The 51,526-nt window shown below is 36.5% G+C and overlaps 1 protein-coding gene across 1 annotated transcript; it reads left to right on the forward strand.

The window, feature by feature from the left end:
* Window positions 1-809: 809 nt before the first annotated feature.
* On the forward strand, window positions 810-48,053 carry SORBS2 (sorbin and SH3 domain containing 2; the record flags this gene model as incomplete). Its single annotated transcript, XM_032686677.1, has 17 exons — window positions 810-849; window positions 2,031-2,217; window positions 5,163-5,277; window positions 16,837-16,889; window positions 17,553-17,740; window positions 19,942-21,501; window positions 24,435-24,526; window positions 27,141-27,187; window positions 28,472-28,586; window positions 28,683-28,811; window positions 30,556-30,759; window positions 34,050-34,862; window positions 35,957-36,151; window positions 38,679-38,786; window positions 42,248-42,297; window positions 45,140-45,246; window positions 46,031-48,053. Coding segments are annotated over 17 exons (4,065 nt in total), but the record flags the coding sequence as incomplete, so codon positions are not given.
* Window positions 48,054-51,526: the final 3,473 nt, after the last annotated feature.

Here is a 51,526-nt window from a genome sequence, read left to right on the forward strand (position 1 = left end):
TACCATCTCACTGGGGAGCTCAGTGAAGTGATCCTCATGTCCAGTTTTAGGGATGAGAAGTTGGCCAGTGTAAATCTCCTTTTAGAGAGCTCCAGTGCTAGAACAGCACAAGGTTTGGGGATAAATTTTGGGCTTGAATTTAATTGTTTTCCTAGATTATCTTACTTGGTTTTGCTGAAATGGAACTTTGGTGACATTGGTATCTTAAAGTTAATGTCCTTTATCATGGTTGTCACCAGGGATGTCAAGAAACTCTAATAAATGCCAACTATGCTATTACACCTCCAGAAGGAAGGAGACTTCGTTTGTCTGAGGTAGAATTAACATTCAGTATGGTTACACAGACTGTTAGTGGGAGAATAGAAATGTAGGCAGGAAAATGTTGGCTTACAAGACCTATTTGAACACTAGTCACATCGTAGATATTTGGGCTTGATTTTTGTGATAGGAACGACAATTAACAGTCTCTAGCAGAGGAAAGCTGACAAAACGAAGAAATTGAGCTTGGGGAAGGGAAAAGAACAAATAAAAATCTATAATTTGCAATTTGGTTTTAACTTAGTAAGTATGCAATGTGGGTAACATGACCAGAAGATGCCATTCTAGCAATAAGATGGTAAAAAACAGCCTATGAAAAGTATAATGGGGGGAGAGAGAGTCTTCCAAAAACACTTATGAGATGAGGAAAAGAATACAGTGCTTCAGTGCCTCTGATCTTCTGTCTGTTTTTGCAAAAACAAAACTGCATTTCTGGGATAGACTGACGTGTATGGCACTACTGTAATGTATGTATTTCTTTTTGTAGATGACGACGCAGACTTTATAATACTGCATATGCATACTGTACTGGTAGGAATTATTCCCTGTTCAAAATTAGTCTTTTGTTAATGTCAGCAAGTAATGGGGTAGATAACTCTTCATGCTTGCTTTTATAATGCTTATAGAAACACATTTTATTGTCTTGTTTGATCTCAGTTGTTCATGCCTTTTTCCCGCAAATGAAACAAGTTTAATTTTAGTTTAATTCTAGTTTAATTCTTACCACAGAATGAATTGCAGCTGTGGGCCTCTCACTGCAGATGGAAAACACTGTAATACTGTAGTTTCTTGATTACATTCCATTTATTTTTCACTAGTGATTGTGAGTAACACAGCCTTTCCTTGTGAAAATGGAAAGGGAACTACTGTGTGAAAATGCAAATGCTAATTATTGACATGAAAGGATAAAAAGGATATAATGGAAACACCTTAAAAATATGCAGTAAGAGTGCCTAATAAAACTGATTCTGTTTTATGATCTTGACCATTTTTGCTATAGGCACTGGCATGGATGTTATTTAGCTTCAAGAAAAGACATTCATCTAAGATATAAAATCATTGTGTATTTCAGAGGATTATAACCATATGGTAAAATTATTTACAAAAATAAACAAAAATGAAAGCATGAATAGACTATGTGCAAAAAATCCATAGTACCTTCTGCAAAAATGCCATTCAGAATCTTTCCAGTTCCGTTTTTGACATGCTCTCTGTAGTGCCTTTTTCCATGCTGTTGAGAGCACTTCTTGTGAGTCAGTGGTTTGACATCTCTTTGTACTCTTGTGTTCCTCTTCAAGATATGCTATTGCCTCATTGTCCCAGACTAACTAATTATTAAAACAATGAAAAAAGGTGTGTTTCCTGCCTCTTCTCTTCCTGACAGGATGAGCCTGGGGATTAATTACAGGCTGTCATTAACAGTTGTGGATGGATGGATGGATATATACACCCATTAACTTCTCTTCCAGTCAAATTAATAATGAATTTATTTTAACTATACTGCACTTTGTCTGTGTGTTTGTAGTTTTATATAGAAATACGTACAGACTTTTCTAATGGTACACAACAATATACTTTTGAAGGTGCATTTACACGTTTTGTAACCTTACAGCTTTACTGAGTTACTGTGGGTTCTTATAAATGCATTCTGTGTTGCGTTTTTTTAGAACACATTCTCATGCTATGACTGTTCTGGGTTTGTTTTATATTAGGTAGCTACAGTCCATCCTTCTCTGCTCAGGCACATCCAGCTGCAAAGACACAGACATACAGACCCTTGTCTAAAAGCGCTTCTGACAGTAGCTCCGATGCCTTTAAGGTCTCGTCCCCTTTACCACCCCCACATGTGCCACCTCCAGTACCACCACATCGTCTGAGGCAGAGGTCTACACCAGAAAAGTAAGTTAACATATTTTCAAAATGTGTTCTTGGTATGTATGGTATTCCAATTGCAGAATGCAACAAAGGATAAAATACCAGCTATAGAATAATATGACTTCAAGGGCTTTATTCAAGGGACAGTCAGGTGATGAGGGGTAATCTTCACCTGTAGTCTGGGCATCATGCATGGTGCTGTCATTTCTTCAGTGTGCTGAAGAAGTGCTTATTCTTACAAGTGGTATGACCATGAGCATTTAACACTTTTATTATTATTAGTGGGATTGTCTTGTTTGTTGTGATTTAGTCTGTGCCCTAGCAGTTGTCTTCAATAGTTAGTTTCTGAGTAGGAGACGCCATTTAGTGTATCCAGCAGCGAAAACAAAGGATCGAAAAGATGATATAAATTGAAAGTCAAGGAAGAGCAAAACTGTAAGAGTGTAGCAGTCAACACACGTTTCCCCACAGCTCAGAAGTACTTTATATCTGCATTTTTTTCAACCTCCATTTTGGTAGACCAAGATAGTGTAGACAGATTAAAAGTGTATTTCAGGTCTCTCATGGCTTTCCAGCTCCAAATGTGGTGCACAAAGCCAGATCCCTGTGGTTAGAGTCCAGTCTGGAAAAAGTTAATAATTAATAATTCAGGAAATAAGTGCTTATCCTTTTGATAAAACCATGCAAGTGACCTGCACACAAACTCTGTAGATTTCAGCATATCTCTGGATACTAGCTCAAGCAAAAACCTTTCATATATATATATATATATATATATATATATATGAAATATATTAAAAGGGTCAAGTTTTTTTCTTTAATTTATGCCTACAAGCCCACCTGTCTTGGTTACACTCAAGCAACAAAACAGAATTTGCCCATTTTTTTCAGCTCAAACATTATAGATGTATTTATATGTAGAAATTTAATTATATTAAACATCTTCAAATAGTAAGTAGTTTGAATAAAATATTATGAGGAAAGACCATACTAGGTGTTTAAAATTAAGACCATAACTATGGCTTTTTGAAAACTTTGTAGGTAGTGGCAATTCAAAATGTAATTCAGCAGATATATTGCAGAGGAAGATGAGATTGCTTGATGGTTACTGATTTTGACTACCCTGTTGCCAAGGGCAGATTGTCAAGAGGAAATGCTAAAGGTTAGAGTTGAGCTGCCTCCCAAAGGCCGTGACGTTTGAATTTTCTTAGCAGTTCATAAGAGAAGTGTAGATTTTTTAGCAAGGCACCAAAATGTGAATCTACTTAACTTTGAACTCTGAAGTTATATGAGTCATTGTCCTGTGCTAGGCCAAGTGCCTTGCTCACAGAAACCGAGGCCTGTTGCAGTTCCTTTTGTCAAGATTGAAAGTAACTGCTCAGCACTGAATTTTGCTCTTTAGCCTTCCTTTGGTCTTTCCCTGCATGATAAGAAAGGCAGTGGAAATCTGTGTTCTCCAGGCAAGAGGATTCCAAACACGTTAGTTATGCTTTGCCCACTGTCAAAAGCTGTAGCTCATCACTCTTTTCCTGCCGTTGGTAGATTCAGTTTTTAATTGCCTATAAAGCCTGAGTATTTGAAATCTCACATAAGAGGCTTAGGTCCATATGTATCGCATATGTATAGCTGAGAGCAAAGATATGGTTTGCATTAACATTTGGGCTCAAAAATACAATCTATTCGGGATTACAGGCTGAACACTGTAAATTAGGTGAACTGAGTTTCAATCAATTTCAGTAGCATCCTTTTTTCTTCAGTGACTTGCAGTACAATGCAACTTGATCAGAACATTTCATTTTCCTGTTCATTCTCAAAAAATACCTTTTCTGCTCTGAAAGTAATTTTTTTCCTCAGTGAATATAAACAATAGAGCCATATAGAACTACTTCCCTTGAAATGTAGGGTGCTTTATAAATAGAGGAGTCTGTGTCCCAGAAATTGCACTTGCATGTATGCTATAAACAAAAGCTACCCCATAGATTTTTTTAAGGCAGGTCACATGATGTCAGGTCACATCAGAGAGGCCAGTAGAACTGGTAAAATTTAATCAGTGTGTGCTCTGTCTTACAGTAAATAAGACAATAGCTGGTAATTTTTCCCCTTCCTTTTGCTCCATCCTTTGAGTTACTAGTGGGTCATTTTACTCAGAGCTAAATAAAAGTACGTGTAAGCTACAGTTTTCCAAATACAATGTAGGTAGGTATGACAAAAACTGCCATGAAAAGGTAGCTCTCACTGTAATTAGCTAACTACTCCCCAAAAATGTATAGGTATCTAGTAATATAAGATAGTAAATGATTGAAAAAAATATCGGAGCATGGGTTACTTTTATTCTTTGCCTAGCACTATTAAATTGAAAGCAAATTTGTAATTATAGAGAAAATGGATACATTTCTGGTCCAAAGTCAACTGCCAAATTCTTCCTTGTGCTTATCTATTCAAGTTTCTAGGGAAACAGTACACTGCTTGCAAGGATATTCAGGAGCAGTTCTACTACAGATCAGAATAATGAGCATCTAATAGATTTTCACACTGTCTTTTGGTCTCAGAAAATGTTATATTTTTTTCAATATGGAATTATTATCATATTATGTGATTCCAAAAATATCTACCACTTGCCTATATTAGTATAGTGCACAAAACAAGTATAGCTATTTGCAGTGGTATGCAATGCTGTGATATTTTGTTACAGTATGTCAGGGAAGTTTTTAAACTGATCTACTAGTTATAACAAAAATGTGAGTGATCACAAAGGCCAGACATCTCTAGTATTTTTCCTCCTGTACTGAGTATACCTGCTGTAAACTGGTTAAGATGATTGGGATACTAGACTAGACATTTCACAAGTGAAATCTGGAAAGAGTAACCATTCTGAAGCTCATTGGGCTTTGCAGGTGTCTGTTGCACAAACTTGTAAAGTAGATGGTGATGACAGTAAATTAGCTCAATTGCTTGTGTTTGTTGTTTAGAAATGACTGGGATCCTCCTGACAGAAAGGTAGATACTCGCAAGTTCCGTTCTGAACCAAGAAGTATTTTTGAATATGAGCCAGGAAAGTCATCAATCCTTGAACATGAAAGACCGGTAAGACATATAAATGAAATGGGTAATACAGTAAGAGATTTGGTGAGAGGTTATCTTTTCATTATTACTACTAATAATAACTACTTAGAGGAATATTGAAGGTCCTTTTTCAAATACAGTTTTGCAGCAATTTATCTTTGCTGTTATCTGATGGTTGTGTTGAAAATGTGAGTTTGGTTTAGTTGCTAAACTTGTAACTTCTGGTGTTTCCAAGAAAACAAACCACCACTGTGCAAACCTCATGGATGACGAGCAGAAGTGTGAGTTAATGGAAACTGCTTTTTGAATTGGTGTGCATCTCCAGCACTTATTTTCAGTAGTATTATCTGCACTTACTACTGATTAATTAATGCATAAAAATAAAGTATTTGCATTTCAGGGTATGCTTAATTGTACATCTAAGGAGATTTTGGTCAAATACTGGTCAAGGTTGCCCAGAGAGGACTCACCTGAACACAGCCCTGAGCAACCTGATCTGATCAGACCTACTTTTGACAGCAGGTTGGGCTAGATGACCTCTGAAGGTCCTTTCCAACCTCAATTACTCTGTGATTACTGAGTGTACATTAACATATAATTAGAAGCCTTTATTCCTGCTTTCTGAATAATGATTGCAATTACAGAATTTTTCACAGGCATGTCTGATAAAGCTATGCTTAATGCCTGCAAAATAACAACGGAGGTTTTCATTTCCTGAAAGATACATTCACCCAGCCCTTCCAATTTACCTTTATTCTATCTTAAGACTTTCTTATTTAGGAAAACTGTTATGTATCAATGGCAATATTTTCTTTTCTTTGTCTTTTACTCTGAGGTTGAGGTGGTTGAGAGTGTCCAGTTTTAAAGAAGAGGTTTATGTAATCGGTACTGGATTATTATTTGCTTAGGTATTACATGCTTGTTCACTGAATTTATTTTGCCAGTTTAAATTAAATTAGGGAAATAATTGAATTTCAGAATATGTAGTATGTCAACAGTGAGAAACACCTTTTCCTCTGTTTTTGTGGTCTTTGCAGTAGTCCTGTTTTTTGTTAGCTAGAAAAACACCAAACTCTTTTTCTGTGAAATTAAGTCTTTTGAGATTACAGGTAAAAGTAAGTGATATTAAGGCATTAAATAGTCTTACAAGACATGGTGATGAAGCTCCTTTTTTTCCTATTTCAATAAGCCCAGAAAACATTACTATTTCTTCTAATATTATAACACTGGTAAGGTGGTACATAACTTGTTTGATGTATATTTCCATCTCCAATGTCTGCAATTCAATTAAATATTCTTTTTCTCCAATGTCATCCAAACCATGATTTGTTTCCTAAAAATGCATGTTTAACTTCTGTAAATAAGTGTATGGTGGTGTAATAATTCTACTCCCATGAACATGAAGTTAAATTTTATTATTATTAGTTTTTACCTTGTATCTGAGAAGAATTCCTTCATATATGTACATTTCTCTATTTCCGCGGTAGAACATGTAAGGAAGAATCATAGTGTTGCTGTAAAAAAAGACTTCATAAAATTGATACAAGCAATAGTTGCCTCTGTTTTCATCAGGTGTTTTAGTCTAAGCATAGAAGTACATGTGCTAGTCAGATAAAAATGAAAGGTTAAATTTTAGTTCTAGATTTTTTAATGTTTGTTCAGTATACAAATTTTCTACTGATCAGAATAAATTAAAAAAATTAATGTTTTGTCAAAGACCAAAAAATAGACTTGGCTTGTACTTCTGTTGGGTTTTAGTTTGGTTTGGTTTTTCCAATAGTGAAAAATTCAACATTTTCTTTATAATATGTGAGTTTGATTGCTTTTGACATCTTAAGCTGGTTATCAGAATATTCTGCTTGGTAAGTTTTAATATGTCATTAAAAAAATACTTCTTCTCATAAAAATATGGAGGGACTAAGTCACTCCAGTAGTAGACTTGGAGCTATTTAAAAGTAGTCCAAAAAAAAGGCAAAAGCAAACTCTTTAGAGGTAATAAAATGACAAAACCAAATTGTCAATAAGCATCTCAGCCCATTGTTCTAAATAGGTTTCAGTGTGGTGTCTGAATTTGCAAATGCAAAATATTGATTTGACCATGCATGTAAGAACCATTTAACTCACAAGTTTAAATGCACACTTTCGGTTGTTACCTGTGAATGTCTATTTGTGCGTATCAAATCAAGCACAAGCAAAGTTTCATGTGACACTACAGATGTAATTTCTTTCAAGGACCATGTTGTTCTATGCTCGAGTATGCTGATGCAGTGTTGTGTTGACCATCTGGTGCAAAAGGAGTGAAGTTACTTGGTGGTCTTAGGTAGCATATTTTCAACAAGTAATCAAAATATTACTAAATGACTAGATGAAGGATAGAGTGTTGGAACATGACTTGGTTTGACTGACAAGTCATAAAAACGGATTTTCCTTTGTTGCTTTTGCCGCCTATTCCAGTAGTTTGGGAGATATTTTGTGAGACTAAGCCAACTGCAGTTTTTAAGGCAAAGGGATTCAAGTCTCTTAGAAGAGGAGATAATAGAAAAAGGTCCATCAGCAAAACAGAATCCAAAAACCAAACAAAATCAATTGCCTGTGTATTGATCTGAGTAGAACAGGGAATGCAGAGTCCTTTCTAGAACTGCCAGGCAGCAGAGAATTTGCGGACTTTAGTGCTCAGTTTCTTTTTGTTTGCTGCCCTCTGCGGTTTAAGCTGTGAATTAAATTAGGTCTTGTGTGCATGGAGTAAGTTTTACACAGTTCCTTACAGTCTCATTTTATTTGCAGAATACCACACGAGAAGAACTGAAAAACTTAGAAACTAGTTAAAATACACTATTTCTAGCTTTATACAAGGCTTTTAAAGCTTGCAGTTAATTGTGAGAGTATTTGAATATGAAAAGGGAGCCAACAACTCCCATACTGGTTTTTGTCTCCTTGGCTAGCTGGGTGGAAGCCCAACAGATCTGACAGTCCGTTCTGCCTCCCTGCAAGGAGAGACACCGGTTCAGCAATGTGTGGGTGTGAGGCTGCTGCTCTTCTGGGCACCTTGAGGCTCACAGGGCTGATGCTCGCTAGCCAAGAAAGTAATGTCAATAGGCCTGGATTTGTAGTGCCAAAAGCTCCACAATTTCAACCCTGTATGTATTTGAAGGGATTTTTTTATTTATTTAATGTAGATGCACCCATTTGTTGATATTAACATTTCTGTGAAAATTAATTTATTGATAGAATAGAAAGATAAAAACAAACCATATTTCAACATACTGTAACTTAGATTGGAAAATGGATGAAAAAGAATTGTTTAGTACTGTTTTCTCAGGTTATTCAGATCTAAATTGTGGCCTTCTTTTTTTTAAGGTAAGCGAAAAACCTTTGAATACGCCAAGTGTTCTCTGTAATGGGAATCAAATTGATATATAACAAAGTTATCTTCTGCATTGTGAATCTGTCATGTTTTGCTCTCATGCTTTCATATCTCTGTAGAAGAGAATCATGGTGTTTTTCTTAAAGTAATCATAGTCTCTATTAAATTCACAAATTTTTAGTGGTCAGTTCATGGAAATAATTTCAGTGGTGTTTCTCCACTAAAGACTTAGGTGTCTATAGTTGAGTTCAAACAGTTGTCATTAAGACTGCTGAGTTACAGCTGTGGATGGTGGAAATAAAAGGGCAAAACTCCAGAGGAGCTTCACTTCCTAACCCTTCCTAAGTTTTTCATCAGCTTCATTCACTTCCCACTCCATTCACACTCCCACTACTTCCCTTTCTTGAAAGGATATTTTGAAGATAAGTGTGTAGAACAACAGTTGGGGTCCAGATATTGCATGAACAGCTCATAGATATGTGAGCACCAAGGTAGTTCTGAAGGGTTGTTGGCCTTTCAATAGAACAGAGTGGAGAGTCTGTCCCAGTAACATCAAAGTCAGCAAGTAAAGTGCTGTAAGATATATTTAATTGTCTGAAATGATCAAGAGCACAACGTTATCTGTTGCAGAAAACAGAAATAGCTGTATGTGATTGTTTTAGCGTGTTGGTGACAGCTTGACTCCGGAGGAAAAAGTGTTACAGATTTGATTACCAGTGTTATTCTGTATGCTGCACCCTGTCTTCTTTGACGACCGCCTTCTAGGTCGCACAATAATTAGTGTCTGAGTTCTCATAGTTACAGTTATGGAGAATGCAACTTTAAATTCAGAGGTGTCTTTAACAAGAGGATTTCTCTGTTTCAGAGATCTTTAAGCCAACAGTTCACTGTAATTCTGTGCTGCATGAAAGCCTACATCGGTCCTGCAAAGAAACTGGAGCTATTTAGAAAGTAATTAATGCAGCCAAGTTTACAGTTGATTAGATATCCCATTGAGAGCTGAACTGTTTTGCACTGTCATGTTTTCATGCTACTTGAATAAATCTGTCAATTATTGTTCTGTTCACTGAAGACTTTCCTTAATGCTATCAATTGCTACTTTATCCCTTAGCTGGGAGAATTTTCAGATGAAAACAATCTTTTTCACTGTGGGAAAAAAATACTTCATTGCGTCAACAAGGCTATGCAAGATAAAGTATTACATAGTACTGCTGCAACAAATAGTATGGAATGCATAATTTTTTTGTTCCCTAAGTTTTGACTATAGAATTTAAAATGTACAAGTTCCTTTTTCATATGCTGAAGTGGCTTTTTAACATAGTGATGCTTGCATGATGCATATTCCTTATCTCTGCTCAGCGCTTGCTTCAAGACAGCAAGATCCAGAATTAACGTGCTTTGTGAGAAGACGAGGAATGGCCAAAAGCAATACAGATAAAGTTATGTCTTTATTGCTGATCAGATGGGCAATTTCTTGCCTATGCTGGAGATGAAAATCACTTAAACCATCTTCTTAACTAGGAATCTTTAGTAGAATTAAATCTACTTAACTAATACAATGATGTTTAAAGAAAAGTCAAAGAGTCCTCTTAGCTTAAAAAGTGTAATTTTAAAATGTTTGACAAGTTCCAGCCCTTGGAAGAACATCAACAAAAATAAAAGTTTTAAAGCTACCGGTCAATGTCAGCTCTTGAACAAGAATATTCTCTGTCTTAAATACCATCTTCATTCTTTGATTTTATTCCATTTCTTTCCCCATATTTGTTTTGTCTTTGTCTATTTGTTGTTAAAGTGACATGGCATTTCTGGCACTTTGCTCAGTGTGTACCTTTTCCTTCCCTTTTCCTTCACAACTGCTCCAGACTGATCGCATAAACCCTGATGACATAGATTTAGAAAACGAACCCTGGTATAAATTCTTTTCAGAACTGGAGTTGGACGTCCGTAAGTGAGGACAGAATATTAATATTTACACATTAGGAAAAGTATTTTTATGATGAGGAATTTAAATTACCAAATTCAGCAAGTATATGGTAGTAAAATTAATATGAGAAATTTTTTAGAAAGGGCGATAAATTCATCGCATTTATTTTTTGAAAATAATATTTTTTCAAATAGACTCTTAATTTGCCAGAGCAGTGGCATTAGTAGCTTTAATATGGAGTATGTGTAAATATGTAATAACAAGATAAATTGCATGATAAACAGGGGTATTTTCTAGTCTAGACTTTTCTAGTCTCCCTAAATCTTTTGCATTTGGCTGGATTATTTTTGACAATCTTTTAGAACAGAAAAACATGTCAGTTTGCTTAGGGATGCTAAGTTACAAATAATGTATTTTACTTGAAGGAATGTATCTACATTTAAATGTAGGAAGCCATATACAAATTTCTTATGGCAGTAAATGCTGATATTTTTTTCCCTATTTTCCTCTCTTATATGCATATGTTCAGAATACATATTTTATACTTGAACACGAGATACTGGTTGCTCTGTTTCAGGCTGGACACCTGCTTGTACTGACAGACTTCAGTTCTGCTCCAATTTTCACAAATAGCTGGTATCGATAAAAGGACTTGGGCAAACAGATGCTGCCTTAGTCCTACTGCAAACATTTATGTTTAAAATTATAAACCTGAAGAGTTCCATCTGGTTGAGACACCTAAAAATCAGAAATATCTCCATTTTTCACCTTTGATTTCCTAGGCCTTGCAAATCTGCAATACCACAGGCTTAATTGTATCTAAGTACCAAAGGCTGTTTGTGTATTTTTTACAAGGGTAAACAGTAGCATTGCCTTGAAGCAAGACTGAGAACTAGGTTTCACTTCCTCCCTGCACAGTGCCTCAAGAACTAGGTTGAAGATGCACCTGCTCTTCCTTTTGCACACACCCTCTCTCACTCCACAAAGCTCAAATTCTTTCCTGTACAACTCTAACATCTTTAGGAAAAGGATAGCAAATGCCTTCATTCCCAGAAGATGTCTAAGGGGATGGTTAGAGTATCTAGACAGGCGGAAAACAGGAGTTCAAATCCCTTAGAAGAAGGAGGGAAGTAAACCCAATCATTCGCCCAGTCTTTTTAAGTATTCTGTTAGCTCCTCAGGATTCTCACTGTGATTTTTTACTTAAAAAAACAAAAGCATCTGCCCACAGGCAGAAAATTCAAAATAGACATGAACTTGAGAGTGTCAGAATTTAAAATATTTCCATTCTTTTCTTTCCCTGTTAGCCAACAATTCTCTGGAGGCCCCTCAGAATTCTAATTAGTGACATGCCAGGCTACATGAGGAGCCTGAGCAGTTGACACAGGGCCACGGAGGGCACTCTGGAACCAGATACCTTACTCACTTTTTGTAGCTAGCCATAAGCCAAAATCAGAACTCTCAGCTATTTCAGTGAGACCAGAATAGAAAGCAAAACTGCATACACTCTTTTAAAAATTTAATTTTTTAACTGTAACATTTAAAAAAATGACCAGTTGAATACCATCTGAAAATTAAAAAAAAAAAAAGTTAAATGTATCTGGGTTTACTTTGTTGTCTAGTGGTCTATAATGTATCACATTTTCACTGATTACTTTTTATCTCCCTTTATCCAGCCATTCAAGCCCTATTGTCATTCCTCCCTCTAGGTGGGCAGAAACAGTCCAGATACATTCTTCTGATGAACAATATGTCAACAATAATTTATTGATAATGATAACTGTTAAGATAAAATAGATTGAGATTTCTCCAGCAGAACGTAACTCTAGTGCTTACACTCTTCTGTCTCATCGGTATTAAAAATGCTGGTATTTATTCAACTATCCAGTTGTAAATTTTACCACCTAATGTTACTAACCTTTATTAGATAATTAAAAATATAATACGTTCATCCTTCCATTCTCCCCGTGTGTGCACTCTTTGTATCTGATGCTGTCAACACTTAGTTTCTAACTGTGTCACCTTTTTCCATATGTTCATTCCTTGCTGCCATTGTTTCTACTCCATTTCATCTCTACACTTCTGCTTTTATGATGCAGCCACCTAAAAAGATTTTGGACTATTTCAAGAGAGTTCTTCTGGTGTTTCCAATGAGGTAATGAATGATTCTTTTTCGGATGATTCTCTTGGGAAGAAGGGTTGGAATGCTCACCATTTATGTCTTAAGTCTGTTAAAATTTAGTGGTTTCCTTCTGATAGCTATGAGACGTTTTTAATTCACAATCATTGTATCTTTGTCTTCATATCTTTCCAGATCACTAGTGCAGTTGGATGTTGATCTTATTATCCTAGGAACTGTGAGTTCTTATCCCCAAAACTTCTCAGAGATTAACACTCAGAATTACACAACAGTCCATACGTCTCTAACTCTTTGACAAATTCCCACTTTTCAGAGTTGGGCAGGTGCATTGCACAATTAATCCATCACTACAGTAGTATTTTTTAATTAAAATATCTGACTTCAAATTCTATATGTCAAGTGAAAGCCTTTGTGGCTAAGCTGTCATTTCTCCAATTAAGTATTTATGGCTATGGAGCTAATCAGATAAAAACCGCAATTAATAATCCTCTTGTAATTTAGAACTGTTGCTACTCCAAATAAAATTCATCAAGATCAGGTAGTGGGCTGTCGTTGCCCTACTCTGAGTGGGAGAGATTCAGGCTTTCATTCCTTCTCCACTCCCTCCCCATTTTTACAGCATTAGGGCAAAAGTCAGTGACTCCTATAATGGCAACTTTGCTTCATATGGTGGCTTGTATTCGTGATTCACCCTCATGTTCTGTAGTCTCTCCAAAACTTTAACTCAAATTGTGGTCTTAAATTGTTAATTGTTTGCAAATTACTCTGGTTTGGTTTTAAGCTCTCTATATATTTAGAAAAACCTCATAGTTGGGAAATTTGGGTTCAGTTCTCTGAAACAATAAGCTTCTAGGCCTTTGCTAGTTCTTTTTAGTCCTCTGTATATCAAGGAAGACAATTTAAAAACCCTAACTTGATGTTTGAAATATTCCGTGTTCAGTAGGTCTAGGTAAAATGGCTATTAAGTAATATTGGTTTTCTCTTTAATTAACTTACAAAAACTTCTGTCTTTAATTTTGAAACTTTAATAATCTTTGAATATGATAAATCATGGTTCAAAGTCTACAGCAACTTAGTATTTCTCGGGGAGGTAGGACGGCAGGACAATATTCAAAATAACTTGATAAAGTATTAGAGCCATTAGGCAAACAAGCATGTTTTTTATTTACAACTTTGGCTTCTTTCCTAACTTTATTTTTGGTCATCGTTAAAACCTTGATGCATGAAATTGCTAAAATATAGGCTTACTTTAAATGTGTATTTCATTTTTTTAGTAAAACCAAATCAAACTATTAAAAAAAGTCTGTATTTGGTAGTTTGGAGTTGTCATCTCCAATATTAAATTATTTTTGTCGGGTGGCTTTTATTCATGTGGGGCAGTGTTGAATATTCTGGGAGATGACTAATTAGCTTTGGAGATCGGGGAGTAGGGGAGATGTGTTCAGTTGAACCACCTGAAAGTGGGTCAGTAAATACCTAAGAGCTGATAGGACAGCTACAGGCAGTAAAACAAGCAGTAAAAAACAATCATATCCACTCTTTACTTTCACCTTTCCCTACATGCCGTATCCGTGAAGCTCTGCCCGGGGGTAGAACATATAAACTCCACACACTCTATAAAGAAATAACATATGCCTGTGGTAAAAATTAGTATTGTAGAATGTACAACGTACAGTGTCTTTCATATAGTAAAAACTTCAAAGGTGGCGTCAAATAAGGGTAAAAGGGCAAGTTACATTCAAGGTGATAGGAGAGTTAAAGGATGAAAAGCAAAAGCCATACAGTAACCCAGCAGTCAATTTCGGCGTGACACACATTTCAAGACATCTTAGGCTGATCACTAACACACTGTTTATGGCCTGGAGAATGCTGTGGATAAAGAAGTTCCTTCTGGTGTGGTTTCCATTGTGTGATTTACCCACTGCCTTCCATAGGAGGCAGTGGGGATCTGTTCCACCCCTGGGAGTTACATCATGGTCTGTATAGCCCTGGAGCCACTACAAATGGTGGAAAGTAATCCCTACCTCATGGCCATTTGGCCGCTATCATGTCACAGATGGTTGCTAGTGGAAGTGGTTGACACCTGCGCAAAAAAAAATCCACAACGACAATCTACCTGAAATGTTTATGCCACTTCACGCAACAGTCCTAACAGAGATCACCTGTGATCCCGAGTTTCCTTCCTCTGCTGGTTCCAGACCATAGCAGTGACTGATCAAAATGAAGATAGCTGTGGCCAGTTTTGAAATAAGACTCTGACATTTTCCAGAACAGGCTCAATGTTTTATGGGAAGCATAGGGAAGCACACTGGCCTGAGGCCTTTGCTTCACTGTGGTTATACTGGCTGTTGGTGTGAGCAACTCTGCATCTGGCTTTTATGGTTTTATAGTAGACAGACCTCATAATATTGGCTATATATCTTAAAATTATTGAATTTCGATAGTGGTGGGAGAGTTGTCACAAAGTACTTTTCAGATTTCAGAGGATGTAAAGAAAAACTTGAAAATATGAACTATATGATCACTAAAGACTTGGGAATAAATACCTTCCTCAGAATGTATTTGAAAAAAAAAACAAATAGCATGATACTTAGTTTGGACAGAAGAGGTGATCAGTAGTGCACTCGTCATGAACCCCATACACATTCCAAATATTGAGAAATAAAATAGGAAGTCTTTGAATTATTAGCATCTTTTAACTGTTTACACCTCAGCTGCCATTCTTTCCAAAAGTCAAAAGGTTTCTTACCTGGTTTGGATGTGATTTAAATTAGAGTTAAAAAGTACTGAGAAAATTGGAATTATCTTAGCTCAAGTTTTAGATAACATTTGTTTCATATTGTGCTGTGTTCGTGTGGTTCTCCCCGTCCCACAGTGTAATAAATTTTAGTGTAATACAGAAATTAAAGCTTCAGTTAGTGTCTTAATGGGATCACTTGATATGTGACGCAGGTCTTAAATAACAAAGCCGACTGACAACTCTAACTGAACAACCGTATTGTTCTTATAGTCTCCCACCTGTAAAAGTAGTTTAAACAGTTACTCTTGAATGTCATTTAAGTATACAGTCTTATGAAATCTGTTCCCAAGTATTCTTAGACTACAGGTATACCAAAGTGTCAGTCGGCAAGTCTGGGTGAAGTTACAATTCATGAACTTGCAATTCAAATCACTGAGGGAAAAAAAAACATACTAACAAAAGAAAGCACTTGTACAGGCCATGAGTGCTATTACCTTTGCTGTCCTTGAATACAAAGTTTTTTCCATACAGAGAAAAAGTCAAGAAGGCTCTTTATAAAGGGAAAAATATTTCCTGCAGCTTAGAAATCTATATGATAGTTCTGTTTTAGTCCATTGGGTTATGTCTGAAATGACATGCCAGGAACTTGAAACAAGTTTAATTCTTGAACCTCACTGCTTGAAAAAATACCTCAGGGATTGTGCAGTTTGTTCTAGATTCATACCTAGTTACCAGAGTGTAGTATTCTGACTGAAGGCTTGAAATGGTTGATTTAAAATTTTTAGTCATGTATGGTTGACTTTATACTGATTATAAAATTATGGAGCAGTACTCCATTCCATCTTGCAGGGTTTGTGCAGTAGCTACTTCCGTAACTCCATGAGTGATGACTAATGTTCTATGATAAGAACTGTTTTTACCAGGATTATAAGGTGTGACTACAAACATCATAGGAATTACAAGAGTTTCTGGCTATAATTGATTGTGAGATTTTGGTGAGTAACTTTGCAAGGGGAGGAGAAGCTTTGCAGACCTCACTTGCACATGAAGGAATTATTTTCAGATTTTTATGTTTCTATAGTAAAGGTTTGTTTCAGCTGTTCTGTATCTGTTTTTGAAAAGTGCATGGAAAACTATGATTTTGGATCACTATTTAGCGGTGCTTTAACGGAAAAAACCTTACTGAAGTATAATAGGAAATGAAATCTAACAGTGCTTTTTAAAAACTGCATAACTGTTCTCATGAAATATCGCTGTATCTATGCCAGAGTGCCCAGGATGTTAATCATCATGGTCCATTTTTATAGGATGTGTCACAGAGTAACAAAGAGTAATCAAACATGATAAGCAAAAATTACCGCTCTTTTTTTCAAATACAAACATATAACAGGTCCATGTATTTGTTTTCACAGGCTTCCTTATATCATCACTATTCAACAGACCGAGGCCTGGACAGGCCCTGTAGGTAAGAAATACTATACATTATTTCAGCAGTCACAGATTATCCAGCCTTAAGGGTCTTCTCTGGGCCCTGAAATCAGCAGATATGAAGAGTCAGATTGTAACACTCACCTTGTGAGCTACTGACAAAATAGAGACGCATGGAGAAAGTGTTCATATTTTGATACTGATGTGTAGATTTTTAGTTTTGCAAGGACTTACTCTTTACATTCAGAGTAAACTATACTGTGTTCCAGGTCTTTCCACTAACATTCCTGCAGTTTATCATTTAAAACAGCAGTTTATCATTTAACCTTACTGCCTGCAGGACCCTCAGTGCTGTTTCCCTGAGCTGCCCCAACTGTTCTCAGTCTCTTTTCCCTATCTTTGCACTAAAGTTCTAGTTCCAACAAATAGTCTAAAAAAACTTGATGCATTTATTTCAAAGAAAATGGCATAGTAATTTTGCGTAAAACTTTAAAACAGTCAGGTGACAAACAAATTATCTTTTCTCTGTGAAATATGCTGTAAGATGTGTGAGACCAGTGTTTCATCACTTTACGTGGTTTTGATGTATTTGTTCTGGCATTTTTTAATTTATGAACCAATAATATAATTATGAGCTTACTTTTTAAAATCCTAAATTCTAATCTCAGAATTAGACTGCTACTGCTGCTTTTTTCTGTAGTTCTGCAAGTACTGCGAGTGACTTCAGAAAGCGAAGGAAGTCAGAACCTGCTGTAAGTCATCAGAGGGCACACAGTGATCAGAACGCAAACAGATCTAACCTGGGCCGTACAGACATACAAGGCCCATGTGCCACCCTTAGAAAACCTTTAACTAGCTCGTCTCCTTCTTCCCCGTCAAGAGCAAAAGGTAAGAGGAGGCTGTGTTTGTTAGCAGAAAACTTCTGATGATGTGTTGTACAATACATTGGTAGCAAATGAAACTGCCTGCTGTCGTTCAGTGCATTTCCTCAGGAGATGTGATATGAAGCAACAGCTTTGGGCCTTTCATGAAAGGCTAACCTGTTTATTCTTATGTGTGTAATTTTAAGATGAAAAGCTGGATTTGTAACAAGTAACAGTTTCAACTGTTTATTCTAACAAAAGAAAATTGAGTAAATGAAGACTATGAATTCTACCAAAATATATAAACCGATAAATTTTTATTAACTCCACTACTGTCTTATTAGGTTATTGTGATTTTAAAACTGGTTTTAGTATATTGAGAAAGTACAAGAGAAATGACCTTTAAGACTAAAGATGTGTTTCCGGGATAGTAGGTGTTTTAAATCTATAGCTGATGTCTTAGACATTGTCAGTTATCAGGACCTAAAGCAAACATCCATAGTCTGATTTTTTTATTTTGTAAATCCTTGGAAGTACTTAATACAGCTGATACAACCTAATTAGCTTCTTTTTTTGCAAGTAACTTACCATTCTATTACTGTTTTTTCACATCTCTTCAGAAAAGAGATCACAGAATCAGTTGTTCATTTGGGTTTGGCAGTTTCAGTAGATTTTTTTAGAAAGACAAAAGGCTTCCAGTAAAACATATGATGGAAGTAATATATAGAGTAACACTGAATACAATGTGTCTCCTTCTGCTGAAATTATTATCATTATTATTATTAGTATTCACTTAATTGCTCTATTTTATAGCTATATTAATCAACAAATCTCTGTAAAAGTAAATTCCCATTGAAAAGAACATAATATCTGGTCTGCAACATAATGAGACAAAGAAAAGCAGTGAGGAATAGTAAGAGTGAAGTGGTGGAAAGCAAATGTATTTTAAAGCCGGTGTTACAGCAGTAATTTTAGAAGTAGATAAACTTATCCATTTTGGTTACCAGGCCAGGGAGTAAAAAGTTTATAAACTCCGTTTACCTGCATGTACATTTGACTCCACCACCAATAATAAGCACTTACCAACACCTAAACACTTTCTGTGTTTGAAAATCCTTCGGTTCAGAATATCTACCATAGCTAATTAACTTTCAGGTGTCCTAACTGTGTCACTCCATTCTCTCCCAGCATTATGACACCTGTAGAATGTTATTTTTTCTTGAAATTAACCAATTTTTTAAAGAAGGAGCACGCTATAAACTGTTTGATCAGCATGAATTTTGAAGTCAAGAGTTTTGATTTCTGATCCAGATTCAGTTTTCTCTAGAAAGCAGATTGAGCTGTTTGAAGCATCCTTCCTGAACTGAGTGTCATTTGAGACTGTGTTTGAAAGTTCAGTGCAATTATGAAAGACCACAGTTCCAAATTTGTCTCATCATGATTTCTGCATCTAGCATGCGCATAAAAATATATCTTAAAACTTACTTGAAAACTCGGGCTTTGTTATGGAAGTCCATCTAAGGGTTATTGTTTTTTCTACATGCTGGTTAGGCTAAGTGAACTGATACATCTTCCTTTACACCTGTATAGCAATTCCTGAGCTGCCTTGTTCTGCCCTCTATAAGCTGTAGAAAGCACCACTCCCTTCAGTGCTATCACATAGGGAAAGAGTGGGCTATGAAAAACTGGGAGCAATTTCCTATTTGGTCTTATATAAAGATTTATCTTTATCTTAACTATGTTAGAATACAGATGCTGCAAACTCTCTGAGCATTATAGAGCTTAAAAATTCTGAGCAACTTCTTTTGGAATGCTGGAAAAGTCAATATTTGACTGAGGTCTATATTTGTTGTTTGGCTTCATCTTTAAAGCCTTTGCAGCTTTTATTTTCTGTTGACCTGCTTAAAAATTGGTATTAGTGCTTATTTTCTTATGTTGCTTTGGTGGGGGGTGGTGCAGAGGGGATAACATCACCATAATTCATGAGGAATTCTTTTTATTGTTCAGATTGTCATGAGTGCATTTTTACAGCTGTAAAGTAACTTAATTATTAGCTCTGCTGTCCCAGGCTGTAGAAGACTATGTACTGACCTAAATTGATAGATGCACTAATTGCTATTTCTTTTCTAGTCTTTCTAATGCTTACTGATGCTAATTCCAACTTTCTGACTCTTTTAATTTCTGGCAATGTCTCTTTTTTACCATGCTGCTCTGTGGATTATAAAGGTGGGGATATTAGCAAAGTATATCCATCCCTTTTAAGTTATTCAGTGCACAACCACAACACCTCAAATGAATTAGATTACTGTAGCACTTACAGGCAACATTTAGCTGTTCCAAATGATTCAAGAAGGGCAATTAGCTACAAGAATGGCTGGCAAATGACTCGCCAAAATGCAGAAGTCTGGAGCAGCACAGAAGAAAATGCTTCTCCAAAGAGAAAATCTCGTAGCTGTGATGATCTGTTAACAGATGATCGTGATAGCTTTCCTGATGCACAGGCCAAGGCTGAAAGCATGGGCTCTCTGTTATGTGAGGAGGATTCCAAAGAAGTTTGCTCAATGAACTGGAACTCCCCCTATGTTGAGGGCCGTGGTAGTGGTAGGTCAAGAGTTCGTCACAGATCTGCACATGATGCTCCAGGTTTCCTGAAAATGTACAAAAAGATGCACCGCATCAATCGCAAGGACTTGATGAATTCTGAGGTGATTTGTTCTGTGAAGTCCAGAATACTGCAGTATGAAAAAGAACAGCACAAAGGTATTCTTCAAGGCTGGAGAGAGTCTTCTACTGAAGAGGTGCCCAGAGACATGGTGCCAACCAGAATATCTGAATTTGAAAAATTAATTCAGAAGTCAAAATCAATGCCGAACCTTGGTGATGAAATGTTGTCAACTGCTACATTAGAGCCTCCTAAAAATGGCTTGTGTCCAAAGAGGCGGTTTTCTATCGAGTCCTTGCTGGAAGAAGAAACTCCAGTCAGACATCCCTCTCAGGTACAACAGAGCTACAAGTCTAAAACCCTGGTGCCAATTCATATTGAAGTGACCAGTGATGAGCCACAACGATCACATATAGATTTTTCAGACAGTGATCAAGATGGAGTGGTTTCTGATCTCAGTGACTTTATCCAGATAGAGGGTTCATCCTTTTGTAGTGAAAGTGACTTCGATCACTTTTCCTTCACATCATCTGAAAGCTTTTATGGATCAGGCCATCACCACCACCACCATCACCACCACCACAGGCATCTCATTAGCTCCTGCAAAGGGCGATGCCCAGCATCCTACACCCGCTTCACTACCATGCTAAAACATGAAAGGGCTAAGCAAGAAACCACTGAAGATCCAAGGAGACAGGAAGCAGAATCTGGCCTCTCTAAGATAGCGTTCCTGGTCAGTCCAGTGCCTTTCCGGAGGAAAAAAAGTGCAACTCCTAAAAAACAAACCGAAAAGAAAAAATGCAAGTCATCTGTATTTGAAGCACTAGATTCTGCACTTAAAGACATCTGTGACCAAATTAAAGCTGAAAAAAGACGGGGAAGCTTGCCTGACAACAGTATATTACACAGACTTATTACTGAGCTGCTTCCAGACATTCCAGAAAGGAATTCATCTCTTAAAGCTCTGAAAAAGAGTCCCATGCACCAGCCTTTTCATCCACTGCCTCAAGATGGTGCTATCCATTGTCCACTGTACCAGAATGATTGTGGAAGATTACCTCTTAGTGCCTCTTTTCCAGACATGGATGCAACTAACAACAACGATAGTGCACTGTGTTTCCAAGGTGGATTAACTTTCTTCCTCTATCCTTGTGATTGACTTATCCAGCCTTACTCCCTGTGTTTCCCACCCTTTCTCATTCCATTTTTGTGTTGTCTGTAAGAAGTTTTCATCCCACAAAATTCTTAATGAAGAATGTCATTTTCACATAGGTGTTGAGGATAGACAAATTTGCTATCTATTCACAAACTACAGCAATCAGAACAACTGAAGTAACAGTGCATTTCAACTAATTGATTATTAGTTCTATAAATTACAATAATGTTATTAAGTATTGGGGGGGGGGTTTCCCCAAGAAAAATATCTTACAGAAAGGGAATTCATGCATCATAAGATGGTGGTCAAACTGAAAACAATATGGAGATAATCCTTCCTTTATTAATTAAGAAAAAAAATTGCATCTAAAATGTGTTGTTATTTTGTTAAATGTAAGCGATTAAAATGGTGTTAATTCTGCCAGTATCACAGAAAGTTGATTCTGTTTTCTTATGAATCCAATGCTTTATATTACTTTTTGTGAATAGATGTTAAGGTCATTTTAGGAAGTTTCCATTTCCACTGTTCAAACAATAAATTTCCAATGTCTGTGGCAGCAAAACTAGTTCTTTTCATAGAATTTTAATGTATCTGTGAAGTTTTGAGACATTTCCTATCCTCTTAAAAGGGAAGTTCTCAATAATCAAAACTTGAATGAAATTGTCAGGGTGAGTATGACCAGTCTGTAGTTTAAGTTATTGCTTTGAGCTGTTTGTTGCTGTGCTGCATCTTTTTTTTCCTCAAAAACATTTGCTTGAGCCTAAAGTGTTTTTAAAGTTTAGCCTTTTAATATTAAAAGAAGCAAACTAGATCCATAGCAGGAATGCACAAACTGTATGCTAGATGATTTAGATTAATATCTTGCAAGTCTGTAGTTTGTTTCTCTTTTTCAATGGTACCATTTCTTAGTTTAAGAATTCTGCTTCTAGACAGAGTCCTTTGACAGAGTATCTTTGAGAATTTAATGAAATTACAAAGCTATTCTTAAAATCACAAACGGATGTAAGAGAAAATGTCTTTAATATATAAATGAAGCAATATTTGATCAGACCCATCTTACCTTTATTCTCACATCTTTTTGTGTAACTTTTGCAAGTAGCACAGTAGTAAATATGTATTTCAAGAGAACTTAGAATTCAAGCTGTTACCATCTCTTCTTAACTAGTTATAACAGATATATTTAGAATAAAAGATTTGGTAAAAAAAGGGCTACAAAACGCAGCTGAGGATTGAATTAATCATACATGAGGCCTGGTCACGATTAACCCTGGCTGACAGTACTACATGATGAGAGTAAAGTTGTTGGAAATTGCACTGGTCACATATTACAGTGGACTTCTGATAGCTTCTTCAGCTGTGAAGGAGCCTGGCATAAGGAAAGCGATGCACTCTGTCAACATTAATATCCTTAAAGTGGCGTGGAGAATGAGTAAAGCAGAATATTCCATTGATTTCCATCAGCACCAGTCATGGCTGAGCTCTACTTCAAATCAAGTTTCCTGTTTGTTGGATCTGTGTCTCTTACAGCCACCGTCACACAGAGACCCCAAGGTCATAGCAAAAAACCACTGAAAACTACCAATATTGGCTGCATAAAAAGCTGTAGAGAAATAAAGGAAATTGTTTTTCCTAAAGCTTCTGCATTTTCACTCTTTTTCCATGTCCTTCTCTTTCTGCTAGAGAATAAAGAAAAAAAATAATAGATATGTTTGGAGGCATTGTATCTTTAGGTTTGTGCAGTGAGTATAGATCCTCATTCAGGAATACATGCCATATCAAGAAACCTGTCCAGAACTGGGACTGTGATATACTTGCTGGGAGTGACATGCTTGCAACCAATGGCATAAATAATACAATGATCTCATTTTTTTGCCTCCAGTATATTTATCAGTAGCTTCAATTTTTTTGGTTTAGCCTATAGCCCACTAGAGACCATTTACATCTTTTTTCTGTAAGACCCCAACATAATGGATGACCTGCTTTCAGTTCCTTTCTTTTTAACCACTTGTACTCCTTCGGAAATGTATGAACTTGATAAGAACAGATTGTGGGAACGAAGTCAAAGAAGACAAACATCTATCACGTTTTCACTAGCAAATATCACTGTGACAGTAGGAGACTAAAACAGTAGTTCTCAGAAGTTGAGAGGCAATTCATTTCATCCTCTGATCTGAAATAGTTCTATTATATTTTCATTTCACATTGGCAACTTGCAGAGCTATAGAATGTGTAAGATTTTCATTTTATTCTTATTAAAACATGAAAAGATACCATTCTGTAATAAACATTGGTAAACTGCATTTTAGAGAAGTCTGCCACATAGATTGGTGAGTAATGATTTGTATTCCATCTCTTAAAACAGAGTTGTTTTTATGAAATAACTTCTTTTTAAATTCCCTTGTGCTGCCTAACATGTGCCCCTGGTAAAGTAGAAATGCATCTTAGATCACTTAGGAGGAAACAATGTTACTTCACTATTTTCTCATTGAAGCATGCTTGAATCATGTTTTGTGCATGTAATTATGTGTTTATATTGTTGGCATTCCAAAACAGTGTCATGCAACCTGATGAAGTCCCAGTACTGCTGTCATGTCTTCCACTTGGCCCAGTAGGGGTCCATCCCTTTGTACAGTGAGGCATAATTTTGCTCTCTTGATCCTCTCTCCTCTCTCATATCTTTTCTTCTGCTGTGGATCAGAGGACAGCCATTGCCTTTGCTTAAGAGTTAGTATCTTTTTTTTTTCTTTGAAGGTGCACTTAACCATCATATCATGTGCTTTTCTTTCTATTAAAGGTAAAATAATAGATTTCAATATCTTTTCACCCCCCTAATGAAACCAAGAAGCATTACACATTTGAATGGTTTTGTTTACCGTAATTTCACGTAATTTCTGTTTTCAGTAGACCAGGAGTCTCCTGGAAGCTATTCTTCTGCTTTCACTGATGTGGGACGATTTACTCCAAGGGAGAGAAGAGGAACTACAGACAAAGAGGTAGTAAAACAACAATGAATAACACAGCAATATCCATATGGGAAATCGGTAACATATTTGAGACAAGATTTGTGTTGGTTTTAAGACACTGTAATAATGCAGACCAAATGAACAGTTACTTATCATATCATCAGATGGGACAGCATATTCCTTTTTCATTAAGGAGGATTGGTACTTCGAGAAATTAAAATAATATCAAGCTTTGTAAAATAAGCTGTGGACTTCCATTTACTATTAAATAGATATGAACATAAATTTACTAGTTATTGATAGATTCTATCAAAGTTGACCAGAGAGGGTGTTTGGAAAAGAGAAGAGCAGATGTGACTGGGGAAAGGCTCTTTTGAGATCCAAAGCATCACACAAAGAAACTGCCTTGGTAGTTTAAAACTGATACAAAAAATCTATATTTCACCATTATTTTTGTTTGGGAAAGGAAAACCACTGTTGGTGTGTTAGACAAAACCACTTCTCCTAAGAGCAAACACTAATGTTTGTAACAGTTGGTGATGGTAATTATATACTGATTACTCATATTAGTGCTTTGGAAAAGGTTGTGGAAGCAGGCATACCACCGTTAAAGTAACACAAAGTATCACTGAAAAGTACACTTTGAAAAATGAAGTGTATTATTTAGTATCTTAATAATACTTATATATGTAACTGTAAATGCACTCCAAACAGGCTTCAGGGATTTTATTCAATCATAAAGTACATTTAAATTAACCAACATCTACACACCATGGATTGTTAACATTTTTGATTGCTTTTTATTAAAATATTGCACAAAATAATGGCAGCATAAGAGGGTACTATATTTTAATTGCTAATATTTAAGGGTTTGCTCTGGGCTATCTACCTTGCTAAATGGTGGTACAGTTAGAACTGAATTCAGATCCGTTTACAGTCCACTGACATGTTTATATTGCTGCAATTTGATTAAGAATCTGATTTCAACAAAAAAAAAGAAAAAAAAAAGACTGCTTATTACAAAATAGAGGTAAAAAATGTTCAAGGAGCTGAGTTATGTGCTCCTTTTAAATAATCTCATGACATAGAAAGTCATTTTTCAATTTGAAAATACATAAAATACTTAAATTACAAGCCATTTTTAAGATCACTGTAATTTAAAAAGATGAAAGAAAGGCTTCTCTATTTCCAGTATGTTTTGTAAAGTGCAAAGTATTTTGTATTTAATCAGCTCCACTGTTCTTTTAATATTATCCTCTTTCTTCTGTTATTTGCTTTAGTAGTTACAGCACCAGCTGTACCAAAATTGAGGAAGAGTGAAAAGGGCTTAGCTACAGTTGATATGAATATCACCTCCTGTCTAAAAGACTGTTTTTAACAATAACAAGGAACAGGAAAATGCTTTTAAATGTAGGCTTAGACCTGGAATGGAAAATTGTATTAGTATTACAAAATTCAAATAGACAATAACTTCAGGGACTTTTTTGTTATAGTGAAGACAATGCTCTAGGTATGCTAAATTTGCTAGCCTTTAAATTACAGGTAGGGAGAGAACCCAGTCAAGAACATGTGGAATAAAAGTAAAATGCAAAATTTACAAGTGTCCCTTTTTATTCCCCTCATAAAAAGATACACACCTTCACATCCTTACAAGTAGCATCTCTCAGAAACAGCATAATCAGCTCATGCTAGTCGCTAGTATATCCTAGAGAGAAATTTTTTTAAATGCAGCAATCTTATCTGTGCGAGTACTTGCAGAGAAACACTGAAGAATTTCACCAAATACCCTCATGTAATACTGTTTATCGCTTCTGGCACCTTCCTCTGAAGTATCTGGTGACGGTTACTTGTCAGCTGCAGACACTAGATGAGGGAGGCTGTTGGGCCGGATCACAGTTCGTGTTTTCAGCAGAGCTTTGAAAACAGTGAAAGTTTAAGTTTCAGCTGCACAGGTGAGGAGAGGTAGGGCTGTTTAACAGCTTTATTTTTGAAACAATATTGAGCTTGCATGTACTTCGTGATAGAACTTGATAAATATATGATAGGAGTGATATAATGTGATTGCCTGTAATAGCAAGAGAGCTGCACAGATGACTCGGGAGATGAACTCCAGTCCTGTGTTTCTCAGACTTTCTTAAAACTATGAATGTGATTATAGAAATTCAAAATATTCCCAATAATTTCCAGCTGTCAGAGTAATTTCTCATATATACGTATATATAAGTGATACAGTAATTGCAATTTGAATTAGCCTAAAGGTAACAAGTTTAACAGAGAAAGCTTCTAGAATACTACAGAATATTAGGTATGTGAATTTACATTGTACCTAAAAAGCTAGTTGCCTACAAGTTAGATTGGCGTTGTTAACTTTTTTATTTACTTTGGTATTTTTGTTACACATAAAATTGAAAAGCAGTCTGTATTAAAATTTAGCTGCTATTTCTGTTTTTAGAAAACTAAGTCTCAAACACTTAACTGCCTTAAAAAAAAATGAAAGCCATATATTTAATTGCCTATTTCTGCAAGAACCACTGTAAAGCACATCCTTTTCACTTTGAGTCTTGGTCACCTTTTTAAAAGTTGAAACATGTTTATCATATAGTAATACTACCTGAATGTATTAATCACTTTGCCTGCTTTTCAGAAACTGCCAGCTAGAGCTGTATATGACTTTAAAGCTCAGACTTCTAAGTAAGTACTAGACTTTTGTTCATTTAAGAATTCATGATTCAGGCAAACTCTTTCTGGAACTTGTAGCAGCTTAACTGATGTTTAAGCCAGTTTCAACAGCAAATGCCATGGAAATGAGGACCCTGCTTGCACAGGTAGTCCCTGCATTAGCACACTGTGTGAGAAGTTATGTTGTAATAAAAATGTCTTAAATTATTATATCCTCCATTGTATCTGTTAGAACACATGAATGGCTGTGCATCTTCAGCACAGGTCCTGAGGGTCACACACTGAATGCTTTTTGTTTGTTGTAAATTCTATTCAGGTTACACAAGGTAAAGTGCTTACAATACTGTCACAGTTATAAAAATTCTGTATAATGCTTCAACACCTTCCTGTCTGTCTTAACATACACAGGCTCTCTGCAGGATGTAAGAAGTCCCATACCAAGACAACAGTGGTCCATAAGAAAGACAAGATCAGGAACCACTAATTTAGGATATGAGAGAGTTGAAGTAGAGTGCGTGTATTTCATTTCTGCTGTTGTTCCAATGATCCAGGGCATTTAAACGATATTCAGATATGGCCCAACATTGACACTAGAATCACATTAGCTGTGTCTGGGAGAAAACTCAGAACCTGAATTATCCGAACAGCAGCTTAGCTGTTGAAAAGCCAAATGGATGATGCAGCAAAGATCTCCCAGGCCAGGATCTGAAAATATTTTTAGTGATTTCAGTTATTCCCCTTTTTTGGTATTCAACATCAAACATATCACAGGCTCTGAATATCAGAAATGGTGAGAGCATGATCCTGTGTTCTTCAGGCTTCTGAGTTGTCTTGAAAGAAAAATGTTTAGAGCAGAAGCACACCATGCTCTGCTATGAAAAGGTAGTGATAGGCCATAGAGACATGGGATATACTTTCTGGTTTTCCCTACTGATTTCATAAAGAACATCCCTCTGATGCCTGTCATAAAAGCAGTACTTAAACAGGTGATCCAGAAGACATCATACTTGCATGCAGACGCTATACTAAGTGCTCTGGTAGTAACTAGCAATACTTCCTTGGAATCAAAGTGTAAAACAGGCCTGTATAACTTACAGGTACTAAATGTAAAGCTATAAATGTGAATCACTTGATTTTTATATGGTATGATCAACTGGTAAATGAACATAGCCATGATTTCTTCAAATGTTTGTTACATTCTGTTTCAGTTCCAAACTGTAAAGATCTCAGGAACTATGCAGGTAGAAGAATTAAATGTAAAGCTATAAACATCTGATATAAATAAATTTGTTACAGAGAGCTGTCCTTTAAGAAAGGAGATACTGTCTATATCCTCAGGAAGATTGATCAAAACTGGTATGAGGGTGAGCACCATGGAAGAGTTGGAATATTCCCTATTTCTTATGTTGAGGTTTGTTTTCTGTTTTAATTCCTTTAATTAATTTGGGTAATAAGTCCACAAACCACATGAAAATGATGAAAATCTGTGGGTTTTCTTTTTCCTTAGAAACTTTCTCCTCCAGAAAAAGCACAGCCTGCCAGGCCACCTCCCCCTGCACAGATTGGAGAGATTGGAGAAGCTGTTGCCAAATACAATTTCAGTGCAGACACAAATGTGGAGTTATCACTTAGAAAGGTACAGTTTAGAACTATCTTCCATCAAAACACCATGAAAGTGTCTACTGCTATACCAAATCAATACTGTGCTTTGGTGCACTCAGCATTCATAATTTGCCATGCACAAAGCAATGTCATGGTAAGAGACTACTAACATAATAGCTTGTTGGCTAGCAGTCTTTCTCAGCTACCTGAAAATAGCATAAATGTGTTGTGCATGTAAATTGGATTGTGGTAGATTAGCATATGCAATCATCTGTTAACTGACCATGTAAATATCAAGTTTTCTCTTTAATTATCCATTCCTTTTTTTTAATAATTATTCCTAGCTGTCACTATTATTATGAATTTAGAATAAATAGAAAATTACAGAAGATAAAAGATACAGAAAAAAGGCTTAGAGATTTTTTTTGTGAACGTGTCAGTTCTTGCAAATATTTCATTTAATAACAATCTGCTTTTTATAACATTTTATTGCCATTCCTATGCACATCCTGGTAGTTATATTGTATTGCACGTAAGCAAAATAACTGTTTAATTTCTGAAGTTTGTGAGGCACTGGAATATCACCACTATAGAGAAACTTTATTATTGCAGATATTAAATACTCACGTGTAAGTAGTATGTACTTCTTATCCACTGGGAAGTTCTGCCTCATACATTAGGGTTTTTTAAAGAATTAGAGTTCATAAAAGCTTTTCAGTGGCTTGTTTTTCTTTTGAAATAAAAGTAAGAATATGGTTAGTTGTTGCTGACCTAGAGCTTAATCCAGCATTACTGAAAATAATGAGTGTTTTTTACTCATTAGAAATTAGTAAATGTCAAAGAGGTCTAAAAAACAATCAGGAATAGGAACTTATAGAAATTATGGGTTGAGGGTAATTTAGTGATTTATTTCTTTTTAAAATTACCTTTCATGTTTATTGTGGTGGTCATAATCTTGACAGCCAAATCTGGGGTTTTTTTAAAAAGTGAACTTGCACTGGTTTTCTTTTGTTCCATCTCACTAAAGATAGTTTTAGTGAATTCCACCTGTCAGCTACAGAAACAAAATTAAAGAAACCCAAGAGAATGCAAAATTAATAGGGAAGGATTTGTTACGAAAAGGCACGTGATAAAAAACACATCATGTGAAACAAAGAAGGGGGTAGCTCATGAAGTTCACTACAGAGAAAGGCTGAGTAGAAAGCTGATGTTTTCCATTTCAATTGCTGAGCTCTCTAAAACCGGTAACTGAGCCACTGCCCAGGAAAAGCCCTTCTTTCTCTCATATTTCCCATGGACTCACTTTTTAGCTTTCTACCTCCACTTATTTCAGTTTTACTGATAACAAAGCACTTGCATGGGTTTTATTGTTTAACTTTTAGCACTTGGAAGGAAAAATGGGCATAACAGTCACTGTTACATATTATAGTTAGGGTGTTAGCTGGTAGTTTTGCTAGGAATTAAAATGAGTTATGCTCCAAAGAAAAGTGTTAATGTTATTCTCCCAACCGAAAGTAGGAGACTACATGAGATTCCCTATGATAAAAGAATAGCATTTTAGTCCATGACTAGCCCCTCATTTTGCTGGAATTTTGCTGGTAGTTTTATACGTGGTTATTATAAATGGGAGTAGAAATGTGGAAATGGAGATGATGCTCAAGACTGATGGGAAACTGCACTGCAGGGAAAATGATACTATGCGTTAAAATAATACCTGCTATTCACAAAATATACTTACAGTGTATGTGCTGATAACTCATTTTCATAATGCATTTCAGGGAGACAGAGTAATTCTTCTCAAGCGAGTTGATCAAAACTGGTATGAAGGTAAAATACCAGGAACCAACAGACAAGGCATCTTCCCTGTTTCCTATGTAGAAGTCATCAAAAAGAATGCATCAAAAAGTGTTGATGACTATCCTGATCCTCCGATCCCCCAAAGCTATTCTAGTGACAGAATACACCACTTAAGTTCAACTAAGGTAAGGATTTTTTTTTCTTTGCTGTCACCCCTAGAGTGGGTTTAAAAGGACTTGTAATTTTTTTTTAATACAATACATAACTTAGGCATTAAACATAGTATATTTTCTTTCCTGCATAGGTAGAATTGCATTACTGTCTTATTAATAAAGTATTTTAATAGCCAAGTGTGTGTCTTACATTCTGCCAGGATTTATGGTCTTTTCTTCATTAGCTATTATGTTACTGAGAGTAGGGCTAGGCAAAATTTAGGCAGAAAAATCAAGTCAACAGAAAAAAATTATTCGGGAATCTTAGCAAGAATTTGAGCATTAAGTATATATATAGTAGACTTTTCCTAGTGCAGTGTGAAGACATTCCCATAAAACAGCTGTACTAAAAGCCTACGGTCACATAAGCATGCAGGACACAGCTTGCCAAGATCAGTTCTGTGCCTTTCAAAGTCAAAAAAATTATTAGTGATTCTGTACTAAAACCTTCCTCCTTTCGCCATTTACAGTCAACAAGGAGGCTGTTGTTACATTCTTTGAGGTGGGACAACAGTGACAGTATTGTTTCATTTAGGAGTAACGTGATTGTCATCACATTGTCAATGAATTTGGATTCAGACCTTTAAAGTTTTAATTTTTCACACCAAATGTGTGTCATAGGTTCTGAATTGTTTTCCTTCCTAGTCTAGATAACCACCACAAGTTGTACTACAGAATGTTGCAGAGAGATTCTTGTGTTACTGTTTGTCATTCACTTGTGAGATTTCACAGTCACCTGTGCAGGGAGCATAACATCTTTGGCAGTGACAGAAACTAAGACAGTTTCTGCATACAAACTGTGATTAGCATTAACATAGTATTGATGATTTTGAAAGCTCAAGATGGAAAATTTTCTAAATCTTCCTCTTTACCTTTGTTCTTTTTCTCTTCAGCATTGGGCAGTGGGTTTTGTGTGTAATTATAAACATCTTATCCTGCTATTAATCTCTGTTTCAGTTGATTTTGTCCCCTTTTCTACTTTCCTATATTTGAATACTGGCGCTCATTTACATGCTTCAACTTTGAAGTAAGTTCCACACTTATTTACAACTTTGGAGTTGTAAAAAGCTACCAGAAATGTCATTTATAGGCAACAGTCACCTCTGAAAATATTGCTTATGACTAAACAATATTAGCTGGTTTGGGACAGTTGCTAGAACAGGTCTCTTCTGGTTTTCCAGAACATCTCACAACAGAGAACTAGATCCTCTCTCTTCCTTTCCAACAAAACTGTTGAAGTAGCATAAAATTCTGTACCTGCCAGCTGAGGTATTGATAAGCTAGGGCCCCTTATTGTTATAGGAACCCAGAGGTACCTGAGGGCAAATCGAGAGTAGGAGGCAGCTTAGGTGCTCCATATTCCAGAGATGTCTCTCTGTGTTCAGAGGTGCTTCTCCCCGTTTTCTACAGAGCAGGCTTGTCTCTAAGGTGTCCTGCAGCTAAAGCTGGTGTTTGTGTAACCCGCATAACCCTTGTTGAGCACAGGTGATGCTTTAGAGCATTTATATCCATATTACAAAACCATGCTGCCACTATTATTTAGTTATTACTAAATTAGTTCTGTACGGGACTAAGTTGGAAGAAGCCTTCCTTGTAACATGCCATCATTGGGTTCTAGCAGAAGTTTAAAAAAAACCTCCAAGCTTCTACTGAAACTCTTAGACAGACGTCTTGTTTCTGAATTAAACTGTATTCAGAAATGGCAATACCATGTAAGAAGACATGTTGTTCCTGACTACCTAGAAGAACTACAGGAGCCCTGAAGGTGTTCTGGAGTTCACTACACTTACTGATACCACTTTTCCTATTCCTTTGGAGTTTCTTACCACATATTACTAGATTGCTAGAGCAATTGCACTGAAGTTCTCTGGCCTAATGGCAATAAAATAAATAAGCAATACAAGTCAGGAGCAAGTTTTGCTGTCCTTGGCTTTGCCTGGTCCATCTGTATCTTTAGATCTAGTGCAGCTTGTAGCCATGGGAAACTAAAAAATGGCAATGTCTCTTCTGCGTTATTGTTGACCTTAATACCATATGTTAGAGGCCCTTGTTTGAGAGGAAAGATGAGGGAAAGAGACTGAGTATTGCTTGTAACAGCCTAGCTCTGTTTTAGCAGGCTGTGTTGTATCAGTCTATACTGTTTACTTACTGTAACTTACTGTTACAGTTACAACTCTGTAACAAAGGTTGTCTAACTATAAAATAAAGCTATTTGCCTCAAGAAAACTCAAGCAGAAGGTAAGTAAATTAACCTTCCTATTCTGCCACATTAATTTAGACTTTTGAAATAGCACATTAATACTTAAAGTCTCCAGTAGTCCAGATAAGTTGGAGATTACATCTAATTATTCTGGATAGTTGTAACAACAAGATAAAAATATTTTTCACTCAGTTTTAATTTTGAGGGTTAATAGTAACAAAACTGCATTTTCAGTATTTACTGAAGCAATGGATATCTACTGATGCTGTGTACGTATGACTCACCAGTCTCTCATTCTTAGAAAAGGACGTTTCTTTTACCAGAAGGATACTTCAATCAATATTGTGTAAAGATACTCAAAATATACTGCTGCATACTGTGCTGTCACTATTTTAAAAGCATTGTTGACTGCCTACATTCAGTTTGAATCGAATGTACCTTTCACAAATGTTGATGTCATTTTTGAACTAAGGTTACTTTTGAAAAAAAAATGCATTGTAGCTGTTCATGCCTTAATAAAAGTATGCAATATATTAAAGATGTTTCTTAAACATTTACCTGGAAGTATTAAGAAAAAGTAGAAGTATTAAATTTGAATAATTGGAAATCACCTCAGTTTTTATACTTTAAAAGAAATACTTAATGACACCTGAAATGTACTTCTGCAAGTGCTATTCTCAAAATAATAGTAATAGTTCGGGGAAAATTTTGTTAATATTAATTGTATGATTTAATAACCTGTGACAGGATCACTAACAGAGCACCATAAATAACATAACTTTAGCAGATCAAATGCAAGTTGCCTTCATGAATGTAATGATTCAGTTCTGTCTTAATGCCTGACATTTATGCCTCAAGCCAAAACCTGATACAGTTTCATGTTTCAAATGTCTTTCCTGCTGTTCTGATTCATGTAGTAGTGATTTCAGACACCCATGGTCACTGAAATTGTACCCTGTAATCCAGATGATCACACAGACATTTTTCTTTTTCAGTTTACATATATCCTAATTCTCTGTCATACTTATTTATTTGAGTTCCCATGTTGTTCTTATTTTTGAAGTTGCCTTCCCAAGCACTGTCCCCACTTTCCAGACAGCTTTCCTCCTCTTGGTCACACATTGATCAAAAGATTCTCCAGGCTGCCACTAGTGACTTGTTTTCAAGGACTGTTGGTGTTTCGCCTTCAAGCACATGCAACTTAACTTCTCCATCAGTTCCAGACAGTTTTCTTTGTGACTTAGAAGAACTCAATTCTTTGGCATTGTCAACCTCTCAAACTGTAGCAATATCCCCAGGTAATAGCATTCACCAAGTTAAGGATGGTCATGTTATTCCAAATACAGAAGTGTCTCTCAGCTCTTCTACAGCTCTTCCTCTGTCCTTTCTTGTATCTACCTCTGTATCATCTTCAGCCAGCTCATCTCATGACGTAGCATATAAGCATGTCAGCAACAATACCAAATCAGGAAAAGATAAAGACTTGAGAGGTATAATTGACCCTTTAGTTATTGAAGTACCTAGAGACTTGTTAGATACTACAAGAGAAGGTGAACCTGTTGGCGCTATCCGTAACATCCCTTCACCGTATGAAGGTGGTTCCATGTCCAGAGTGCTAGCTACAAATGCTGAAAATGAAGAGGAAATCTTTACTGCAGATCTGTCACTTAATATAGAGGATCAGTCAAAGCCTCAAGAGGATCAGTCAAAGCCTCAAGAATCAGATTTCTACGGAGGAGAACAAGACACAACAGAAGAACTGACAAGACTCTATATAGAGGAGGATCTGGTACATGACAGTTTAGAATTCCCAGTAGCAAGTGGAGGAGGTTCTATGGATTATTATGAAGGATACAATTCACCAAATATTGATAAGGTATTTTAATTTCTGAAATACCTGGGTTCTCTATTCAGATAACTTATTATAAATATTCTCTGCCTTTTCTTATATTTACATGTTTGTATCGTGCACAGGCACAGCTTTATGCAATTGCATTTGATAAAATTTGAGCTCTGAGCAACCTGGTCTGGTGGAAGGTATCTCAGCCCATGGCAGGGAGGTTGGAACTAGACATTAAGGTCCCTTTGAACCCAAACCATTCTATGATTAAAAATTGTCAGTGTTAAGGGATAGTCCCTTCTCAGAAGCAAGCATATGCACTGCTGTAAATTCTGTAGTGTATCAGTTGTGCTGGTCCTTCTGTCCTTGGTGGTTGCCATTGAGCTTCTGATGTAAAAAGCCAGTGAACGATTTTCCTCACTGTCCCATTACATGCTGCCCCTTTTGAGCCAGAAGGCCCCAGTTCTCCAGAGGGAGGGACATGCCTCCTGCAGAGACCCTGCGGTTTGTGCTTCACATGTGTCACTTCACCAGCTGATATATTTATAGCAGGCTCTGTTACGAGAACATGACTAATAATAACGGATCAGATTATGTTTGGCAGTTAGACAAATGCTTCCTCCTGAAACCCTCCCCAGTTCCTCTTTGGGACAGCACATCACTGAACTATCCCAAATGTGTGCTGGCCATTAAATGCCACAATACCACTATTTGTGTGGTTTCTAGGCAAAGTTTTAGAACAGACTTTTTTTCTGTCCAGCACTTCAACAGACTGTTCAGGCAGTTGCTTTGGCTGTCAACATGCAAATCAGATGCTTAAGGCAGTATGTTTTTGGCCAAGTGTAAAACTAGTTAATTAGAAAGATTTTGCAGGCTACCTCTACCCTTATTTGACCTTAAAAACACAGGAGAAAAATGTAAGAATAGAGGTGAAATCCATGGCCACAAATGGCAACATTTTTGTGATTTCTGAGAAAAGAAATCTCTTCCAGAAATGTAGACTGACTAATAATAAAATTAGCATGACATTTGTGATTGTTCAGATTAGTTACATGTCTCCTTATTGAGCATTCGACATCCTTTACAGCTGGTTTTATAGCACAACTTCTCATTTTTCTTAAACATTTAAGCCAGCTCTACTTTTTGTGGGAACATCAGAAGACTCTGATTCTCCTTTCAACCTTTCTTCTAATCTTCCACTTCACTCTGCCAAGGCACCTACTTTGCACTCCGTTCCTACAACATACCTGTCTGTTGCTTCCCTCCCACCTCCCCTCCTCTCTAAACCGTTACATCAGCAGGAGAAAGACTCACCACAGTTAAAGGTAACTGCACCTCTTGATTATGGATTGTTGCAAATCTTCATGTATATTAAATAACTGCAAGGCTAACACCGAGTTTGATCTTTTCAGATGTACTGTTTTGTTTACTAATATTAAATAACATAACACATGGAGTATTAAAATAAGCCTTCTTCAAATGAAACAAGGTAAAACTGTAACTATTATGATACAATGAAATGGCTTAAGGAGATACCACTGACAGGGAAGCAGAAAGCTTCAACTCAATTTCCAGTCAATACCAGGACAACAGAGTAACTCATTTAATTGAACGGAACAGAATTGTATTCAAGTATGCAGAAACTAGGTAACATTTGTGTTTGTGTTTTCAATTTCAAGCCAATGCCTGGAAGAACAGACATAAATTTCACAGTAAAGCATCACTGCAGAGTCATGTTCTAAATACCAATTCTGTTAGTCAAGGACTGGACAAAGATTATTCCCTCTTCAGGATTACAGCTTGTATCAATCAGCATTGCAGCTCTGTGGCAGAAATATGAAAACTGAAGAGTTGCTCTAGGTAGACAGAGTTAATTTCCAGTGCTGACTTCCAGGGAATTCATTTGCTCATGAAAAGGTGAAAATGTCATGCAAAAAGAAACTATCCTAGAAGGACAGACATCATGGACTTAAGGAAATCTTAAGATCCACCAGATCTGTTGGGATTTTTTGGATATAGGGGAGACATAAGGCTTCTTTCCTGGGCATGAATCTGTCATGGGCTTAGGTACATTCCACCTCAAAGAAAGAGTAAAACAGAGTACTGCACTTGTTTTTGCAACTTTTAATAATTTATCAGTTGGCGCAGTGCTTTTGATGCTTTTGTGTAGCCTAAGGAGCAAAATTCAGAAAATTCCTCACCTACACTGAAATTCTTTTTAGGTGACCCTCATATTCTCTGCTCTTGTTTGAGCAAGGTATGTTAATCCCAGCTGAAAATAAACAGAAGGAATATCTGGTTTGAGAGTTAAAATATCTGCCCCAGGGAACCTCCTAGGCAGTGTATTGCTCTTAAATGGACAAGGCAGGAGGCAAGACATTAATTAACCAGGGGGGATGATTCCATCTTACAGACACAAGAGCCCAAGTACCCAGAAGAACGGAAGGTCTGAGGTCTTGTTAGAGAGTTCTCAGTCTTAATTATTGTTTTCAAACCATTTCAAATCTGGATTATTTTTTAAATCTCGGGAACAGATTCCTTTATAAACTTAATCAGTATATACTTACCAATTTGAAAATTTTCAAAATTATTAGATGCACTCTTAGCAATGACAGATTTTTTTGTACAGTATTTCTAAAATGAGATAAATCTTTTCCTCTCAAGGGTAGACAAACTTTTTTCAGCAGTCAACACTGACTACATCGCCAGGATAGAGAGTTGGATTAAAATAAGTGGAAGCAGGTTTTGGCTGGCATCATTTCTTGCTGCTTAGTCGCCAGGCTGGGCTTGAGAAAACAGGACAGTTCCTATCCTCTTCTCTTTATGCATGTTGCCCATCATTAAGGTCTGCTCTCTACTGACACAGTAGAAAGAACATGAGATGTTTTGAGGACTCAAATTTCATAAGTGAAGGGAGGTTCTTCAGAGAGTTCTTGAAGCTGTATACTGATAATTTTGTAATTTTTGTTAATGTAAAAATGCATGCGTATACATACATATATGTGTGTACATAAATATATTTGGAATGTGGCTCAAATCTAAAGCATGACCAGGGATTTGGACAGTGGAATACAAGGAGCTATGGGTGGGAAATGTCACTTTGCACCATGTTGGTGGGAGGGTGTCCTCCAAAAGAAGAATTCTGAAATTATGTCCCAAGGAGAAATGCTGACATTTTTCTAGCTCCTTGGTCTCTCTTGGTATCCTTTTTTTTTGTTGTTGTTGTTACTGGTGTTGTTATTCACCCCTCTCCTAAGAGGAGGCTGTTTTTCTATCTTGTCACACTCTACTGACAAACAGTCACAAATACCAAAGAAGAGATTTTCAGTATCATCACTCCACTCCCCTCACATTCCCCTCAGCTCACCCCTGCCCCTGAAAATTCACATTTGCTGAACACACGCCCCTTAAGAACTGAATTCTGACAAATATTTTTCTGATTTATAGTGATGCTAACAAAACGAAGATATTTTCTTGAAGTACATTCCACCAAGTATTTACTTGCTTTCTCAATGCAAATTTAAGGGAAGCGTTCTGTTTAACAGCAAGGAATTACAACACTTGTTGTATACTGTTGAGCTTTTCTGTGTTACCAACTGAGCTGTTTCAGGGGTACACCTGGAATAACTGTTACATGTAAGGGCATGTGCCAGAGCAGCAAAACTTGGAAAACAGATACAGTGGCAACAATAGAAATACTGTGTACTAATAGTACTTATTTCTACCTGTAACTCATTGCTTTTTGTTATCAAGAAAAGCACGTTGGATTTGCATGTATGAATGAAGGAACAAAAATCCCATGATGCTTCATTCTTAAACTCTCACTTGACACAGTTTTTGTGGTTCTTCTAGGCTAATTTAAAGAGAGAGAGATTTGTTATGGGTAAACCTCCTCGTAGCCCAGTGATGACTAAGAGATCCTGCAGCTCACCTGTAAGAGGTCACAGCTATTCACACAGGGTATGGTACTGGATGCCCAGTGTGCAATAACAGCATTTCCATGGACAAGGAGCTCAGTGTCTAGCAGTATTTTGCTTTTGCCCAAGTGTCTCAGTACTATCAATATGCTCTGTTTTCTTCCTGTTGTGCTTCTGTGCTATGTCTGAGTAAAGGCAACAGGTCTGTGTGTGCCAAAACTCATTATATAAATCCATTAGTGTATTGTATCTCTGCAGTACTGCATGGTATTTCCAGTGCTACTAGATGTAAGAGATCAAAGCTCTTTATATTTAGTCTGGCTTTATTAAAATTACTCCTCTCTTTTAAAGCATTTCTAGTTTATTAAAATTACGGCTTCCAAGAGTAAAAAATTTATACTCATTGCATGTATATGGACTGAATTCTTAGGTTTGAATCCATGTCCTTATTTTTCAAAATGCTTTTTTGCTGTGGTATGATGTTCACTCAATACTGTTCTCTTTATCCAAGCAGTGTCATTCCAGCCTTTTATACCCTTTAGCCTTTCCCTTCCTATCTGTAACGTAACTGTAACATTTTTACCTAGCTAGAAAGTCAGGTTGTTCAGAGTTTGCATGGACTTTCCTCAAAAAGGTGATCTGCACTATGGAAAGGAAAAAAAAACCTCACACAACCTAAAATATTGTGAGAATGAGAATTTATGGGTTATATTTTACTTTCATTTTAGGACTGAATTATTCTCTGCATTGGTTTCTTAACATATGGCTCTTAAAGCAGTTAATAGGATGAACTGTTTTCCACACTGTTCCTGCTGATTTTAGGTGATCATCTTTCTGGTGGCTCCCTTTTTAAAATTTGAATTTTAGTTTAAGATATGTAGGTTTGTGTAACTTTCAAAGCTTGGCTTTTTGGCAAGCCTATGTTTACTACCAGGTATGAAGGGACAGTGCTTTCCTCATCAGTGAAGAAAGACGGTTCAATCATAGATAGGAAGGCCAGGATTCTTGTAGTAGTGGACCAACACCATCTCATAGAAAGTCCAACTAGGAGTGAGATCCATAAAAAAGGGATTAAGCCCTATATTAATTTTGCATGTTCCTCCAGATTAATGACATGTAACCAGTATGTTAAGAGAAGTGTATTGGTCAATGTGTAATGTATTTATTACTTTAATTCCAAAACTACAAGAGCACAAATCATGCACCTAATTTGCATGCTCAGGACTGTACAGAACTATTATATGCAAGGGCGTATTAATCATGCATGAAATCAGGGATACAACCGGGACCATTGACTTGATTGCACACTTAATGTTTTTGGGATTAGATGCTGGAGTATTTTCCAGGAAACAGGATATTCTAGTAAACTGAGGAGTAGTTGAAAACTAGAAACAGTCTTTGCAACAGTCCCCTATCTAGGTAATGTAACTGTATATGGGAATGAGAGCTTAGGGAAAGAAAAAACAGGGAGAAAGCTTCTGGGTGTCGGCTGGGGTATTATTGTGGAATGCATTCAAATAGCGAGTGAGCTCCAAGGTCCCCCTCTTCAGACATACCACCATTAACTTCACCCTATTTTCACAAGATTGTAATTTTGTCAAAGTTTTCTCAGTGGCAATAACATACAGTTGAAAATCTTTAGTCACCTTGATTTTTATTATCTGTTTCTACAGTAGTTAATTCATTTTATGAAGCATATGCAGAAAAAGAAGATAATACTGACCTACCCAGTTTCTTCCTGTCTTGGTATTGTGTTCAAAGCATTGTATCATTTGTAGCATTCTTTAGGATATTGACTTTCATTTTAGGAAAAATCCTTAACCTTAGTTGAGTTCTTTTGCATCTCTGACTATCTGTGGCAGTCAGCTCAGTTACAGACCTGATGAAAGATTAGCAGAAAATAAGGTCAGATTCCAGTCTAAATACAAAGCATTCTGCCAGATGGACTATTTTCTTCTCGTTTGATGAGCCAGCCATTGAAAGAGGTTTACTAAGAACTGTTTAATTTACAATCTTTACTGTTGGATTCTTTGGTAAAAATTACACAACTTTTTGTACACCGGCAGAGGAGAGTTATATGAGGGAGAGAAGACAGTAAAGAGTATAGAAAATTCTTTTTTTTTACTTTGAAAACCTCTTTCCCACTTAGCATTCAATAATACAAATTAAAAGTCTGTAACCCTCCTGCTTGCATCTTTAGGAACCTTTTAAAAGTTACACTCCATAGACTGTAAAGATAAAGTGTAGACTGTTCACAGTACTTTCTGCATGTACACATACAAACTGATGAAAAGAAATTTAACTTCTTTAATGTCTTCTGGAGATGTTGAGAGGGAAAAGGGAGAAAAACAAACAAACAAAAACCAAACTACATAGAGTGTTCTTCTATTCAGTTCCTTTTATCAGACTCTGGGCTGTTTACTGCTGCCTTCTCTCATCTATCATCTTCAAGAGTGAACTGAAATAAGCAAATCAAGAGAGAATCATGGGGCAATAAGACAAATTCCATGGCTTAAAGATCGGGTTACAGTTTGCTCAATTCATGAAAGAAAGTGCTACGAAAAATATTTGATATCCACACTTCTAAAACAGATATGGTTCCCAGACTTGTCTCTACATCATGACCTTAAGGCATCCTCAGTCATCAGCAAATCTGATCCCCGCTCACATCAAGAGCTTTCCCAAGCACCTGCTCCTGTGTTGTTTCTGGCCCCAGCCAGATTCTGATCAGTATAAGTCAATGACTTTCTGAGCAGGATATGGTTTCTGTAGGAGGTTTATATTTTTCATTTCCATTGCATCCAGATTTATTGAATATTAGTGGTGGGTAATGCTCCATTAAGAAGGGACATAGTTCCTTTCATAAAGCTTTGCACTGGAAATACAAACTACTTTTTCTGCTGAAGTAAAAGTGTTAATTGTTATTTTCACACAATTAAATGTATTTTTTTTTGTTCTTCGACTCCCAACAGCCTGCATGGCTTGAGATGAAACAGAAGTAATTAAAGCATAGCATGTTATGCCTGCCAAGTTAGTACTCTGTGTGTGTGTAATGTAAATTGGTATGGTTTTTGTCTATCAATATTCTGGATTTTGCCATTAAGTATAGAAGATTTTTTTCCGCTTATCTAAAAATATACTTCACGCAAAGAATGTATGATGTTCAGCCATTGCATCTGATTTTTCTAATGTTATTTCTGTTTCACAGTGAAGAGGCTGAAGGGTTCTATTCCAACTTTATACTGTACTATAAATAGAATGGACTGATAAAGTTCACAGTTTGTTTAGTTGTTATTATGGCCTCCAAAAATCAGATCTTTAAACCTGCCAAGATTTAGTTGTTTGTCATGTCTCTTAGGAATTTATTGGAGGGGGAACAGAATGGGCCGTTGTTTTACACAAGGTAGAATATGAACTCTTGAGCAACTGTGTGTCACACCCCTATCCAATTATTTGGACCTTAAACTGCAAATCTTTATTACATTTCAAATCATTTCATTTCAGCCACAGCGCCCTGTGCTTTCTCATGAAAACATACACAGTGGGGGGGAACCGTAAGTATACTTATTGTCTATTAAACCAAAACCTAGCATTTAAGCAATAGCCAGCACATCATCAGATAATTTGTTAACTTGCCAAGTACAATTATGAAGAGATTTCAGAGATTATTTACAAAAAAATGCATGAGGTAGGAAAATATTGAAGAAGGTCTCAGAGGGCAAAGACTTAATTGTTTCATTTACATCAAATGCAGACAGACATGACAACTTACAGTTTCCCATCATCTATACTTAAAAGGAGTAATAATTTTGTAAAAGTAAAATTTGACTCTTCTTTATTCTCTCCATTTTTACATCTCAGCAGAATGACAGTTTAAGATTTAACATTGATTCAACTCATCTGCTTTACTGACTTGAAGCAAATTATTCAGAAACAGTTCTGGATGTGAATAGAGAAAAACAAAAAAAACCTCGATATGTTGATCACAGGATCACAGGCTCACACTTTTTGGTGTGATTTACAAGTGCAATTCAAATATGAGATACAGGAAAGTGTTTCTGAAAACTGAAGAAGAACCTAGATCTCAAGTCCTATTTTCACAAACAGTTTAAATGCTTGGGATACTTCAGTGCTGACTGTTAAAATGCAAGTTCAGTGCAAGATTGTTTCAAGATATTTTTTTTTCCTCAAGTCTTGCATTTGAGTCCTGTTTCAAGGATCATTGAAACCAGGAGCCATTCTTCCTCTAGCATCAGAGCACTTCAGCATATGCTACAGTTAGATAATTTCTCAAAAATGTAGCTAAGGCTTAACATCTAAAAATATTTTAAAGTTTACCTATTAGTCACTTGAAGACAGAAGAGAGTGGCAAAAAGTTACCAAACAGCTATGCCACAGGTAATACATAATTAAAATAGGATGTTTTAGTTTTAATCTCACTGAAACTACAAGCTCCTGTTGGTATTGTTGAACATACTGAAGCACCTAACTCAGTTTTGTAAGCAATAATTTTCTATTTCATTTTGTTCGATATTGTTTAAGTAGTTCATGACTGAAGTTATTTATTCCTAAAAGTAAAAATAGAAATATATTTAAATTGCCAACCAACCATTCTTTGCTTTGAATATGTATTCTGTCAGTGTTGTTAATGATAGTAGAGTTTTCATACTTAAGAAAGTCTTAGATTAGCACAGAGAGAATGAAATTAATACACTGGAGTTATTAAAATGGATTATCTGGAAATTACTAAAATTCAATTTCAAAAGTACAAAGAGTGCTAATTGGGACATCCTTGTTACTGTACTTGAGTAAGTAATTGGCTTGAATCCTATTCATGATACATTACACCTGCAATTCCTGTCCCCTTGAAAGCTGCATTTAATAATTTTTTGGAATATCATCATAGCTCTGCTTTCCTGGAATGATGATAAGCATAACAGAAACTGTTATTGCCACTTAGGTTTTTGCACAGATTGTTGTTACTCCTGCTGCACAAATTACCAGAGGTAATTGCTTAAACAACCAGTTTTGTTCCATTTTGTTAGTGTGATTAAAATATAAAAATAGACTTTTCAGACTTGGGGAGATAACTGCCAGTCACGAGATATTAAGTTAAAATCTTTATTTTCTTGGAACAGTATCTTCATTTTTTGTCCAAAGCAGCAATGTGAAAAATAAGTGTAGTTTAGTCGAGAAGACTATCATTAAACTAAACCTAGCACCACTCTATATGTAGGATTTTCAAGTTGGACTTTCAGGAACATCAATTTTTTACTAAAATAAACATCTCATTTAAGCCATGAAAACTGCTGGAATGATACAGAGCTAAATGAAATACTCAGTACCAACACATCAACTGGCAAGCTATTTTGTTTTTATTGGGGGAAGTGTAATGGCATTAAGGTTTAAAACTCAGTGAACTGTTGTTAAGAGGGAAGGAATGGATATGATTACGTTTTGCTTCAGTATTTTGAAATGAAAACTATTTCCTTTGTACAATTTCTGCAGTTGTACCCTGCTTCTTTATATGCAGTCAGTCATTAAAAAAAGCAGATTCTGACTCTGCAGGACTCAGGGGCTTATGCAGCAACCTTTCTGTGGGCTGTCAGCCCACGTGCCTTCAGTTCCCCCTAGTGAGAGTTTATTGCCATTCTTTCAATTCAAAAACCTCAATTAAAAGCTGTCAAGGAATCTCACACCTCTTTCCATTTATCCACTAACATCTGCAAACTGCAGCTCCTGGCCGGGGTGGAGACACAGGTCGGTGTCTGAATACTGTTTGAGTTTCCATGTGTTTGTCTCCTGATTTGATTCAAACCTCTTTAACCAGGGAACAGGTTACCCCTGTATGTTTCCAAATAGCGATTATGCTCCACCTTCTCCATAGAGGAGGGCACCACTTTTATATCAGAGCAAAGGTTTGCCACACCACTTGCAGCTGAGGAGCTCAGGGAGGTCCCTCAGTTACAGTGACAGTGTGTGTGAACTGCTGTCCTGGGCACCCTCCTCCACAGACACCTCACTTGTGCTGGTGGTACTTGCTTCAGAGCTGATCATGGAGGGTTACAGTGCCAATACGTCTGTAGGCTCCCCTCCAGTAGTCCTCAGTTTAGGTGACTCAACTATAAAATAATGCTAAAAAAATAAATCTATTTTCAAAGCCACTGGTCGAGGAGCAAACCCAGTCTTTAGTGTCGGATCTTTCCAATGATTTTTTTTTTTAAATTTACTGTAAATTCTTAACTCTCAAGTCCATCAAGCAAAATAAATCCTTTTCCCGTCTATTAGCAAGAAGTGTTACTTGTTAGTTAATGTAGTAAAGCCAGCTCCTTTACTTCAGCAAAGGTGCAAGGAACTCTTACTTCTTTTTAAAATGCATCATTTGTCCTATTTAAGGTTTCAGGCTCTATATAACTATACTCCTAGGAATGAAGATGAATTGGAGCTCAGAGAGGGAGATGTCATTGATGTGATGGAAAAATGTGATGATGGATGGTTTGTGGGTATGTTTTAATTTGATTGCTTTTTTTCTTTTTTTTCCCCCCCCTAACCTTTGCTACCCTCTTTGTTTAGTGTCTTTTAAACGACTTAATTTTTGTTATTCAGTGTAATAAACCTAAACCTGGCTTTATCAGGAGAAATCCCAACCAAAATCCACTGAAATTAGTGGGTGATTTTGTCCTTTCATCTTTTGAAGTTGGTGGACACAAATTGACACGTCTGCAGTTTGTTGTACAGCATTGTTGTCATTTGTGACACAAAATGGCCTATGTGTTACTGTTCTTTTCATAAAGACCAGGTAATTTAAATCTTACTCACATGAATACATCTAAAGAATTGACTACTTGTGAGAACCAAGTATTACTGAACAAACAAAGATTTCATAACCAGGCCTAGATAAAGTAGCTTAATTATTTCATAAACGCTCATATACATGTAGCTAAATCATCTGACTAGTCCTTTGCGTTTAAAAAAATTCAAATTATTTAAATAGACTTGATGTTGTTGAAATTAAATTATTTCTGTGTACCAAGAATTTTAGAACAGCTTTTAATCAAGACCTAACGATTTAATCAAATATGCCTCTTCATTTGCTTGTCACTTCCTGCATTTATACTTCGTTAAAACTCACAACTCACAAATGAAATTAAAAATATTTTTTTGAAGTTATAAGAAACTGTAGATATTTCTGTTTGTGCAATATTAAACCTAAAAATTTTAAGCCCATGCTTACATAGTGAATTTCTGTTGTTATTCCCATCTTTCATTTATTGCTTCTAATTTCAGGAACCTCAAGAAGAACCAAATTCTTTGGTACTTTCCCTGGAAACTATGTCAAGAGGCTGTGAAATTTTTTTTTCTACTTATTTATGCTGCATCTCTGCAACACATCTGCATAAAGCTGCTAGAAAACATGCTACGCTGGCCTTCTGTTTTCTTGCTTGCAGTCTCAAATAGAGGCCATCTAGTTCATCCTCATCCCATCCCACCCGCCAAACCGTTCCAGCAGTATTACAGCAACGACCACAGAGTGAATAACTAAGCTTTTCTGAGACAAGAGGAATCATTTCAGCATTTAAACACTCCCTGCTTTAAAGTCTTTTTATGTGAAACACAATAGGAAAAGCCTGATGACAGGTACACAGAGGAATTGCCATGGGGGTGGGGGGAAGGGGGGAAAAACTATGCTTGGTTAGAACATTTGTGGTACTACCGTGAAGTCTGGTGGGATTTTTTCAGCATGCATGTAATACAGGGGAAAGTTGCTGTTTACTATTTTTTAAAAAATTGTTTGAGTTTCCACATTCTTACTAGCTTGGCAGCATTTTTTGCTTCCACTTGCTGTATCACGGGTTTGCCTATTGTACTGGTTTACAATGTATGACAAACTATAATATAGGTTGTTTGCCTGCACTTGTATGCTGTAACATATGCACAGTGATTGTAAAATCTCAAGCAAGCATAGTGAAAAATGGAAGAACTGCAAGTGTTCTGAACGGGTGCAATGGTATTGGCTAAATCTTTTTTTTTCCCCTAACAAACCTGTAGTGTTTTCTGTTAAAAGGTGAGAAGTGAAAAAGGCAATAAGACTTGGGAAAGAGGATTTAAGGAAGAGACAGACAGTGGTATAAGCATAGACAATAATAACCTGCTACTGATGTCTGATACTAAATGGTTGCAATCAAAATGTTGTGATAGTAAGCAACATGAAATGTGAGAGGTTAGTGTTTTTACATATCAGGAATTTTAATAAGCAGAAAGTAAACAGTGTTAGTGCAATGAGTTGTTGGGTTTGGGGTTTTTTTTCCTAACATAGCCACCGGAAAAATATTCACAAGTATCATGTACTGATTTACTTCACTATATTTGTATATATATATTAATGAAACCCAAGTTACACATTCTTTTTAGGAATTTAGACAGAAAAAAAAAGTCACAAGTATTAAAACTGATACATTTTAGAGGTGTTTTTTTTTGTTTTTTTTTCCTGAACGAAACAAAGTATTTGAATACATACATTTTCCATAAGCAAAGGTAAGCATAAAATTAGCAAATAAAATTAAGGCACAGGATGATAATGGCTATGGCTTTATAAAAATAAAAATTCAGATTTGGTTTCTTCAGCACCTTATAGATGGCAAAAGCTTCTGCTGCATTTCTCATGGGTAAAGGATCGAAATTATCAAAATGTATGTAGTCTCTGTAGCATTTTGTACATATGTTTGCTTTTTTGTACAGAGCCATTTGGTTGTTGATTTTTAAAAAAAATAAGTTCCTTATTTGATCTTTGCCCTCTTTACATACAGAACATTTCAATGCATTTTTCTTTTCTTGCTCTGTTTACCATAAGTACATCTGGATAGTGCAATTCTGTAAGATAGCATTTTATGCAAAATTTTATTAATTAAAATATGGTTTACCAGCCAAATCTAAATGTACATATGTCTTTATTACTGAGAAATGTCATTAAGACAAAGGTAAAGAAACATCTTTGTGCAGCATACCTTTATTATTGCAGATTTCATGGCAAAAGCTTTATATTCAAAGGCTTTCAATTTTAAACTAGATCTGCATGCAGCTTTGCTGTGAAATTAATACCTATCTTTGATGCCATTTATGATTGAAGACTTAAATATCTGTTGCCTGTGATATTTAAAAAGTACTGTTTCTACTCTGTATCTGATTTTAGAAAAATGCAGGTTTTTCATACCTGACTTTCAGGTAACTGACTTTGAATTCCTACAAGCAAAAGGTCTCTGTGGTTTTTTTTTTCTTGAATAGACTTCTAATAAATTTTGCTTGGAGTACACAACTGTTTCCCCCATCATTTCTCAAAATACATGTAATATATTACTTAAGTATTGCAAAGTGCTTAACTCTTCAAGCTTGTATGCAAATAGTTTCTCCTTGTATTTTTTTTTCACCCCACCATCAAGCATACACCAGTTATATATATGGGCAACTAGCATTGGCCTCAGGGCTCTCAGTTGGTCCACTTCTATGTCATTATCCCCAAGGCAGCTTGAGTGCAAAAGCATCATTATGGACTTTCTGCATGGCGTGTGATAATTTGAGATAATTCTTCTGTTGCCAGAACAACCCTTCACTCCAGAAGCACAAAGGTAAAATACACAATGGTAACCCATTATGTTAAACTCATTATGCCTGGTGAAAGTTCTAATCCTTCAACAAAAGCAAAACAAGAACTCCCATGTAAAGTGACAGCATAGGAACAAGATTTAAGGAAAACACTGATATTGGGGGAACTTCTTACACTTGGAATATCCGTCCGTCAAGGAACAATTGTCAAAAAAACCCCTCAAGAGGCAAAATATGCAAGCAGCAGCTTCTAGGGATTGTAGGGGGGGAGGAAGGGTGGTGTGGTGTTGTTTGGGGTTTGTTGTGGTTTTTTTTTCACTGACTGGTAACACAGTTACTGCCAGTGCCTCAGAGTAGCTCTTTGGTCCTGCTTCCCCACGCCACACTGGCTGCCCTTGCCAGGCCGTCCCCTCCAAAATGCTGTGTGTGGTGTGTTTCTACCACTGACGAATCCAGTACAACAGCAACCTGCATTTGGGCAGGAATAACCCATTTCCTTGAGTCCAATTCATGCTCAGTTTTGTCTTTACGATTGCTGGGCTGGAAAATGGAAAACAGTCAACACCTCTAAATAAATTGTAAGCGTGTAGCTGAAAGTGGGACTGCTGTTAAAACTCCAGCAGGAACTCCTTCATCAGTATAAGAAGCGTCAATGTTGAGAGCGCTTTCAATCTGGACGAGGCCTAATTTAGTATCACTGAAGTAAATGTGTTCTTCGTATGCTAAGTTTGCTTAAAGTCACCACATGCATCTCCTCTTGCAGCCTGACAAGCAAATACAGGAATACACAATCAAACATTGTGTGGTTTGTCCTTTCTGTTTGCTAGGTGACCCAGTGTGGGCTTCAGGACATCACTGAAGTACTGCTTTGTGTCAATACTTGTGAGAATTGTCAGAAATAGGAAGTACTGTGCTTTAATAGCCTTTTTTCTATAAAAACTAGGCTAATAACACCTGCTGGTTAGTGTAGTCTCACTAATATAAATAATTTCTAGGTAGTTAAGGGTCTGAGCGTTTAAGGGGTAAAATAGAATCCTCTGCTAATTGCAAAAAGTGGATCAAAAAAGCAAAAATATAGGCCATTGCAGTGAAAATAGCAAGTCATTGACACTTAAGGAAAAGAATGCAGTTGATGTTTAAATCAAAAAGTAGAGAAATATTTAAGTTATATCCACACAAACCAAGTATATTCAATTCTACTGTGTCTGCTGAAATCCCAGCTACACTATTTAAGGAACAAACTGAAGGATTTTTGAGTTTCCTTGTATAGGCCCTTATAAACTCATGAAGGAGACCCTACAGGACTAGGTGGTACTTTGTCCTTAAGGCCAGAGGAAGAGAGACCTGGGGAATTAGAGGCCAGCCAGTTTAATATTTAGGAAGAGACCAGAATAAATGAATTAAAAGTCTCAGATATTCACAGATTTTTTTTGGAAAATTAGAGATCAAACCAATTTCCTTTTCTCTTGTCAGCCCATGTAGCCTGCATCTTAATTTCTATTAGGATTTTTTTTTTTTATGCTATGACTTAGCAGCTGTGCTAGCAGACTAAGACAAGTCAGTGCCAGTCCAATAAAATGAAGTCTGTTACAGAGCTGTGCTACATAACAGATGAATAGGTAACAAAACCACAGCATCCCTAAAAACCAGTTTGTCTCAGTCCCTACTCTGCAGTGAGCTGTGTATTTGCTGTTGAGGTAAAGGCTTCTTAAAACAAGAAAGCCCATAACATACCAACGAGCCAGGGAGACTAATGCATGAGCAGTTCAGGGTAGTGATCTATGTCTCAAACTAAGCAAAGGGTCACCCTAGCAGGTCTCACATTCTGTCACCCACACCAAAGCAAAGCATGTTGTCATTCTGCAATGTCTGGCATTTACTAGTTGCCTTTTAAATGCTGATATACAGAACCAGGACAGGAACACGAGGTGCTTCCTGTGCATTTGAAAAAGCAGTGCGTGAGCCCATGGGGAAGCTGGAAACATGAAGTCAGTAGCTCTAGAAGGACCTTAGGTCATTGCTAAGTATAATCCCTTACAGCATTAATAGTTACACGGTGAAATCCTGCCTTCGCTCCAGTTAACAGCAAACTCCTTTGAAGTCAACAGATCCCACAGCAGTGCTAACAGTTTCTGTGTTAGCTTGAAACTAAAGTTGCACAAGAGAGAAGCCCTGAGCCAACTGAATGTCCAGTTTGGGTTGGTTTTGTTATATTGAAAAGTATGAGTGCAGGCAGAGAGCAGAAACTACTTCTTTAACTGCTCCCATGACAGAGCAGAGCAGATAGTTCCATTCTCTAGTACCTAACTGGCAAGTGCTGGTTGGTTACACTGTGCACCTGCACCTGGGACTCCCAGCTCCTGTTTCATTTGCATCAGTGCAAATCCCGTATGTAATGTATTAAGAATTATATCTTTGAGTATTTAACTTCTGTTTCCTCAGGGTTCACAAAGGAGCAAAGTTTTGTGGTAAGAGACTATCTTACATTTCCAGAAAGTAGAAAGCATTCTCACTAAAATAGCTTTAATGCCTATAACAACTATCCTATAGCAATTTTTTAAGCAGCCTTTGTATAGTGACATCACAGTTAATTACAGATCAGGAGCACAGAGGGTTCCGCTACAGCAGGATGACATTACATCACAAGTGACACCAGGGTAGGGGAGGGAAGTGTTGACTGACAACCAGAAACGCGTTGCTAGGTTTATCCTCAGTACAGACACTCACATCTCAACAATTTATCTTTCCTGCTGCCAACACAAATAACAAACTTGGAAGCCATTATTTCATCACCCACATAAACGAATAGCAAAGTAATCCTCCTACATTTTCCATTCATCAGATAAATCAGTAAACCACTTTAAAAACATCCCAAGAATAATGTAATTATTTATTTCTACCAGTGAAGAATTACCAGAGAGTTACGCACAGTGACTCTTTATACTCCCCTCAGAAAAGGAGGGGATTCACCTTTCTGTCACGAGCCACTGTTTCCCTTTGCAAGAGGGTCCTGTATTCATGTGTGTCCACTTTAGGTGCAGAGTTCTAGCTCCAAGTGACTGGAACGGTAGTTTGCTATTTAAATAGCAATACTTTTTGGCTGTCTTACATTAAAATAAAATGGAGTAATTTTATTTCAAGACTTTCTACAAGTGCCACTTAAGAACCAAAGATATAGACTGC

Source organism: Chiroxiphia lanceolata, chromosome 4, assembly GCF_009829145.1.
Source record: "Chiroxiphia lanceolata isolate bChiLan1 chromosome 4, bChiLan1.pri, whole genome shotgun sequence".
In the NCBI taxonomy this organism is placed as follows: Eukaryota; Metazoa; Chordata; class Aves; order Passeriformes; family Pipridae; genus Chiroxiphia; species Chiroxiphia lanceolata.